The 72089-nt window shown below is 44.8% G+C and overlaps 1 protein-coding gene across 1 annotated transcript; it reads left to right on the forward strand.

The window, feature by feature from the left end:
- The first annotated feature begins 16970 nt into the window (after nucleotides 1-16970).
- Nucleotides 16971-21191, forward strand: CDKN1B (cyclin dependent kinase inhibitor 1B). Its single transcript, XM_065399272.1, has 3 exons — nucleotides 16971-17812; nucleotides 18406-18536; nucleotides 19995-21191. Exons 1-2 carry the CDS (start codon nucleotides 17338-17340, stop codon nucleotides 18525-18527), a joined length of 597 nt encoding a protein of 198 aa, XP_065255344.1. The 5' UTR covers nucleotides 16971-17337; the 3' UTR covers nucleotides 18528-18536; nucleotides 19995-21191.
- Nucleotides 21192-72089: the final 50898 nt, after the last annotated feature.

The following is a 72089-nucleotide window of genomic DNA, read 5'->3' on the forward strand; positions in this document are numbered from 1 at the left end:
AAACCATCATATTTGACTTTCTACAGTATACGCTGTATCATTTGTTATAAACTATACAGGAAAAGAATCAAATGACTTAATAACTAAATACCAGCTCTGTAAAGCTGTGCAGAAATAACTAGGCTCCAGGGCCTAAGCGACTCCTCTCCATTATAAAAGTACAGGTACAAAAGAAATACGGTTTATTTGAAATATTTTCAAGTTCTGCCAGTAATAAAATTGGGTCTTAACATCATCCCTTTCCCCCAGCAACACAGAGTGAGAGAAGAAAGCTGTTGAAGATATTGTAGCTATCCTTACCGAAGGAAAAAATTTACACATACTCTGGTGGTGGAAAAATATAAATAAATAAATGAAATGAAAAATCCAAGCAAAAAACAAAAACCAATTAGCGTAAACTAAACTGATATAGGGCACTAGGTGTGCACACAAGGAGGTTGTACCGATCAAAACTAAATCGGTTTCTAAACGGATTAAGTTAAATCAATGCAATTTTCACATGTAGAGAAGGGGTAAAAAAAAAATTAAACTACGTAAGACCCAGATCCTCAAAGGTATTTAGGTGCCTAATCCCCACTGAAATCCCATTGGGAGTTACATGGCAATATCTTTGAAGATCTGGGCCTAAGTGATTTAGGAGCCTAAGTTCCATCAAAGACATTACTTAGGCACCTTAGAGCCTAAATCCCATTGACTTTGAATTGACTTTTGAAAATAGAATTTAGGCTCCAAAGTCAGTTAGGCTCTCTTGAAAAGTTTACCCAAGGCTTTGTACATAGCACATATTCAATTTGTCATGTTAGGACCCAATTCTGCAAACACGAATGGATGTAGCATTTACTACAATCTATGCACTATAGTAAACACCATGTCCAGAGTAAATGTTTGCAAGTTTGGGCCTTACTATGTCTTTCTAAAAAAAAGATACTCTAGCTCAAAGTTATGGGCCTAATGCCGGAATTATTGGGTGAAATTCTCTGGTCTGCACTATGCAGGAGGTCAGACTAAATTATCAGAGTGGTTCCTCTGGTTTTAAAATATATGAATGTATCACAAACTTTAATGGAACCATTCACAGTAGTAAATACTACATCCACAAGTCAGTGTCTGCAGAATTAGGCCTTTCATTTACTTACATTGGCAAATCTGTCAGTACAGAACCCTGGAATAATTAATCTGAGGAAAATGTGCAGGATTTATAAAGAACAGATATAATTCAGACTGCCCATCAAACAAATGCTTAGGGGGGCATATGTATATATATGCTCACAAACCCCAAACAGAGGGTCCCACCGGAGTTGGATTCCAAATGTGGTCACACATGACGCAGTATTAATAGCCTTCATCTACCTTGTTTCTCCAATATCCTGGGACCAACAAAACTACAACAGCACCGCGAGCACAGATACTGTCATTCAGGGAAGTGGTGTAGCTATGACAACAAAAAAACTCCTTCTGTCAGAATACTGTATAGATACAGAATACACTGCGTCTATAGTTACATCAGCATAGCACTAGTAGTGTCGGCAAGGCCTTAGTAAAACTCAAGTGCTCTATCTCTGCTATGAGTTTGCAGTAGCACAGGTAATAGACCTCAGTGAAATTTTTCAAACTAAATGTTTTTGCACCAAAAATATGCATATTCAGGTCAACTGAAACATTTTGTAACAAATTCACCAAATTATTTCAGACATGAAAAAAAGTTCTGAAAAAGCAGAAATGTCTCATTTTTGACATTTTTTAAAGGAAACATTTTGATTTTTTTTATTCAAAACGACTTTAGAATTTTAGAAAGATACTTCCACTTTATTTTCCAAAAGATTATAAAAAACCACAAACAAAAATAAATATTTCATTTTGGGTTGAACAAAAAGTTTTGTTTGACCAAACAAATGTTTTGACTTCTTTTTTTTGGTTTGCTGAAAAATTTAAAAAGAAATATTTTGGATCAATCCCAAATGTTTTTTTAGGCTTGGCCACCGAACCAAAAAATAAGTTATTTGCACAGCTGTAATAGCTAACATCCATTAGTTATCCTCAGTGAAATATGCCTTTTTATCAATGAAGACATTACCTTAGGCTCATTCCCTACCACTGTGTTGATTTTAGGACCACGTTTTCAAAGCACCTAACTCCTGATGGGAATCTAAATACCTTTGAGGATATGGACCTAAGGGTATAGCTACACTTAAAATGCTACAAAGGCGCAGCTGCAGTGCTGCATCTGCATCAATGTAGCACTTCAGTGTAGGCACTACCTACACTGACAGGAGGGGTTTTCCTATCCGTGTAGGTAATCCACGTCCCCAAGAGGCGATAGCTAGGTGGACAGAAGAATTCTTCTGTCAGCATAACGCTGCTGACACCGGGGGTTAGGTCGGTATAGCTATATCTCTCAGGGGTATGGCTTTTTCACACACCCTGAGAGAAATAGCTATGCCGATGTATGCAGTGATGAGCTGCCAGAATGTTAATAACCGGTTCCCTACCGGGTCTTCGGCGGCACTTCGATGGCGGGTCCTTCAGTGCCACCGAAGACCCGGAGCGAGTGAACAACCCGCTGCCGACCCGGTAGGGAACCAGTTATTAAGCGCCACCCGGTGAATACAAGCCTGGGACCCCCCCACACACCCTAACTGCCCCCCAGGGCCCCACCCCCTACCCAACTCGCCCCGCTCCCTGTCCCCTGACTGCCCCGACCCCATCCACCACCACCCCGACAGACCCCTGGAACTCCTACGCCTACCCAACCCCCCCCCCGTTTCCCATCCCCTGACCGTCCCCCCAGAACTTCCACCCCCTCCAACCGCTTTGAGCAGCATGGTAAGGGGGTGGGGCTGCGAGCCCACTGGAGCTCGCAGCCCCACCCCCTTACCATGCTGCTCAAAGCAGCAGGAGCTGCCCAGGAGCCCAGAGTGCTGGCGCTGGGCTCTGCGAGAGAGGGGAAGGCGGAGGATGGGGCGGGGGAGCCTCCCCAGCTGGGAGCTCAGGCAGGCTGGACAGGATGGTCCCGCAGGCCAGAGTTTGCCCATCCCTTTAACAACCGGTTCTAAACTGGCTTCTAAATTTAACAGTTGGTTCGCTCGAACTGGTGCGAACCAGCTCCAGCTCACCACTGGATGTATGTTCCCAGTGCAGCCCAGCCGTTAGTCCCAACAAGCCTATCTTGGCTTGTGGCAAGGCTGGCAAGATTCTTTTTGAGCTAGTTTTTGCTTCGTTGGGGATAAAGAGTAAACTAAAACTGAGGAGGAGGGGACCCTTGGGAAATTTGTAGAGTGAAGGCTGCTGCTTAGTTACTCCTAAAGCCCATGGGGGGTGAATTTGGAAGCGCCCCCCCCCCAACAGCCTAATAAGGCTCTGAGGGGATGCCACAACCTGAACTCTAGGCCTCCTAAGGCCCATGACGGAGAGTTTGGGGACAGGTTAACCTAAGGTTTGCAGGAGGTGCATTCTGGAGGAAGGCCCAAGGACAAGCCTCATTATGGACTGCAGGTTGAACTTGTCATAGGGCTGAAGAGCTTACATGGGCTCAGGGGAAGGAGAATCATGGTGCATGGGGGAGGGACTCCCGGGGAAGTAGCCATGCAATGCAACAGCAGCTTTTCTGTTCCCATGACTCTCGGCCTCCCATGCAGTCCAGAGAACAGCAGGCCAGGAGGGAAGGGAGATTCATCCCCCAACTTTCCTGCCAGCCACATTTCCCCCCTTGCTATATACCTTAGGAAGGGACCCTCAATCCTGCACACCTCATGGCTTGATTTTCAAAACTGCTGAGCACCTACAGCTCTGACTGATTTCAACGGGACTTGTGTGTGTTCAGTATCCTTGAAAATCAGGCCTAAAGAATTAAGACGTTCTTAGTTTTCATGGTAACTGATAAATAAACTCTTTGCTATGGACGGATAACCCTGTTGCCAACTCTTGTGATTTTAACATGAGTCTTGTGATATTTGGTATTTTTGTGAAAGCCCCAGCTCCTGGACTCACTTGATCACAGGAGAATCTCGGCTTACATTAATAAAAAGTAAGTTTCTGTCCCTCCTGGTTACAGAGAGAAGATGGAAAACATGACCCCTAAAGGCTCAAAACAGCTTAGAAGATAAATCAAAACACCCCAGTTTTTTATTTAAAAAACAACAAACAAACAAAAAAATCCCTCCTGATTTTTAAGCCAATCTCATGATGGGGGTGGGGGCTGACTCATGATTTTTGAATACTGGAGTTGGCAATATTGAGCTAAAGTAGTCTGAGTTTCTCAGGGCATCACATGGGGGAAGAGTTAAGGTGGTCTGGCTACCTAACTGGATTTCCATGCTTTCAGAGGTTTGGGTTTCTTTTGAGTTTAACCTTCACTCTGGATTTCCAGGGTTTCCAACAGTTTGTTTATCAATTTCTTTTTGTTTTGTGTCTACCTTTCAAGAACGTCCGTACACATAAACTATTGATATAGGCTAGAAACCCTAACTTTGGCTGAAAATTACATTCAAAATTGTTTTCAAACCAATGATCAATACGGTGATAAATTCTTTTAATTGAGGTTTTCAGATAAACAGCTTTGAACAGAAGCTTCGGGTTACATGGATACAGCTAGGACAGAGGAAGTAGTAACACTCTAAAAACAGTCAAAAAGCCACACACACACACACACACACACACACACACACACACACTTTTCTGCCCCCACTGAGAGCCCTCAGGTAAAATTTTGGGATGTAAATAAGCAGGGCTATTTTAAACCATCAGAAAGAGAATACAAATCCAGTTGTTTTTCCTTTGCAGATTACCTTTAATAGAGACACCTTCTTATTAAAAACAAGCAAACAAAAAAGACATTTTCTGCCCAACCCAGAGCTCCCAGAAGCATTATACTTGATTCCAATGGGAAGCAGATGGTTATGCAGAAACTCTCTTCCCTTCTTTTAAAAATACCTTTCATACGGGTCATAGGGATTTGCTTCTTTTAGATTTCCTCTAAATTCCCAGAAACTTGCAGTGAAATGGGAAAATTTACCATGTGGGAATATCATGTTGTTATATGTTAGTGCACTAATGATGTTGTATCATGAAGCTGTGCAATTCCGTAACATGGTTTAGTATTAACACAGGCAAGATATAATAAGTTTGAGGCACTGCTCTACATTAATTATTTATTATTACACTAGTACCAAGGGTCCCATTGTGCTAGGTACTGCACAAACACAGTTCCCCACACAGCTTAATAGTCAAGTCAGACAAAGTATGGGAGGGGACTCAGGCAACAAGAGTTGAAAGTACCTGCTCAAGGTGACACAGCAAAGCCAGGAATACAATGCAGTCTAGTCCAGTGTCCTATTCATTGCATTTAGCACAGACATGACACAGTAATTTTTGATGTCTGAGATGGGCTGTAATTTGAAATCAAAGTTCTTTAGAAAGTAAAATCATCCCCTAAAAAGAGTTTAGGAAGCAGCCAAACCAATTCACCTGTTTATATAAGGAAAATGTTTCTAGCCCTCTTGATCCTCAAGCAATTATTACAGCTAAAGAAAAAACTTGGGGGCAGGTCCTCAGTGGGTGTAATAGCTATTGGAACTAAGACAATTACACCAGCTGAACTGTCCCTGTCTTTTTTTTGGGGGGGGGGGGAGGGGGAGGTTAGTAATTTGTGTGCCTTTTGGACAGATTCAGTAATAACTATCACATATATGGAGTGCTGCTTTTATGAAAAAGCCTAATACATAAAGATGTAGCATTTACTGAAAGAAAACACAACACAAAACGGACGTAAAAAACTCCCTACCAAACCCTTCCAGCAATGTCCAGTTACTGATTTAGAGGTTAGTGCTGTGTTCTGGAAAAAATCCAGGCACCATATGATTTCATGCACTAAAAACTTTAAACATTTCAGAGAAACATAACATATGACATAGGGTGTTTTTATTTAATGAATGGCTTTAAAAAATGGAGCCAGTGTCCCTTTCACAGATGTACATCTCAGGCCAAAAGCATTGCTTTAGAATGTGTCATCACTTGGGAACCTAAAGAATTGTGCTTGAGAAAACATTGCTAGAAAATAATATCCCCTTCCCAGAACGGTTCACTTCAGGCTTTGTAGAAAAACAGAACAACTCATTTCCACTGGATATAATTTATCTATTGAGAAACTTACTTAAAGGCACCAGGTTACTGGGCACATAGTTAGAAAACTGTTTACTCTCATAGTAATAATAATAATGAATCATTATTATTAGCACTTAGCTCTTATATATCATTTTACATCCTCAAACCATTTTGCAAACGTGAAGTAGTTTGTCCTCACAATACCCTGTGAGATAGTAAAATATTATTAGCTCCTTCAGGGGATGTGTGTGGAGATGCACTATCCAAGCTAGAATTTCTGGAAGCACATTGCACTTGACTTAGTGCTTGTCTTCACAGCTAAAAAACCCTTTGTTTTTTACCTCAGAGTAACTAATGTGCATGAGCTATTCTGAGGCACAAACAAAGTGAAGACCAGGCACTTCAGTTTTATTGAGAGGTAAACTCACCAAGGTAAACGGCTTATATCCCCTGATGGGATTGACTTTGGCGAGTTTACCTGACAGTAAAATGAAAGTGTCTGGTCTTCACTGTGTTTTTGCTTCAGGATAGCTCATGTGCATTAGTTTTTTTTTCACAGAAAAATGCCTGTTCATCAAAACAAACTTTTCATGGGAGACAGTTGGTTTTGACAAATTTCTTGACTAAAACAAAAATTTGAAAAAAAAAAGTTTTAAAATTGTTGAGACGTGCCATTTTGACTTTTTTTTAAATGAAAATTTTGGTTTTCTGGTTGAAAACATCTTGTTTCCTCCAAAATTTAAGCTATTTATAGTACCTTTTTAAATGGTCATTCCTGAAACAAAACCTTTCAAAATTATCAAAATGAAATGTGTCAATTGACTTGAACCAAAAACTTTTTGGTTCAGGACAGTTTTCAAAATGTTGACTTTTCATCCCAACATGGGATGGGAAAAATTTCCAAAACTTTGAAAATGTTTGTGGGATGCGAAAACCATTTCCTGCCCAGCTCTAACTAGGACTTTAATGTGTTAGTAATACACCATTGTAATGAAAATATGAGTCATGCCTTTTCCCCCCCACCACTGAGATGGAAGAGAAGGGTTCTTGCATCCTCTAGCTGACCTTGAGCACCCATGAAGGGCTAGTCCCAGACTACCCCTAATGGACACATATAAGGGCTCCTTTAATAAACCTAGATATGGCAGGCCAATTCAACTCACCATTCAGCACATAGGCACTCTCTATGGCCCCAATCCTGCATACAATTAAGTATATTAGTAGCTTTATGGATCTGAATAGTCCCATTGAACTCAGGGGGACTACTCAGGTGCATTATTGGGGCTTGTGTCTGGTATTATACTTACCCCTTAACCACAAATTCCTTCAGGAAGGTAGCGTTTTGCATGCAAATGGCTTTTTAATGGGGTTTGAATTATAATGAGCTCTCACAGCCTTGGATAGGTCAAAAACAAGCGTAGTCAAACCATTGAAATAGATCACCTTCTCTTACCATTTTCTTCATTCTGACTGCAACAGTGTCCAGTAGAGTGGCTGTTTGATTATCCCAGCCTGACTCACACTTCCTAGATTAACTTTAAAAAACAAAAACAAAAAACCCCACAACCACAAGATATTAAGTGGCTAGCTTAAGTATGCTTTGTCATTTTTGCAAGTGCCGTCTTAAATGTTAGGGGGATGGGGCAAAATGAAGATGGGAAGCTTGCATAACCAGTTCCCAAAGTAAGAATACAATTGTGGGGCTTGGCTAATGTTGCAGCCCAAGTAAGAGCTGAGAAGCAAGTACAGGCTGGGGGGATACACGAAAATCATAGCACTGCTCTGATCAGCCCTCTAGATCAACTGTTCTCATTCCTTTCCTTTCTGTTTCTCTTCACTAAGTTTTTCTTCGTTTAATCCTCTCTTCCAGCCTTTGACTCGTTTCTTCTACAACTGACACACACACACACAGCTCAGTTATGATCATTTCCTGCACGATGCATAACTGAACGTCGAACGGGATTAAAAAGTACATCATGTCTCCTTCAAACTATTTATCTGAAAACCTCGCTCTGTTTTGCCTGCCGTGCCCTCTTTCTGCGGGAGGATGGCGCTCTGATATTTGAAGATCTTTTCTTCGGGGCTCTGTAGTAGTTTTTCACGCTTTGCTGCTACTATAGCAGACGCCTGCCTCTCTCACTATTTGCTGCAGCAATCAGGGGGTGCCTGACTGTAAACAAAACACTTTAGATCATAGCAAGGTCGCTCCAGACACAGCCTTTCTACTTACAGCCTAAACTATTTAAGGTGGAATGGTTGTGGTTTATTTCTTCTAAAGGGGAAAATAATAAGAAAACTCTCCTGTTGTCAATTAGCTAATTAGCCTGACTCCAGCAGCAAACACTGATCATAAAATGCTAAGCAGGAGGTGAGCTAAGGATTGAGTTGCTCCTTGAGGAAAGACCATGATAACTACAGGTCATTTGAAGATTTTCTCCAAAGAATTGCTGAATGCTCCAAATCGTGTTAAGCCCATACCTCTTGGAATGTCTTCTCATGTGAAAACGATTGCATTGCTGAGGCTACAGTCTTGAGTCTGCCCTGCTTTTGCACATAGCACAGTCCTTTATACCAGTACAAAGCAGGTGTAAAATACTTCCAATCAGAAGGGTGGCATTTTATCCCTACTTTGCACCGATATAAATGACTGCAGCGTTACAGCCTCCAGTGTTGCAAGTGCAACACAGTCTTTTAGGATAGTTTACTCTAGGGCAGAGGTGGGCAAACTATGGCCCGTGGGCCACTCCTGCCAGGCCCCTGAGCTCCTGCCCCCAGCCCCTCCCCTGATGTTCCCCCTCCCCCGCAGCCTCAGCTTGCCCCGCCACAATCCTCTGGGTGGCGGGGCTGCAGAGCCGCTGCCTGACCCGGTGCTCTGTGCTGCACGGTGGCGTGGCTGGCTCCAGCTGGGCAGCGCGGCTGCCTGTCCTGGTGCTCTGGGCGGCGCGGCTGTAGTGCCGTCAGCCACCGGCGCTCCAGGCAGCGTGGTAAGGGGGGAGGGAGTGGAGGAGTTGGATAGAGGGCAGGGGAGTTCTGGGTGGTGGTCAGGGTGTGGATAGGGGTCAGGGCAGTCAGAGGGCAGGGAACAGGGGGCTTGAATGGGGGCAGGGGTCCCCAGGGGGCAGTCAGGAAGGAGGGGGGGATTGGATGGGGTGGCAGGGGGTTGGATGGGGCGGCAAGGGACAGTCAGGCAGGGGTTCTGGGGGCGATCAGGGGACAGGGAGAAGGGGTGCTTGGATGGGGCAGGAATCCCAGGAGGGCAGTCAGGAGTGAGAGGATGGGTTGGATAGGGTGGCGGGGGGCAGTCAGGGGAAAGGGAACGGGGGAGGAGGGTTGGATGGGACAGGAGTCCCAGGGGCCCGTCAGGGGGTGAGAAGCAAGACGGGTCGGATAGGGGGTGGGGGCCAGGCCAAGCCTCACTGTTTGGGGAGGCACAGCCTCCCCTAACCGGCCCTCCATACAATTTCGGAAACCCGATGTGGTCCTCAGGCCAAAAAGTTTGCCGGCCCCTGCTCTAGGGTCTCTCTTAAATGCCCAAGCTCACACTTGCTTTTTTGGCAGTCCATTGGGTCTCTGGCTGAGAGAGGTGTGTGGCTCATTTAGGCCTTCTCTGTACTAGAAAAGTGAACCAAGTTTAGCTAAATAAACAGTTAGGCCTGGTCTACACTACACCTTTAATTCGGATTTAGTGGCTTTAATTCGAATTAACTCTGGAACCGTCCACACAACGAAGCCATTTAATTCGAATTAAAGGGCCCTTTAATTCGATTTCTGTACTCCACCCCGACGAGCGGAGTAGCGCCAAAATCGAATTTGTCAATTCGAATTAGCGTTAGTGTGGCCGCAATTCGATGTTATTGGCCTCCAGGAGCTATCCCACAGTGCACCATTGTGACCGCTCTGGCCAGCAATCTGAACTCGCATGCACTGGCCAGGTGGACAGGAAAAGCCCCGGGAACATTTGAATTTCATTTCCTGTTTGCACAGCGTGGAGAGCACAGGTGACCACAGAGAGCTCATCAGCACAGGTAACCATGCAGGCTGATAATCGAAAAAGAGCACCAGCATGGACCGTACAGGAGGTACTGGATTTGATCTCTATATGGGGAGAGGATTCAGTGCTAGCTGAACTGCGTTCGAAAAGACGAAATGCCAAAACTTATGAAAAAATTTCCAAGGGCATGATGGAGAGAGGCCACAATAGGGACACAGATCAGTGCCGCGTGAAAGTCAAGGAGCTCAGACAAGCCTATCAAAAAGCAAAGGAGGCAAACGGTCGCTCCGGGTCAGAGCCGCGGACATGCCGCTTCTACGCTGAGCTAAATGCATTTCTAGGGGGGGCCGCCACCACTACCCCACCTCTGACTGTGGATTCCGAGCTGGGGATAATCTCATCAGGGACACCTGATGATTCCGCGGAAGGGGAAGAGGAGGAGGAGGAGGAGGACGAGCTGGCAGAGAGCACCCAGCTCTCCGTTCTCCCCAACAGCCAGGAACTGTTTCTCACCCTGACTGAAGTACCCTCCCAAGCCTCCCAAGCCAGCACCCAAGACCATGACCCCATGGAAGGGACCTCAGGTGAGTTTACCTTTTAAAATATAAAACATGGTTTAAAAGCAAGCATTTTTAATGATTAATTTGCCCTGAGCACTTGGGATGCATTCGCAGCCAGTACAGCTACTGGAAAAGTCTGTTAACATGTCTGGGGATGGAGCGGAAATCCTCCAGGGACATCTCCATGAAGCTCTCCTGGAGGTACTCCAAAAGCCTTGCCACAAGGTTTCTGGGCAGTGCAGCCTTATTCCGTCCTCCATGGTAGGACACTTGACCACGCCATGCTAGTAGCAAGTAATCTGGTATCATTGCCTGACAGAGCCTGGCAGCGTATGGTCCCGGTGTTTGCTGGCATTCAAGCAACATCCGTTCTTTATCTTGCTGTGTAATCCTCAGGAGAGTGATATCGCTTAGGGTAACCTGGTTGAAATAAGGGAATTTAATTAAGGGGACTGAGGTGGCCGTTCCTACTGGGCTGTTTGCCTGTGGCTGAAAAGAAATCCTTCCCTGCATTTAGCCAAGTGCAAGGGGGGGGGGAGGATTGGCCCAGAGCTTTTCGCGTTTTGCTAGCAGGGATCTTCCCTGATACCAGCCAGGCGGTGGGGGGAGGGATAAAGCACTCATCCCAGAGAATTGGATGGGGGGGGGGTGTTAACCTTCAGCAGCAGAAAACAAGCTAACAGGAAAACTGCAGCACAACGGGCTTTGCTTGGTATGTGGGAAAGCAGGGCGCAGAAGCCTAAAGACAGTGGCTTACCATGGCAGCATGCAAGGTGAATTCTGTTTCCCCGACCTGCGTCTGTGATCTCTAGCAGCAAAGCCACAGGCACTCAATATTAAGAGGCAAAATGCGACCTTGCACAGAAATCACATGTGCTATGTAATGTGAATAGTATACACCGTGAAAGAGTATAAGCATTGTTCTGAAAAATGTATCTTTTAAAAAAATTCTCTCCTTTTTTCACTCCCTCCAGCAGGTGCAAATGTTTCAAGCCTCCCTCCTCCTTCCCGAAGGCTATCCCAGATAAGGCGTCGTAAAAAAAAAACGAGAGAAGAGATGTTTTCCGAAATCATGCAATCCACCAGGAATGAAAGAGCTCATCTGAATGAGTGGAAGGAGACGGTTTGCAAGTATAGGAAAGAAGCCAGTGACCGTGAGGACAGGAGGGACCAACGTGAGGACATGAGGGACCAACGTGAGGACAGGAGGGACCAACGTGAGGAGAGGAGAGACGCTCGAGATGAGAGGTGGCGGCAGGAAGATCAGAGGAGTCGGGAAGCAACGCTGGGGCTGCTGCGTGAGCAAACAGACATGCTCCGGCGTCTGGTGGAGCTTCAGGAACGGCTGCTGGAGAACCGAGTGCCGCTACAGCCCCTGTATAACCCCCCTACCTCCTCACCATGTTCCATAGCCTCCACACCCAGACGTGTAAGAACACGGGGGGGGAGGCTCCGTACACCCTCCCATTCCACCCCAGTGGACAGCCCAAGCAAAAGGCTGCCATTTTTTTAACCTTTTTTTACTGGGCTTTTCCTTCCCGCAGATCCTCCTCCCAAACCCCACTCAGGTTCTGTGCCGCTACAGCCCCTGTATAACCCCCCTACCTCCTCACCATTTTCCATAGCCTCCACACCCAGATGTGTAAGAACACGGGGGGGGGGGAGGCTCCGTACACCCTCCCATTCCACCCCAGTGGACAGCCCAAGCAAAAGGCTGCCATTTTCTTAACCTTTTTTTACTGGGCTTTTCCTTCCCGCTGATCCTCCTCCCAAACCCCACTCAGGTTCTCTCCCTCTTTTTATAATCAATTCATAAAGAATAAATGATTTTTAAACAATGGTGACTTTATTTCCTTTGAAAGCAAGCTGGGGGAAGGGGGAGGGTGGGTTCCTTACAGAGAATGAGTCAATAAAGGGGGTGGGTTTTCAGGAAGGATAAACAAACATAAATTTCACACTGTAGCCTGGCCAGTCATGAAACTGGTTTTCAAAGCTTCCCTAATGCGCAGCGCTTCATCGTGTGCTCTTCTAATCGCCCTGGTGTCTGGCTGCGAGTAATCAGCAGCCAGGCGATTTGCCTCAGCCTCCCACCCTGCCATAAAGGTCTCCCCCTTGCTCTCACAGAGATTGTGAAGCACACAGCAAGCAGTAATAACAATGGGGATATTGGTTTGGCTGAGGTCTGAGCGAGTCAATAAGGATCGCCAGCGACCTTTTAAACGGCCAAATGCACATTCTACCACCATTCTGCACTTGCTCAGCCTGTAGTTGAACAACTCCTGACTCCTGTCCAGGCTGCCTGTGTATGGCTTCATGAGCCATGGCATTAAGGGGTAGGCTGGGTCCCCAAGAATAACAATTGGCATTTCAACATCCCCCACGGTTATTTTCTGGTCCGGAAAGTAAGTCCCTTGCTGCAGCCGTTTAAACAGATTGGTGTTCCTGAAGACGCGAGCGTCATGAACCCTTCCCGGCCAGCCCACATGGATGTTGGTGAAACGTCCCTTGTGATCCACAAGTGCTTGCAGCACCATTGAGAAGTACCCCTTGCGGTTTATGTACTGGGTACCCTGGTGCTCCGGTGCCAAGATAGGAATATGGGTTCCATCTATTGCCCCACCACAGTTAGGGAATCCCATTGCAGCAAAGCCATCCACTATGACCTGCACATTTCCCAGAGTCACTACCTTTCGTAGCAGCACCTCCGTGATTGCTTTGGCTACTTGCATCACAGCAGCCCCCACAGTAGATTTGCCCACTCCAAATTGATTCCCGACTGACCGGTAGCTGTCTGGCGTTGCAAGCTTCCACAGGGCTATCGCCACTCGCTTCTCAACTGTGAGGGCTGCTCTCATCTTGGTATTCTGGCGCTTCAGGGCAGGGGAAAGCAAGTCACAAAGTTCCATGAAAGTGCCCTTACGCATGCGAAAGTTTCTCAGCCACTGGGAATCGTCCCACACCTGCAACACTATGCGGTCCCACCAGTCTGTGCTTGTTTCCCGGGCCCAGAATCGGCGTTCAAAGCCTATAACCTGGCCCATTAACATCATAATCTCCAAAGCACCGGGGCCCGCGGTCTCAGAGAATTCTGTGTCCGTGTCCATGTCCTCATCACGCTGGTCGCTGCGCTGCAATCGCCGCCTCCTCCTCCTCCTCGCCTCTTGTTTCTGGTCCTGTGTAAGCATAAACTCCACGAGAAAGCGCGAGGTGTTTATAATGTTCAAGACTGCGTTCTGGAGCACAACGGGATCCATGCTTGATGCAGAATGGAGTCTGCAGAGTTCACTCAGGAAAAAAGGCGCGAAATGGTTGTCTGCCGTTGCTTTCAGGGAGGGAGGGGGAGGCTGTACCCAGAACTACCTGCGACAATGTTTTTTGCCCCATCATGCACTGGGGTCTCAACCCAGAATTCCAAGGGGGGTGGAGACTGCGGGAACTATGGGATAGCTATGTAAAAGCTACCCACAATGCAACGCTCTGGAAATCGATGCTACTATGGTAGCTTGGACGCACACCACCGAATTAATGGTGCCTAGTGTGGCCGAATACATTCGAATTTATAAAATCGGTTTCCTAAATTCGAATTATATAAATTCGAATTAATCCTGTAGTGTAGACATACCCTTAATCTGATGCAAGCCCCTGAAGTAGTCAAACTAGTGCTTTCTAGCATAGACCAGGTGCTAGATCTGATGCTGAGTTCCTAGCTGGACATACAACTGATAACCATTCATGTATAATTTATCCAGGCAAGCTCCTGAAGTCATGAGAATGTTGGCTTTATTTTAATTTTATTTTAATTTTAAAAGTAAGTTTTTAGACTTGTGGTAGCAGAGAGAAGTTGGAAAATGAAAACTAAGGGCTAAAACCAAACCAAAACCAAAACAGAAGGCAAATAAAAAGGTAGACAATTTTATTATTTCATTGAAATCTCATGATTTTTAAGATAATCTCATGGTGTAGGTTTTTTGTCTTTTGGTTTTTGGCCTGATTTATGATTTGTTGAATGATTGGGGCTGGCAATATTAAGACCCATCAGACATAATGGTCCAAGCACAGGATAGAAAACTAAGGCCATGTCTACACTACAAAATTATGTCCATTTAACTGATGTCAGCATACAGCCACCGTAGTATTAAATCACTTGTGTGTGTGCATGCACACTTGGCTCCTTGTGTTGGCAGTGCATGTCCTCACCAGGAGTACTTGTATCAATTGTAGTGTCAGTGTTGGCATTGTGGGACAGCTCCTGAAGGCCAGAAACAGTCGATGTAGGTGCTGCGTTGACCTAATTACATCAACTGACTCTATCCGCTTGGAGAGGTGGTGTTATTTAGGCCATGTCTACACTAGCACTTATGTTGACAAAACTTTTCTTGCTCAAGGGGTGAAAAAAACATCCCCGATTGACATAAGTGTTGCCAGAAAAAGCGCTTTTGTGCACAGCACTATGTCGGTGGGAGATGCTTTCCCGCCAACATAGCTACTGCCGCTCGTTGAGCTGGTTTTATTATGGCAACAGGAGAACTCTTTCCTGTCGCCATAACATGGCTACACAAGCAATCTTACAGCGGCACAGCTCTATTGGTACAGCTGTGCCACTGTAATCTTGTAAGTGTAGACATGGCCTAAATCAGTGTAGAGAGATACTTATGTTGGCAGGAGCCAAATTTAAGAGAAGACACTTCCACAGTTAGGTCAATGCAAGGCAGCTTACATCGACCTAACTGTGTAGTGCAGACCAAGCCTAATATTAAAAACTCCCTGCTCTGAAACTAATGCCTTCTAAGGCCTTGGGTAAGTCACATGAAATGGGAATGATCATTGTGATTGAATGGGGCAAAAGGGGAAAACTGGATTTTCCATATTTATTTTTCCTCTTCCTTCCCCCAGCCTTACTCCTGGTGTTGTGAAATGACTATTTTTATTACATCATTGCTTTAAGGAATGTTCATACTGAAAGCTTAAGCAGCCCATTAAAAACTAACTCTGTGTGTGTGTGAATGTGAGAGAGAGAGAGAGAGAGAGAGAGAGTAAAACAAACCCAGTTGCTTCAAGGTCAGTTGAATCCTCTCCCTCCCCCTCCTCCAGTTAAACTCTGTTGTATGGGGTCTCTGCTTAAATTAGTTTGTCCAAAGCAGCAAATCTGGTGGCACATAGAAATACAAATCGAATTAAAGTGAAATTATATCGTGTTGTGCAGGATAGAGGGGAACACAGAGTGACCGTCAGCCCCAAAGACTAGGATCTTTCTGTTCCCATTACAAAGGTAAAGGAGTAAATCCTTCAGCAAGGGCTGGTGGTAGCGTCCCCCAGGGCGCTCTTAATCTCGGAGGATCAGATGTGGACTGGAGCCCTAGCAGAACCCTCTACCCCTGTCAATGGGACCTCCCTTTCACATGAAGGAGACGGCACGGGCTATGATCCGGGACGGGCAGGGAACAGAAAGTGTTAAAGGTACGCAGTACCAGCCGTTATCTGCTCCGAACCTGCTGTAGCTGACTGAGGAGGTGGGTGTGATTCCTGGAGCATCTAACCCATTACCCCAAGCACATTACAGAAACTAGGCTAACTTAACTGACGGCGATCCTAACCTCCACGAAGAATGCGGGAGCCGCCGCTTCGCCTACTTCTTTCTCTCTTGTTAGGAGGAGGTGTCCCTGCTGGCTCCCTCCTTGCTTACACCTCCCTACCTCCCTCCTCATCTGGCGGGCAAGGGGTGCTGTTGTATCGAGGGATCCCGCTTCCCTCTCCCGGCCCCGCGTGTGTTCAAATCCAAGATCCCCTTCCAGCCCCAGCGCCTTGCCGTGAACTCCTGACCTTCCCGTCTCCAGGGCGAAACACTTGGCGCGGGTGGATGCGAAGCGCTTGTTGCAAGAACGAAGTCAAAATGTAACTAGCCTCCCCACCATTGCTCGCTCCCGGCCCCGCTGCAAAGCCGCTCCGCGCTTAGCCTCCGCCAGCCCAGCTCGCTGCGGGGCAGATGGGAGCTTTGCAGGGACGCTTCTAACAATAGACAAATGTAGAAAAATGGCAAAACGGTTTTTCTCCATCTCCCCCCCCTTTTAAAAAATGATTACGATTAAAGCGTATTGAGACCGAGAGGTGGCAAATGAGGCCGGGCCACCTTTAGAGCTGGCTGTTTGGAAGAGGTGAGGCGCACAGATGGGGCGGCGCCCTGAGCATTAACCAATGGATCGCCTCCGCTGTTTAAATAGACTTGTAATGTCAATCATTTTCTTCTTCGTCAGCCTCCCTTCAATCGCCATATTGGGCAACCGAGAAAAGGGCTCGTCTTTTCTTGTTTTTTCCGTCGTCTTTTTTTTTTTTTTTTTTTTTTTTTTTTTAACTACACGGCAGCTTTGACATCGGCGAGGTTTGCGAGCGCACTTTGGATCGGGGGAGCCGCGGGCTTCGCATCAGCCTGGAACTGGGCTTGCAAAAGGGGGCTTGGCTTTTCCCCATCCTCCGCTCTCCCCAGTGTCCACTTGATCTGCCCCAGGCTTTCTGGTGAATATCAGGGGTTCTCTCCCCCCGGCCTGTGTCTTATGCAAGTGTTTGTTGTTGTCTCTTCTCGTGGAGCCGAGATCGAGTTTAAAAAAAAAAGAAGAGGCAAGGAAGAAAATATTTTCACGTAGCGAAAGAGAAAAACAACCACCGCCGCCAGAAGAAAGAGGGTGGGGGGAAATGTCAAACGTACGTATTTCGAATGGGAGCCCGACCCTGGAGCGGATGGAAGCCCGGCAGTCGGAGTATCCCAAGCCTTCAGCTTGCAGGAACCTCTTTGGGCCCGTGAATCACGAAGAGTTAAACAGGGACTTAAAGAAGCACCGCAAGGACATGGAAGAGGCATGTCAAAGGAAGTGGAATTTTGATTTCCAGAATCACAAGCCCCTGCCTGGCAGGTTCGAGTGGCAAGCCGTGGAGAAAGGGAGCTCGCCCGACTTCTACTTCAGACCCCCGTGGCCCCCCAAAGTCGCTTGCAAATCTGCCACCCATGAGAGTTTGGATGTAAATGGAAACTGCCCAACGGTGATTGTAGTCGGTTCTCAGGGAATCTCAGAGGACACTCACTTTGTAGATCAAAAAACTGATGTATCTGAAAATCAAACGGACTTAGCAGACCAGTGCAGTGGGCAAAGAAAACGACCAGCGACGGATGGTAACGTACTCTTAGAAAACAAAAGCTTTTTGCTTTCTGTACTGTATCCTTGTCAGTGTTAGTTAGAGCTGTATACCTCCTTCGCATATACATCACGCTCATATCTTGCATACAGTAAACTGTTCTACTGGTTTACTGGCAGACAGCGTTTTAAGATTTACCCTTCCTCTTAGCTTAAAAACCCAGGACTGTCTGTACTCTCGGGAATCTTGAGTTAAATTGGCTTCTGGAGCCCATGGATCATTTGCAATCAAATGCCCTTACAAACCAGCACCTCCTTCCTCTCCCCGCGACTGTAGTAATCGCTATGTGAACTCTGCATCCTTTTGACTTTTTTAAATAGTACAAGTTTCATAACACATATGAAGCAAAGTGTAGAAGGATATTTTGGACAAAACAAGAAACATGTATCTTTATTTAAGCAAAAAAACAACCCTCCTCCCCATCTCTTTCGATAGTTGACCCTGAGGGTCATAAATATTCAGGGTCCTCCAGTCCCTCGTTCCCCCATGCAGCGCAAACATCTGGCAGCAAACGTATTTAATGTTAAGTTTTCACTCTTCTTTTTGTTTCTTTCAATGTTCCCCTCCTAGATTCTTCTCCTCAGCCTAAAAGAGCCAACACAACAGAAGAAGAGGTTTCAGAAGAATCCCCCAGTGCCAGCTCAGTGGAGCAAACACCCAAGAAATCCAGCCCAAGAAGACGTCAAACGTAAATTGTTTAGGTGGGTTCCCATTACAATGGTGGAGTTTTTTGTTTTGTTTTTTTAAACCAGTGTAACTGAGTAAAGCATTGAAGGACTATGGAAAGGTCCACTCTGAGGCCATTCCAGTATCTATGATATTAGTTTCTCTGATAAACTTTGTAGACTTGGTCTTTTTTTAATACGCCTGAAAAACAGAATTTCAAAAAGGCTTTAAAATAGAAGTCTACAGATTAAATACATTTTGTTAATATGCTTTAGGAAGACTATGCTAAACTTTGGGGGGTAGGGGAGAGGGAGTGTAAATGAGCGAGTTTTTACTGTGCCATTAATAAACAATACCTTCCTTCTGGTTTAAGATTTGGGTCACTTAAGTAAGGAGGATCCTCTTACCAATTGTATCGGTACCATGCTGGTAGAACGAATGAGTTTCAAATACGTTCTTTCTAAACTGTTTTAAACTTTCAGATGAGTATTAATGGCTTTTCCCATTGTCTTTGCACATACCAGCAAACTTTCATCGTGAGACATATAAGTAAATAAGGACTGTAAATCAAGAAGCTGAGCATTTTATTTATATCAGAACTATTCTTTTTGTTATATTTATTTTTGTACGATCACACACATCGGAATGTACAATCAGCACCCTGCGTTAATGAGAGGGGTTTTTTTAAATGTAAGGGCTGGGGGGTCGTACATTTACCGATGGTTTCAAAGTAGTAGGGATTAAAGGAAAGGATTTCCAAACATGATTTGCGATTGTGCAGAACAGATTAAGCTGTAAAGCAGAAGTTAAAACAAATTAGCTCTGCTGGGGTAAACAATCCATGAACACGTCAGCATGCATGTGTATGCAAATTGCACTACTACTGTCTGTTTATTTGGGTGTTTGAAGGGGAAACTAATGGTGTCGGCAGACAAAAAATAGAAGGAGTGGAGTAGAGGAGGGTTCCCCGGGCTGTTTATTTTTTTATTATTGCAACCCAAAATACGTTTGAGTTTAGAAAGTTAGAAGATCAGTTGCAAACGAATCTTGCATTAATCTTAAATATGTGACTCTGGGTCAGCCAAGAGACTTGTTGCAAAACAGCTTAATAACACAGCATTTATACTACTTTAAAAAAGTGAAATATGGGGAGCTCTGGAAACATGTTCACTTGGTCTCAACTCTGTGTAAGCCTGCTGGATTTAAAAAACCTATGTGTGGATCAGCAGCCCTCCATAAGGGTGGTGGTGAGTTTCCCTTGTTTTTAAAGGAATATGTCCCTCTTCTGCCCATATACTACTGATTACTGGTCAAAAGTTTTGTTGGCAACACACCCAATTTACAATCGCTCCATCCCCAACAATTAGGGCAAAGAATGCAAGTGATCAATTTAGTTTTTAAATAGTGACTTGTGTCTCATGATCTCTAGTAGAGCAAAGCAATTGCATTTCTTTTGGCACTTCTAATACCTTCCTTTTTTATTTTCATCACAGAGTTAAGAATGTGCATTTCCTTGTTCATCGGATGCCTCGGTGGTTGATGAAGGGAGGAAGATGTAAAGTTTTTTATATATATATATAAAAATTAAAATACATATCGTTGATTCTCCATGGGATGGAGATCCTGTACAAGCACTGAAAAAAACAAAAAAATAAACAATAACACTAAAATTTTAGGCACTCTTAAAAGACCTGCCTCTAAAAGCATTGGATGTAGCATTGTGCAATTAGGTTTTTCCTTATTTGCTTCATTGTACTACCTGTGTATATAGTTTTTACCTTATGTAGCACATAAACTTTTTTTGGGGGGGGAGAGGGAGGGGATGGAAAAGGGTGACCAATTGAAACTTGCTTTCACAATCTAGCAAGCAGGGAAATTTATGAAGAGAAGCAGTGTAGAGGTTTTCTTTAAAAAAATTTTTTAAAGATGTATTGTCTCTTTAAGTGGGGTCTACAATGTCTTTTTTTTTTTTAAATACACCATAATGCTAACACTGGCTACAGCAGACCGTTACAGACTGCTTGTGAATTTCTACTTATTACATTAAGCTTACGAGGTGGGAGCTCTGTTTCCGTTATGTAGCAGCAAAAGGATTTTTATGTCCTGCAACTTCTTAAATCTCTTAGGATAAACCTAAAGAATTTTAGAGTAGTTCCATTGATTCTAACTATTACCCATAACATTACCTGGATATTTTCAAATGAATTTGGAGAGTTCATATTTCAAAACAGAATATTGTTGATTACTGATGTTCATGAGTGAGTGAAAAGGGACACTACATCTTTAAACAGTATTTCTACACTGCCTGTGTATCTGTATGTAAAAATAAAAACATAAAAGTTTGAAGTGTACCTGTGTACATAACTCTGTAAAGACACTGAGAAATTATACTAACTTATTTATGTTAAAAGATTTTTTTAATCTAGAAGATATTTTTTCCCCATAAAGCCAAAGTGGCATGTTTTGTGCATTTGTAAATGCTCTATTTGGTAGACTTTTAGGGGTTTTTTTTTGTTTGTTTGTTTCTGTTTTTTTTTTCTTTCTTTTTCTGTTAATTAATATGGCTGTGCTAAGGATTGCAGACTGAGCCAAGTTTAATATTGTTTTTGTAATGCGTGAGAAAAAATTGCCAATTGATATTGTTTCACATCAAGCAATCAATAAAGAAAACTGCCATATATATGAAATGAGTTCTCTGCTGTGTGTTTCAAATTCATTCTGTACCTGGCCCAAGAGGAAGTAGATTACTTCAAGTAGTACAGCAGGTTTCCCTCTGTGTGCCTAAAGTACAGGGAAAAGTAAGGAATAAAGTTACAGCATTATAAATATATACATTCCTCAGGCCATGTGTCATAACTTACTGTTACTTCTACCAGTAATAGGCATTATCTCAGATTAACTGGGAGCAAAGGCCCTCAGCCTCTTGATTCAATGGAGGAAGTTAACTTCTTGAGTCACACCATTTTGTTTAAAAAACTATACCTTTGAAATCTTAATCCAAATAACATCTGGTCATAACATACTCAAATACTGGACCATATCTTGCCATCAGATGGCACAAGATTTGGCCAACTTTCAGAGTAGCAGCCGTGTTAGTCTGTATCCGCAAAAATAACAGGAGTACTTGTGGCACCTTAGAGACTAACAAATTTATTAGAGCATAAGCTTTCGTGGGCTACAACCCACTTCTTCGGATATGCATCCGAAGAAGTGGGTTGTAGCCCACGAAAGCTTATGCTCTAATAAATTTGTTAGTCTCTAAGGTGCCACGAGTACTCCTGTTATTTGGCCAACTGTACATCAGACCTAAGCTGCTGTTAAGGCCCAAATCCGTAAAGGTATTTAGGCTCCTAACTTCCACTGAAATCAATAAAGGTAAGGAACCTAAATACATTTGAGGATCTGGGCCTTAAATCCCTCAACAATCTATGCCTGGAATCTGTCAGCGCTACTCCCCTACCCCCATTTTAAAGAATTTTCAAGTCTGTGTCTGAAAACACTCTTATATTAACAGCATCTTACCAAATATGTCCATTTCCCTTGTCCACACAAAATAAGTAAATCAACAAAATCATAGGATTCTGCACATATAAAAAAACCCTAATAATTACATTGACTAGTAAGTACGCAATTGGGTTTGCTTTTAGTATGTTTGTGCTTCTAAATTATCTCCATGTTTGTAGAGCAAACACATCGGTTTTTGTTCCATACAGAGAGTTAACCCTAGAAAATATTCTATGATCTATGGCTATGGCCCTGATCTTGCACACACTTATAAAAGTGCTCAACATTACTCACCTGAGTAGTCCCACTGAAACCATTGGACCTACTTTCCTGCTTAAAGTTAAGCATGTGCATAATGGTGGGGGTTGTTCATGGCATCAGGGTCTCGAGTAGTAATGCCACCTCTGTCCAAAGCACCCTCACTATGTCACACTACTAACGCTACTCTCTCTAATATAGAATCATGTGCAGTATAGGGCGAATTAGGACCTAAACAGAAATGGTTTCATATAGGGATAATGTTTTTCATCTGATTTTAAGCTGCTTCATTACAAACTCCTATGGAGAGCCAGTTCCCTGGGGAAAGGGGCACAAACCTATGTCAACAGGTAAAATGCAGGTAAGGTTGCTATCTCCTATTAACCTTTTTGACACAAAACCAAAGAGGTTGCATCACCACAGGAAAAAAGCATTAAACAAGACAACTTGCATGCAAATCATCTACTGTAAAGGGGAAGGTAAATTGAGGTTTTTATAAGTGGATCTAAGACCATTTAAAAATAAAGGTAATTAGAAATATTTCATCAGTTGTTCTTTCACAAGTGCTCTTTCAAACTTTACATTGCCAGGGATGGAATCAGGACTAGTTAGCAAAACCTCACATCTCTTCAGGGGGTTGTTTTTTCTGAGCTTTCCCAGATATCTTGAGGGAGTCTGTGCCTCAGTTTCTCTACCTTCCTCTCAGCGCTGGGGGAGAGGCACTATGTAAGCATTGCCAGCTCCTTACAGGGAAATCCCTATAGCACTGTAAAGTTTTATTGTTCACACTATATTTGCCACGGCTGCATGCCTGGGCCTGTTCAAGTTGATCAGCTATTGAGTGTTAGCACAACCATTTTTTCGAACATCTAGCTGAGCATACATCCATTCCATGCCCCCTGAAAATCGTATATGTGCGACAAAAAAGCCCTAAATCTCAGCGAGTGAAATTTCTAGCGGGGCAGAAGCACCTACTTAAAGAGTCTAATTCACTTGCTGAAATCCCCTATTAAGCAATGTCCTGTTATTTATTTCCACCATGCCTGGGTTTTCCCTCGCTTGCTGCCTTAGCTGCGCTTAAAATACACTCTAGGCGCACAGGGTGTGCACTATCCCTGTAATTAAAGGCAGGAGAGGAAAACCGAACCGTTTCTCCCCAAGGACAGCAACTCGGAACGCTGAACGACCAGCCTGAAAGAAACCCCGACTTCTGAATCAGGGCACGCACTCCCCGGCTATGTATGTACTTGATACAAGGCAGATGCCACCCGAGGACTGCGACTGTCCCAGGTCTGGGGAAAGGGAGTGGCCAGTGTTTGTTTCCACCGTGCTTTTCCTCGTCTGACGGCTAGGGATCGGTTTCAAATCCCTCTTCCCCGCAAGCCTATGGATGGCATCCAGCCGCCTGATGGCCTAACCTGCTTTCGCCTCCAAATTTTTAGGGGTTCATAAGGTCTCGGCACGCCGAGTTGATAAGAAAAGCCCTAAGGTGAAGAGCACCAACAGGGAGTTTGCCATGAACAAAAGTGGTCATGGATGGGAAATAAACAGGCAGCGGCTCCTCCCTGTCTCAGCCTAACCCAAGGGATAGCGCGAGCGAAACCTCGGCCCGCCTAAAAAAAGCTTAAAGCGAGTGGGAAGGGAGGGGAGCAGAGCTGGTCAGGCTCACGTGGGGATCTGTTTGGGGGTACATAGCGTAGGATCCGTAGCCCGGATACACCGACCCAGTAGAGTAATTGCCCGGTCCTAAGCAAGGAAAGGGGTGAGGATGGCACCTTTCCAGGGGTGCAGAGCGGGGTGTACCGGGATGCAGGATTACTTTGCGAGATGGGCGTGCAGGATTTAAAAAAAAATGTTTTATATCGCACTGCAAAAAAGGCAGGCGGTGTTTAGAGCTTTGCGTTGCAGGAGGGGGCCCTCTACAAGGAATCCTTATCGAGCGATCATTTTCACCTGGGACCCGTCACCATACCCTAGCTTCAAAAATCAAATTAAAAAAAAAAGCTCCAAAATCTTGGAGTGGAGAGTCTCTCAGACCTCTCTAAAAAGAAACCCACCGTCTTCCAAAAACAACTCAGCACCGATCTGCAATGCTTCGGGCCGTCCGTGGGTTAGCAGCACCCTCTCTCCTTGCTCACATGTTCCCCCCAAAGGGGGTGTGGGTAGGGGGAACGAATAAAACACACTCAAAAGTGATCTCACAGTTCATCTTCCCCTCTCAGTAACCTTCCTCCCCTTGGAAAAACAAAGCAAAAAAAAACAAAACAAAAAAAAACCCCACACACCCTTCCCTCCATGCACCGGCAGGGAAATGCAAATCACAAGCACACAGAGAAAAGACGAAGGCAGGATTGCATCATTGTAATATGTGCCCCTCACCCCGCCTCCTGCCCCCCAGCTCGAAAAGTGTTGTTGCAACAATCATGGCGTTGTTTCAAGTTACTCCTCCACTCCCCCCGCCTCTAAAATCAGCGGGTTGATCTGGGGAGCGACTCAAGGGAGGCACCTTTGGAAAGTTGTGTGTGTGTGTGTTTCTTTTGAAATCCAGATCGCGCTGTAGTTGCGTTAGGAGGGAACGCTTGGCGGCGGGGGGAGGGAGAGGTGGGTTATTCTCTCTCTTTCTTTTTCCCCCTGCTGGCCGTGCTTGTTGTTGTAAACTGGATTGGCGTCGGCTGAGCCCAATGAGCCTGTGCTGGGGGAAACAGCCCATCGGCGGAGCGGCCATTGGGGAGATTTAAGGTGGACTCGTGGGATCAGCCGGGCTGCAGCCGCGAGCGGCTCCAGAGCCCGCCCGAGAGGCCGTGGCTGTGCACCGGCTAGAGCAGGGCTCATTTACATACACTCCCTGATTGGCCTGTCGCGGCAGTTCGAATTCGTCTGCTGCTTGCTTATTAGTTCGGCGGCGTTTTCCCCTCTAGCTGGCTAGAGGCAACCTTGCCTCGCTGTCTTTCCCGGGATGCCATGATGACCAGCAGCTCCCTGCTCTAATCCTTGTGGGGTAGTGGGAGGGAGCAGCCATGCTGTCACTTTACACAGTGTGTGTGTAAAAAAAGCGGCTGGCTTGGTGTGTGTGTAAAAGTGTAAGTAAAAAAAGCATCTGGCTTGGTTTGAATCTCAAACTCCAGAGATCACTCCCCATTCAGCCTGATGCAATATCATCCTCCCCTTCCCCCACTCCCGTTTCCACTGCTGCGGCAGAGTGAGGACGAGGGGGTGCTAAACAAACAGCCAAGAATTCGGCGAATGCGGTGTTGCACAATGTGTCAGGGAAGCAGTTTAGCAACCTCCGGCAAAATCAATATACATAGGACAGGAGGGAGTCTTATGGTGATAACGTTTCACCAGCAGGGTCCTTCTGAGGATGGCTGGGAGCCTCTCACCCCCCCCCCTCAACTCCTGCTTGTGGGGAGGGGGGATAAGCAGGACTCCTCTACACTGATCAATTAAATTAAAGGATAGTTTGTAAAATCTCACTCGTTCATTTTTTTTAATGTCACATTGGAACGCAAAGCAAAAACCGTAACTAGGAGGCAAAGATTTGTCTCCCTCTGTTTTTGTTTAAATTGCCTTAAAATTAATGTAGAGAAGGGAGTCTCCAGAGGAGGGAGAGGGGGTGGCGGGAAGAAGGAAGAAGCAGTCTAGCAGTTTTCTCTGTAGCAAAGTTTCTTTGTGTGTGTACTTTTCTGCCCTCAGGATTTCTTTTTTAATCTTGACAAAACCTGTTTTAGAGGGAAGAAGCATGGTCTAGTGGTTTAAGCACAGGACTAGAAGGCAGGAGATCTGGATTCTTCAATTTCACATTTGCTGTTTAACCTTGGACAAGTCACTTCAACACTCTGTGCCTCAGTATGTGGGAAATGGCTAAAATACCCTCCCTCAGAAATACACTGTGAAGTTTACATTGTTTGTAAAATGCTTTCAGATCCTTGAATAGAGACTGCAAAGTCTTGCAGACTGAAGGATCACACACGATGGATACCACATGAACCAGTCAAGCAAATCCACAAAGGTTCACTTTGCAGATCCCTATTTGCATCTTTACTAATTTTAAATTCCCCCCTTTATTTCCTTTACTTCGTTTCAGGAAGTTGTTTCCCCCTCTCTGTATGAGAGTATACCCTCTTCTGTAATGCATTCTAACTCTGCTCTACCTCTCGCAGCAGTGTTTTGCCATGCCTTATCCCAGAGTTTGGGATAAAGGTTCTGCAGGGGGCAGGAAGATTTTATTATCAGTTTCCTCACCCCAGCCAGAAAAGTAGGCATATGATGGGTTTCTTAACCAGAATTGACTTGAGAGTGATCAGGTGTCTGGTTTTTGAGTGGAACACCTGGTTGAAAAGGGACCCTGTCGGCTCTGGTTAGCATTGCCAACTGGGCCAAAAAAGTCTGGTTTGTGGTGCTGCGGGGCTAAGGCAGGCTAGTCCCTACCTGTCCTGGCACTGCGCTGCACCCCTGGAAGTAGCCAGCAGGTCTGGCTCCTAGGTGGGGGGAATGGGGTTCTGCGTGCTGCCCCACGGCCCCACCCATGCACCTAGATGGGGGGGGCAGTGCCTGCGAGCGAGAGCAACGCACGGAGCCTCCTGGCCCCCTGCCTAGGACCCACACCTGGAGGCTGTTTCTGGGGTGCAGCACAATGCCAGGACAGGCAGGGAGCCACCTGAGGTAAGCCTGTGCCCCAGCCCCTTCCCCCAGCCTGGAGCCCCCTCCTACACCCCATGCTGCCCCACGGCCCCACCCATGCACCTAGATGGGGGGGGGGCAGTGCCTGCGAGCGAGAGCAACGCACGGAGCCTCCTGGCCCCCTGCCTAGGACCCACACCTGGAGGCTGTTTCTGGGGTGCAGCACAATGCCAGGACAGGCAGGGAGCAACCTGAGGTAAGCCTGTGCCCCAGCCCCTTCCCCCAGCCTGGAGCCCCCTCCTACACCCCAAACCCCTCATCCCTGGCCCCACCCTAGAGCCCTCACCCCCTCCTGAACCCCAACCCCCTGCCTCAACCTGCAGCCCCCTCCCACACTCCAAATCCCTTGGTCCCACCCTCCAGCCTGGAGCCCCCTCCTGCGCTCCAAACACCTCGTCCCCAGCCCCACCCCAGAGCTGCTCCCCCAGCTGGAGCCCTCACCCCCTCCCACACCCCAACCACCTGCCCCAGGTCAGTGAAAGTGAGCGAGGGTGGGGGAGAGCAAGCCACTGAGAGAGGGGGAATGTAGTGAGCTGGGGGTGAGACCTTGGGGAAGGGGCAGGGCTAGGGTGTTTGGTTTTGTGCGATTAGAACGTTGGCAACCCTTAATGACTTGTGCATCAATCTGATAATTTCACTAGATCATATTTGCACAAATATGATTGGGGAGAAAAAAGTACTAATAGACTCTTAAAAGTGCATGTTATCAACACACACACTGGCAGCCATTTAATCATGGACTTTTTTCCACCACATTTCTCCCACTGCCAAATCTGCCTTCTTGGTTTTCTTCCCACTGCCCAGCTTACATCCTGCCCCCCATCATTCATTTTAAAATTTTCCTTATTTTTTGCCTAGCTGACTTAAGTCTCTTCACATAACCCCAAATGATTTTAAAATCTAAAACAAATAAATGAAAGCGGGATAAAAGTGAAAAAATGTTGCCACTTTATTCTGCTCTGGTGGGAGGGAGGGAATATACTCTCCACTAAAATTACTAAGCTAATTTATATAAATACCTCTCAATAAGTAAGTACACACTCTTCAGATTGCTGTTCCAGTATGATTTCCTCTGCCTCTATCCGAAAGAAAAAATAAAGTTGGGTTACCACTATAAAAGTTACTAAAGGAAACACTAAAAGTTACTAAAGTTACACAAACAAATAAATTACAGGTGAAAAATACATCTGTTTATATACTATGAAGTGCTATCCCACCTAATCATCCCTCATTACCGTCTAACTGTTCCTTGGCTACAGCTGAACATAAGTAGAGAGATGTCTGGATATCCCTGCCTCTCACAATGAGACCCAGCAGTCTCATCCTTAAAATTCTGGTTTCCTGGGGAGACAAAAGTAAGAGGGAAAATTAATTGTCCAGCAAAGATGACAGAAAAATTGCGAACAAGTGAAAAGTAATCTGATGATATCTAGCAAGAGGTTTCCTAAATCACATTGCTCCAGATCCGACATTTAGGCACTAACTCCCATTGATTTCAGTGGGAGTCAGGTGCTTAATGTCTTTGAGGATCTGGATCATAGAGTCTTCCAGGGTAGATAAGAAGCCTATTATTTATTATAGTAGTGCCTAAAGGCTCCAAACAGTGACTGTATATATATAAAAAGATGGCTCCTGCTTTAAAGAGTTTACAGTCTCAGTGTATGAAGAGAGGCAACATGTGGATACAACAGACTGTGGGGAGCGTAAGGTGACAATGAGACAAAAGACCTGGACAAAATATCTGTCAGGGTTTCTTCACCATACATCATGAAGCAAAAGAACGGGCCACAAAGCCAGGCTCTTGGGCCCAGATCCTCAGTGGTATTTAGGCACCCAACTGCCATTTAAATTAATGGGAGTTAGGTACCTAAATACCTTTGAGGGTCTTGGCCTTTTCTCCTTTCAGGACACCTTTAACTCTTGTAGTCCTGGTCTATACACGAGGGTTGCATTAATATAAATTTCCTTTTGGCAGGAGTAGGTTTTCACACACATCTTTCTCCAACTGATGCATCCTTAAGTTAAATCAACAGCTGTAACCCCCTTTTTTAGGGGTGCAGCTGTTGACTGGTGGAGTTAAATTGCTACTACATCAATGTGGATGACTACTTATACTGATGTAAGTACATTGGTCCAAGAAGGCCTCTCACTGCTATCCCATGCTGCACCAGACCCTGGAGAATTGACCTGTCTGGTAACCTTTCTGAACTCTACTGCCCAGGACTCAGGCTGACCAGAAGTTCCTCTTGGCTTTAAAAGGTCTTGCTAAATCACCCAGGCTACATAAGCTTTTGCTTCTTACCAAAGGGATATACTGCCTTGCACATCTGCTTTGGCCTAAAAGGGAGGTCATGGACTCCGCTGGATTCTGGGATGAGGAAACTCATGTTGGAATTTGAAAGTCTACAGCACCTCTCAGAGCAGATGGTGTTTGGGTCTGATCCAATGCCCACTGAAGTCAATGGAAAAATTTCTATTGGATCAAGCATTGCCTGTTGACATTGGATCAGGTTCAGCGACCAGCTTCAGTCTACAACAGGATTCCATGGTGAGTGTGTTGTCACCTGGAGCATGAGTTGCAGATCTATAATGATTGTGTAATCTCAGATGTGGAGATTACAAGTTATGTGTTACATTGATCATGTCCTGAATGTCCCTCCCCTCCTAGTTACCTGAGGCATTTAGCACCTAACTGTTGGATTTTTTTGAAAACATATTTACTGATTACCTTTAATGTGCATTTAATGTTGATGGGAAATGCTGATTGACTCTCATTATTTGAAGTCCTCCATCCACGGGACAGATGCAGCATGGGCAGTGCCAGTACAGGCTTCCATATGCTGCCCTCCCAATATGCTGGCAGTAGTAGACTAGTAGACGAGGAGAGTTACCTTCATACCCTTCCGACCTTGGCCTCTCTTCTGAGACTGCCAACAAGGGTTCCAGCTGCTTTGAGTTTTCATATTTTTTTGTGATGTAGACCCCATTAAAAGATGGATCAAGAACAACAATTCATATCGCATAGACCAACAGAATAGCCATTAAGTTGTAAAGGCTTTCAGGCACTGCTGATTATCCAGATTTAAACCAGTGACTTATACAGGAAAGGCTCCATATCACATTACCAATCCCCTGAACTACCCTTGCATGGACTAAAGAGCTCTTCAAGCAAATGGACCATATCCCTGCTGGGAGCAGTTTCAGCAATACCCTTTATTCTCCTTTTTCCTTTGTGGCAGACACATGCATTGTTTTGGGGCCTGTGTTGGCCTTTCCTGCTGGATGAAAAGTCTGGGGTTAGTGTTGTAACTTTTTCATACAGTAGTTTGCACTTTGTGGACTAAAGTGCTGAACAGTTCACAGCTGAGCCGATAGGCTCACTCACTTATTTATTTTATTCTGTTTTGGGAATGCTTTCAAAAGGGAAAACTTTTTTTATTATTATTTTTTATTAGTGGATTAGTAGAAGAGAGACCTCTACTGGCTAAACTAGTGGAGCTCCTATAATTTTATTCTCCTGCACACTTCTGCCTTGTGACTCTGGCTTTAGACATGGGCTTTCTTTCCATTCGTCTACTTTCTGAATTCACTGCTGGTCCACACAAGTCTCCTGAGGAAATGTAAGAAGCTACATCTGACATTTTGTTTGAATGTTAAGGGAATATCTAGCCCTATGGCATCTGCTAGCTACCAAATTAGTAACAATGCCTAGTGTAGTGGGAATACTTAGCTTTTTTAAACTGGCTTTTTTCTAGGAGATGAGTTGAGGGGGACTTGAGCACTGAAGCATGGGAGAGAATTGGAGGCTTATCAGTGATGGGAGGATAAGGCAGCAATTGTTTTCAGCTGCCTTTTATTCTCTTCTGTTCTTTTTCCCACTGTCCAGCTGTGTTACCCCTATCATTCTATGCCCAACTAGCCTTCTTGGTTTGATGAGGTTTAGTTCCCTCTCTCTGCTATTACACAAGAATTATATGGCAGACAGTTTCCATCTCTCTCAGCAATCACCGTGGTAGGTGACCAACTGTTTATATTTTTATGTTAGAAAAATGCTAAATATAAAGTGTGTTAGTAAAAATGTCCCTATTTGCACATATGTAAAGGAAAAATAGCTTTGGTGTTTATAAAAGGGTGGAATTGGGTGACTCACAGGATTGTTACTGGCGTGTGGTGCCTTTAATCCCTAGGTTGCCTGTCCAGGTTGAAAGCTGTTGCCATCTGTGTTGTTCTTTGCAGTAAAACAAATAGAGCTTGTGTTTAGCAATTTATTTTTATTCCAACATTACATAACACAGCAATCAAACCCTGTTGTAAGCTGCAGCTTGCAGGTCACTCTCTGACCCTGCAGTCCAGGGCTCCACCTTCCAATGTACGGTGTGACTCCTCTGACCTTTGCAGCCTCACTCACCCTATGTCCTTGCACAACAGCTGCACCTACACCATCTGACAGCTGTTTAGTGGCCTGTGAGAAATGAGTTGGTGGCCTCTGTCAGCTCTGAAGACTTGACTGGACTAGAATCAGACGATCCTGCTGCCACTTGGAATCTGAAATCTCTGAATATAACATTTGCAAGTAGTTTGGCCGAAACAGACATGAAACAGGCATCTCCTGATCTAAATTGCTTTTACTTCCTCTTTTTTGCAGGAGGACTACCCTGGCATGGATCTAAATAGATGGAAAAGCCCTGGATTCTGACTTCCTCCATTCCCGCACTTGGTGCAAAAGTGGCCTTGAGCAGCACACTTGGGCCTTTCCCTCTAGCTGCTGGCACACCCCTATATAATGGCGGTGGTCATGTGTGTGTGTCTGTGTGTGTCTCCTAAAACTATCCTGGCAGCTCTCTAATGGTTAGAGAGCCTCTTTACATTGTAGGTTTCCCTCAGAGGCTATTTCTGCCTTGCTTTTTTTTGCTGCCAGAGTGACATGTAGGAGCATTAGGGCAACAGAGACTCAGGCCCAAGATCTCTAGGGGGGGGAATTAAAAATATTTGCTAAAGATTTTATTTTTGATGGAACTGCTAGTTGAAGGTTGGATCTACATTTTCTGCTCCATAACGTTTTTTTTTTTTTTAGTCTTTATCTAAGATAGTGTTTCATTAGTTTTGCCATAATTAACTGCAGAAGACGGGCAGAGTATTCCTAGATCTTACAGCTACCTATGGCATGACCTGGCATAGAGGCCTACTACCAAAATTGGCATTGGTCCTATCGCAATGGGTTATCATGGCTGTGGAGCTGCTGCTGAGAGGCTGCCAGTTCCAAGTTTCACTTGGACGAAAAACAAGCTTCTGGAGTTCCCAAAACAATGGTCTCTACCTTAGGGCTCATTCTAGGACTGGCACTTTTCAACCGCTACACAAATGAGCTTCCCTGCACTAATGCCAGATGTTTTATCTAGGCAGATGACATATGTCTGGCAGTGCAGGACCAGGATTTCAGTCACCTGGAAGGAGTCATGAATGAAGATATGAGAGAGGTGACCCACCAGTGTAAAAGATGGAGACTTTAACCAAGTGCAAAAAAGTCACTTTCCAGCTATTTCCATCTAAACCACACAAAGGCCAACAGATACATCTTCCTGAATGGCCACAGGGTGGACCATGACCCAAAGCCTGTGTGTTCAGGTGTGACACTGGACCGCACAATGACATTCAAGGAACACCTTACCAAGACTTCACTGAAAATCAGGGCCGACGAGAGGTGGGGGAAGCCGGTACAAATTACTGGGGCCCGGTGGTCCGGAAGGGGGCCTGGGGCCCGACTATGTTGCATATGTTTTTGTCTACAAATCCCGTGTAAAGATTTTTAGCCGGTCCGCCCTTGCTGGGGGACCCGAAAAACATTTTTCACCGGGGCCCGAACCCGCTCTCGGCGGCCCTGCTGAAAATAAAGATTAGAAACAACCTGATCAGTAGACTAGCTGGTTCAACCTGGGGAGCCAGTGCTTAATTTGTGCCAGAGCTTGCTGGGCCCGAGCCCTGGCACCTTTAGGCTTCGCAGTTCATAGTCCCGGCGTCTCTGGGCTTGCTGCATGAATTATGAATCTAAAAAAATTGCTTGAGCCCCGGCACCTCTTTACAAATTAAGCACTGTGGGAAGCCTACGTGCAGACACTAAGAAGCTCTGGGTTTGCCTTTTGCTATTCTGTAGCACAAGATTGCTCTTTGATGTGGCTCAGCTCCTCTCACACAGGACTAAAGGACAGTCAGCTGAATGAAACTATGTGCACAACAACTGGTACCATGAGACCAACCAACTAGGCCTGGCTGCAGGTCCTGTCCAGCGTTACCCCTTCTGACATCAGGTGACAAGTTGCCTTGCAGAATCTGTTACTTAAGATGCAAGACTTGTCACATCTACCCCTGTTTAAAAGATGTGCCTAATCCACTGATCTACCACTGTTTGGATAGTTCCTTTAAAGGACCTTGATGTTACCTCCAGATGGTCTAGTAGGTGGCAAGAACAAGCTTCACACGTAGCCAATGACTATCTCATGGCAGCTCTAACAGTCCAGCCCCCTAGTTTTACCTTCCATGTCATCTGTGGGCAAAGCTCACTTGCTTCAGATGTAGAATGATCAGATGTAGTGCAACGGTGGGGCCTTTGTGACTCACCCCTTTGCCACTGTGGTCAATTAGAAGAGGTAGATCATAGACTTGCAGACTGCATCCATCAGCAAGGGCTGCCTGGTTCCCTCGTGGACTTGCACAATGCCCTTCCCTCAGCTGTTGAACGGTTAAGACATTTAGACTAACACCCTTGACTGGAACATCTATGTAAATGCAATCACAATAAAAAACCCGGCTAAAATGCTGCCAGTCTGGGGTTCCGTCCACCGGCCCCGCTCAGCCCGCTGCCGGTCTGGGGTTCTGGCCGCCGGCCCCTTGGCAGCCGGGGTCCTGGCCCCACTCAGCCCGCTGCCGGTCTGGGGTTCTGGCCGCCGGCCCTTTGGCAGCCGGGGTCCTGGCCCCACTCAGCCCGCTGCCGGTCTGGGGTTCTGGCCGCCAGCCCCTTGGCAGCCGGGGTCCTGGCCCCACTCAGCCCGCTGCCGGCCTGGATGAATAGAACCTCAGGCCAGCAGTGGGCTGAGCAGGGCTGGTGGCCAGGACCCCAGCTGGCAGGAGCTGGCGGATGGAAGGGGTCCCGGCCGCCGGCCCCGCTCAGCCCACTGCCAGCCTGGGATACTGGCTGCCGGCCCCACTCAGCCCGCAGCCAGTCTGGGGTTCCGGCCAGCGGCCCCCTGCCAGCCAGGGTCTGGCCACCAGCCTGCAGCCGGTCTGGGGTTCTGGCCACCAGCCCCGTGTCAGCCAGGATCCTGGCCACCAGCCCCACTCAGCCGCCTCCAGCCTGGGATATCAGCCGCCGGGCCCGCTCACCTCGCTGCACTATTATTTACTTTATATACAACAATAGTTTAGTTATATAATATAGATTTATAGAGAGAGACCTTTTAAAAATGTTAAAATGTATTACTGGCATGCGAAGCCTTAAATTACAGTGAATAAATGAAGACTTGGCACCCCACTTCTGAAAGGTTGCCGACCCCTGATCTAGGCTGTGTCAGGAAGAAGATCTTTGGTTAAGCTGTAGTTTAGAGAGGGAGAAGAAACAGCACTTCTACATTCCTATCACTTTCACGCTGGCCAGGCCTTAGCAGGAGTAGAATATTCAGGCCTTCCTGGTTCTAGTAGGAGGAGGAACTTGAAAGGCCCGCTCAGTTCAGGTCACAAAAAGAGGAAAATTTAGGCCCAGCTAAAGAAAACCAAGACAGCAAAGGGAAATGCCTCCATCATCTGTCACATTAATTCTAACTGCAATTCAAAGTTGTTTTCCTAGTTTGCACACCTCCCCATGCACTCTATCCATTCTATCCCTCTGCCATCATTTACTGCCCTGCCTAATCATTCCGCTATTCTTCATTTTTGCAACTCTGCCCCATGAGGGCTGCTTTTTCACAGATACAGCCCCATTTAGGTAAGATGTGTCTACACTTTGAGCTGGGGATGTGATTCTTACCTCAAGGAGACATACTAGTGCTAGATCTAATTGAACTAGTGTGCTAAAAATAGCGTAGCCATGGTGGTGCAAGAGGTGAGTAGGGCCTTGCTGGCCTGAGTACGTGCCTAGTATCTCACATGGGGATGTACTCAGGGCAGCTAGCCCCTCCCTCTGCTTGCACGGCTGCAGCTAAACTCTATTTTCAGAGCACTAGCTCCATCAGCGCTAGCGCAGGTGTATCTCCTCGAGGTGGAAATCACACCTCTAGCCTGCAGTGTAGACATAGCCATAGAAATCTCCCTCACTCTGTACCACTGCTTCACTTTTTATTAGCTCCCACCTTAAAGTGTAGCTCTGCTCTAAAATGTGACTGTAAAAATGACACATTGCTTAACTAATCTGCTCGCTGTGAGTTTTCAGAGTTGTATCTGTTGACTTTAAAATAAGTTTCCCTGGAAGTTCTGGGGAGTCAATTCAGCCAAGAGAGAGCGGAGTTGGCTTTCATTCCTTCTTGGGTATCATCAGCAGAACTGTTTACTAAACCCCAAACAATTACACCTGTGCAAACCCACTGACGGCATTGAGTTTACACAGCTGTCACCGAGGACATAATTGAGAGACAAAAGGTTGCACAGTTGTCACTGGAGGTATAATTTGGCCTGCAGTCTCTCTCTATTACTGGTGATGAGTAGGAAAGAACCCAGCTTGTGTTTCAGACCTCAGTGTGTGTTTGCTGGTCTGGAATTAGGAAAATTGAGTCAAATAAATTCAAGGTCTTGGCTCTTGTCTTCAGGGCACTCAGTGGCTTGGGCCTAGCATATCTAAAAGATTGCCTAAAGCGTGATGAAGACCGTGGTCAATAGCCCTGCTCTTAAGGCCCAGTGGACATAGGTCCTGGAACTCGGAGTGCTGGGGGTGCGGCAGCACCCCCTGGCTTGAAATGGTTCCCATCACTTACAGGGTTTACAGTTTGGGTCAATAGTTCTCAGCACCTCCACTATACAAATTGTTCCAGCCCCCTGCCAGTGGAATGTTCTACAATAAGGGTAAATCTCCTCTGTGCAGTAGACAGAGCTTTCTTGGAGGCTGGTTTGAGAATGTGGAATGAACTCCCACAGGAGTTTTCACAAACCTCAACACCTTCTGTTCCAAGTGCAAGGTCCACATCTTCGACCTGGCTTTCTCTAATATAAACACATACAGTGTGTAAAGTAAATGAAAACCCAAAACAAAACTCCCAAAACAAAAAAACACAACTGTGTACACAGTTCTCCCATGGGGGAGAGGATGAGAGAGAACAAACCACATGTGGCAGATATTAGTCATCTCTTAATGCACTACTGGAAGACACTCAGATGCTACAGTGATGAAGGCAGTATAAGAACCTTTATAGAATAAAAAATAAGTACAAATTTTTCCAGTGAATGAGGCACATTTGATATGGAAATCATTGAGAGGCAATAAACACGAAGCACAAAAATGTCATTCTCTTTATAGAGTCATTTTTCAGAGTATAACTATATTTTCCTAGTAGTTTATGATTCAGGTGACCATATCTTCATAATTGAAGAACAGGACTCATTTAAGATTATTTTGGGCCACACAATAGGCATACAAAAGACAAAAGTACTCTTCTTTTTTTAAAGTGCATGCTGGTGTCTTTACTGTCAGCTTCTGACTCAACAGCCACATGTATATTTTTCAGAGCAGAGGATTTTTTCCCAGTTACTTAGTGTCCTGAATGTGCATAACATGAAGCACTGAGCAAGTGTCATTAATAGTCTCATGAGTAAAAGAACACTCTACACTCATTTGGTTTTTCTCTTCACTCCATGCAGTGCTCATCACACTGAATCCCCATTCCATTGTCATTCCTCATTCTTTGTCCCTTTGTAACACATTTTATTTGGTGTAGCAATACACCTTGAACAAACCGATTGTTTTGTTTGATTAAATGGAAAACTGGGATATTTCAGATGTCTCAAAAGAAGTCCATGGGACACTGGCCAAGGCTACCCAGGTTCAACAGAGATGAACCTCTCTTTGCTTATGATTGATTCTTTGAAGAGTTCTGTGATGTTGTCCAGGAAGACGTTATGTAAAATACAAACTGCATTTGTTCCCTTTGCCTCCAGTAAGGGCCTGACCCGACTCACATTTAAGTCAATGGTACCTGAGTGAGTCTCATAGACTCCACGTGAGTTTAAGGATCTGCATTAGCACATTTATTTGCAGGATTGGGCCCTAAGTCAGTGATGAAATAAATCCAGCCTTTTTAATTCACCGCATGGCAAGGTAAGAGGGTACAAAGGAAAGGATGGGGCCAAATGGGTTCAAAGCACTTGTTTAAATGCAAATATTTTTGACAGTGAATCAAAGCAGCCAAGGGAAGCTATGAAAACCACATGAAATGTAAATAGATATTTTGGGGTTTTTTTTAAGGCTGATAAATGTAAAGTTTTGTAAAATGTGACAAACCTTCTTTTGCCCATGTAAAGAACACACAGGATGGTGCAGGTTTTTTTCCAAATTGTCAGAAAGTCTCACTGTCAAGAATTCTGGCTGAAGATAAATCATCTGTTTTATTGTTGTATATGACCTTTAAGCAATAGATTTATGGTGAGCCAGGGTGGCAACCTTAAAAGCCCAGAAGAAATTAAGGACACCTGGATTACATCTGAAAGTCTGAACATAATTTTCCGCTTATTTAAGCCAGTCACAAAGAATTACAAGATTTCTTGGGCCAGACTCTGGGCAAAGAAGGCAATTTTCACTTTTTAACTTGCAATGACCAGAGGTTTACGTTTGTCCATAATTCTTATTCAACATGAGGGATGCTCCCTACTGACAGGTGGCCACCAGTTTTCTCTGTGGGAACACAGCAGAGATAGGCTATACTCCAGCTTTAATATACACGTACATGGCTAAGAAATGATGTACTGGCTTTTTTAATGAAGGGGTGTGCCTGCTTTGAAAAGATGTCCAAAGCTAGCACCCCAAATTTCAAACCTCTGAGAATGGAGCCAAGGCCCTTCCAAAGTCAACAAGTCTGGCTGGAAGATCGAGGGGCTTCTACAGGAGTCAAAAGGTGCATGCTGTAGGCCTGGCTTGCCATGAACCACTGATTCACCACGTGACCTTTGCTGCAATTTGTTGCCACTTTGAAAAGCAGCTGTCGCATTTGAACTGACCTCTCCTGAGTAAATGAACGTTGACAGGTAGGGCAGGATTTTGGCTGCAAATGGGCAGCACAGAATTCTCCTGGAGAGGGGAGCTTTCTGCTGGCATGAAGCTGGCAGATTTAGCTCCTGTGCTAGCTTCTCCTCAGCAAATGAAGGGGGCAGGTGGGGTAGGGAAGAGGAACAGCAGAACTAAACTAGACCCCAGTGGTGTAGGCTCTCATAGGAATCCTAGGCCTGTGCATGGCTGCTTTAACTTACACAATGCCAGGATCCAGGAGATGTATCTGACTAACTCTTTGTGGCACTCCCTTGTGGTGAGTGGAGTTCAGATGCAGAAGGGAATCTAATCCATGATGCCCATCTCCATATAGAGTGGGATGGTGGGTTATACAGATTTTATCAATATAGTTTTAGAATGGGCATATTAGCTATGAGTGCGTCTGTCAAGGCTCCTTCCCCACTCTGAACTTTAGGGCACAGATGTGGGGGCCTGCATGAAAACTTCTAAGCTTAACTACCAGCTTAGATCTGGTCTGCTGCCACCACTCCCAATGTGCTTATTCCCTTCCCTGGGTAGCCTTGAGAGACTCTTCACCAATTCCCTGGTGAATACAGATCCAACCCCCTTGGATCTAAAAACAAGGAAAATCAATCAGGTTCTTAAAAAAGAAGGCTTTTAATTAAAGAAAAAGGTAAAAATCATCTCTGTAAAATCAGGATGGAAAATAACTTTACAGGGTAATCAAACTTAAAGAGCCCACAGGACCCCCCTCTAGCCTTAGGTTCAAAGTTACAGCAAACAGAGGTAAACACCCTAGTAAAAGGTACATTTACAAGTTGAGAAAACAAAGATAAAACTAACACGCCTTGCCTGGCTGTTTACTTATAAGTTTGAAATATGAGAGACTTGTTCAGAAAGATTTGGAGAGCATGGATTGAGGTCTGGTCCCTCTCAGTCCCAAGAGCGAACTACCACCAAAACAAAGAGCACAAACAAAAGCCTTCCCCCCACCAAGATTTGAAAGTATCTTGTCCCTTTATTGGTCCTTTGGGTCAGGTGTCAGCCAGGTTACCTGAGCTTCTTAACCCTTTACAGGTAAAAGGATTTTGGAGTCTCTGGCCAGGAGGGATTTTATAGTATTGTACACAGGAGGGCTGTTACCCTTCCCTTTATAGTTATGACACGCCCCCCAAATCACAGATAGTGTTGGACAGCCGGTTCCACACTGGCTGTGATTTCTTCCTGGAGCTCTAGGAGAAAACAGAGTTAATAAGACACATGCACCTTTAGACATACTACTGATTATATAAAAACTAACAATATGTCCCACATTCCAAGCACAATTTTTAACCAGTTGATTCTGGGAAACTTTCCCAGGAGAGTGCATCAGCCACTTTGTTAGAAGCTCCTGAAATGTGTTGTATTACAAAATCAAAATCTTGGAGAGCTAAACTCCACCGAAGAAGTTTTTTGTTATTCCCCTTGGCGGTATGAAGCCACGTTAGCGCAGCATGGTCGGTTTGTAGTTGGAAACGCCGTCCCCAAATGTATGGGCGTAGCTTTTCCAGCGCATACACAATGGCGTAGCATTCCTTTTCGCTGATTGACCAGTGGCTTTCCCTCTCAGACAGTTTCTTGCTGAGAAACACGACAGGATGGAATTCTTGATCTGGTCCTTCCTGCATTAAAACTGCTCCCACACCCCGCTCGGATGCATCTGTGGTTACTAGGAACGGTTTGTCAAAGTCTGGGGCCCTTAGCACAAGGTCAGACATGAGTGTCGCCTTAAGCTGGTTAAAGGCCTTTTGACACTCATCAGTCCACTGAACTGCATTTGGCTGTTTCTTTCTGGTTAGGTCTGTCAGTGGGGCGGCGATTTGGCTGTAGTGTGGTACAAATCGCCTATAATATCCGGCCAAGCCTAAGAAGGATTGGACCTGTTTCTTTGACTTTGGAACCGGCCACTTTTGGATAGCATCCACTTTGGCCTGTAGGGGATTTATAGTTCCTTGACCCACCTGGTGCCCCAGGTAAGTCACTCTGTTTTGGCCTATTTTACACTTTTTAGCCTTAACAGTTAGTCCTGCCTGCCTAATGCACTCGAAGACTTTTTCCAGGTGCTCCAGGTGTTCTGCCCATGAATCAGAAAAAATGGCCACATCATCGAGGTAGGCAACTGCAGATTCTCCCAATCCCGCTAGGAGACCATCTACAAGTCTTTGGAAGGTGGCGGGTGCATTTCGCAGCCCGAAAGGGAGTACATTGAATTCATACACCCCTGCCTGGGTGACGAAGGCTGACCTTTCCTTGGCGGGTTCATCTAGTGGTACTTGCCAGTACCCCTTGGTTAAGTCTAAGGTAGAGATGAATTGGGCATGTCCCAATTTCTCCAATAGCTCATCTGTGCGTGGCATTGGATAGTTGTCGGGACGAGTTACAGCATTTAGCTTACGGTAGTCCACGCAAAAGCATGTGTTCCCATCTGGTTTGGGAACTAGAACCACTGGAGATGCCCATGCACTGTTAGAGGGGCGGATTATACCCATCTGTAGCATGTCCTGGATCTCCCTTTTTATAGCAGTTTGGGCATGAGGTGACTCCCGGTAGGATGGGGTTCTAATTGGGTGAGCATTACCTGTGTCAATGGAGTGGTATGCCTGTTCGGGCCATCCTGGAGTGACTGAGAACATTGGTGCAAAGCTTGTGTACAGCTCCTTGATCCTGCTGTAGCTGCAGACGTCCAAAGGTCGCGGAGAGGTTCACCTCTTCCACGCCACCATCACTTTTTCCTTCGTAGTAGACACCTTCAGGCCACTCCGCATCATCTGTTTCCTGGGCTGTAAACTGGAAAACCTTTAATTCTCTGGAATAAAAGGGCTTAAGAGAATTAACATGGTATACCTTAGGCTTTATGTTGGAGGTGGGGGATGCTATGAGATAGTTAACAGCTCCTAGGTGCTCCTGGACCATGAATGGTCCTTCCCACGACACTTCCATTTTATGGGCCTGGAGCGCCTTTAAGACCATGACTTGGTCTCCTACTTTGAAGGACCGTTCTCTGGAATGTTTATCATACCAGGCCTTTTGCTCTTCCTGAGCATCCTTTAGGTTTTCTTTAGCAAGGGCTAAAGAGTGTCGGAGGGTGCTTTGTAGGTTGCTTACAAAGTCTAGAATGTTAGTTCCTGGAGAAGGCGTAAACCCCTCCCATTGCTGCTTCACCAACTGTAATGGCCCCTTAACCTTGCGGCCATACACAAGTTCAAATGGGGAAACCCTAAACTGGGATGTGGTACAGCCCTGTAGGCAAAAAGCAACTGCTGTAACACTAGGTCCCAATCATTGGAGTGTTCATTTACGAATTTACGTATTATGGCCCCCAAAGTTCCATTAAACCTCTCCACCAGGCCATTGGTATGATGGTGGTAAGGGGTGGCAACCAAGTGATTCACCCCATGAGCTTCCCACAGGCTTTTCATGGTCCCTGCCAGGAAATTAGTTCCCGAATCTGTAAGGATTCGGAGGGCCAACTTACCCTGGCAAAAATGTCTGCTAATGCCTGGCACACACTTTTAGCCCTGGTGTTGCTTCCGGCCATCGGGTAGCAAAATCCATGAAAGTCAGTATGTACTGCTTTCCTCTGGGTGTCTTCTTTGGGAAAGGACCCAGAATATCCACAGCTACTCGCTGAAATGGGACCTCAATTATGGGTAGTGGCTGGAGAGGGGCTTTGACCTGGTCTTGGGGCTTTCCCACTCGTTGGCACACCTCACAAGACCGGACATAATTAGCAACGTCCTTGCCCATTCCCTCCCAGTGGAAGGACTTCCCCAACCGGTTTTTGGTTCTGTTCACCCCAGAATGGCCACTGGGATGATCATGGGCTAAGCTCAAGAGCTTTACCCGATACTTAGTGGGAACTACCAACTGTCTTTGAGGATGCCAGTCTTCCTGGTGCCCACCAGAAAGAGTCTCCTTGTATAAAAGTCCTTGTTCTACAACAAACCGGGATCGTTTAGAAGAGCTGAGAGGCGGTGGGGTGCTCCATGCCGCCGCCCAAGCTTTCTGAAGGCTGTCATCTGCTTCCTGCTCGACCTGGAACTGTTCCCTTGATGCTGGAGACATCAGTTCCTCCTTGGACTGTGGACTTGGGCTTGGTCCCTCTGGAAGCGATGCAGGTGCTGGGGGTTTTTCCGTTGACTGTGAATCGCTCTCCGATGGTGCACTATGTAGTATTTCAGGCTCTGGCTGAGCCTCTTGGGTAAGGTTATCTGCTGCTTCGGGCAGTTCAGGCTCGCTGGTGCCCTCTGGCGTTGGAGTTGTAGATGGGTTTGCAAGCGCTGGACTCAGTGCTGGCAGTGGTTCTGGTGCTGGTTGCGTTGCCAGTTCCGGTTCTGGGACTGGCTTTGGCTGGGTCTCTGGGATTGGATCCACTATGGCTGTTGCAGTCGTTGGCAGGGGATCCGGTTCCACCACCTTTGTCTGGGTCTCTGGTAACACAGACGGGGCCCTGGTGGACGGCTCAGGAACAGGGATGGGTGTGAAAGCTTGCTTAGCCTGGCTGCGGGTGACCATTCCCACCCTCTTGGCTAGCTTCACATGGTTGGCCAAGTCTTCCCCCAGCAGCATGGGGATGGGATAATTGTCATAGACTGCAAAAGTCCACATCCCTGACCAGCCATTGTACTGGACATGCAACTTGGCTGTAGGCAAGGTTACAGAGTGTGACATGAAGGGTTGAATTGTCACCGGAGCCTCCGGGTTGATGAGTTTGGGGTCCACTAGGGATTGGTGGATAGTTGACACTTGTGCCCCAGTGTCCCTCCAAGCGATAACCTTCTTTCCGCCCACTCTCAAGGTTTCCCTTCGCTCCGAGGGTATTTGAGAGGCATCTGGGCCTGGGGATCTTTGGTGTGATTGTGGTGTAATGAACTGTAATCGGTTGGGGTTCTTGGGGCAGTGGGCCTTTATATGTCCCAGTTCATTACATTTAAAACATTGCCCTGCTAAGGTATCACCGGGGCAATGTTGGTTGGTGGAGACTGGTGTGGTGGGGTGAGAAGGCGTCTGGGGTTTCCCTTGGGATGTAGGTGGGGCCTTGGGTTGTCCCCGGTGGTAAGGTTTTGTTTCGGGTTGCCCCTTCTGATATTCGCTCCAACTGCTACTAGTTTTTTTCTTTTCTGCCACCTCCACCTATTTGGCTCCAATCTCCCCCGCCTCGGTTACAGTTTTGGGCTTCCTATCTAGGATGTACCTTTCTATTTCCTCAGGAACACCCTCTAAAAACTGCTCCATTTGCATTAGGAAGGGCAACTCTTCTGTAGATTTAACATTTGCTCCTGATATCCAGGTATCCCAATTTTTCCCAATGTGGTAGGCATGTCGGGTAAATGACACGTCTGGTTTCCACCTTAGGGCTCTGAACCACCTACAGGCATGCTCAGGTGTTAGCCCCATTCTGATTCTGGCCTTGTTTTTAAAAAGTTCATAACTGTTCATGTGTTCCTTAGGCATTTCAGCCGCCACCTCTGCTAAGGGTCCACTGAGCTGCGGCCTCAGCTCTACCATGTACTGGTCTGTAGTGATGCTGTACCCAAGGCAGGCCCTTTCAAAATTTTCTAAGAAGGCCTCAGTATCATCGCCTGCCTTGTAGGTGGGGAATTTTCTGGGATGGGAAGCGGTACCTGGAGAGGGGTTGTTAGGGTTAGCTGGTATATCCTGCCTAGCTCTTACCAATTCCAGTTCATGCTTCCTCTCTTTTTCTCTCTCCTCCATCTCTTTTTCTTTCTGCTCCATCTCTTTTTCTTTCAGCTCCATCTATTTTTGTTTTTCCTCCATAGCTCTTTTGTGGGAATCCTCTTTGGCTTTCTCTTCTCTTTCAGTAGCTGCTTTCTCAAGTTCTTTTATTTCGAGCAGTCTCTTATGATTTTTTTCACTTTCTTCTGCTGCCAGTCTGGCCAGCTCTAGTTTAGTAGCGGTGTCACTGGTACTCATTTTCCTGCTTTGTTGGGCTGGGTCACACCCCCTCTGCAGTTCACTGAAACTGGGATGCACTCAGCTCAGGGCTGCTTAGGTAACAGAGACTTTCTAACTAGCTTTCCCGGAGAGGTAGAAAGAAAAAAAACAATTTAGCTTGTAAATTCCTTTTGCCAGCTGTTTGCTCACTGCTTGAACCCTTCTCTTAACAAAGACCCTTGTTAAAAAAAACTTAACACCTCTGCCTTCAGGCAAGGAGAGATCAGATATGCATCTACCTTCAGCTCTGCTTTCTAAGCAGCTAGAAAGGAGAAAAAAAAATCTTACTGGCTTTTGGTTTAAAATGATCCCACCGCTCTGCCACCATGTCAAGGCTCCTTCCCCACTCTGAACTTTAGGGTACAGATGTGGGGGCCTGCATGAAAACTTCTAAGCTTAACTACCAGCTTAGATCTGGTCTGCTGCCACCACTCCCAATGTGCTAATTCCCTTCCCTGGGTAGCCTTGAGAGACTCTTCACCAATTCCCTGGTGAATACAGATCCAAACCCCTTGGATCTTAAAACAAGGAGAAATTAACCATCCAAGGCCTTCAAGGGGGTTGGATCTGGATCCACCAGGAGTTGGTGGGAGAAAGGAGGGGGGATGGTTAATTTCTCCTTGTTTTAAGATCCAAGGGGTTTGGATCTGTATTCACCAGGGAATTGGTGAAGAGTCTCTCAAGGCTACCCAGGGAAGGGAATTAGCACATTGGGAGTGGTGGCAGCAGACCAGATCTAAGCTGGTAGTTAAGCTTAGAAGTTTTCATGCAGGCCCCCACATCTGTACCCTAAAGTTCAGAGTGGGGATGGAGCCTTGACAGCGTCCTCACAGACAAGTGGTGAGGAAGACTCTGAAAACACACAGAGTTGTGTGTGTGCAACTTTACTTGTGTGAAGTAGGCCTGGAGCCACAAAGGGACCTAGACGTTGTGACACTGTGTTTCAATGCCTACCTTTCTAAGTGCCTAGAAAATCACAGGAAAACACTGGGATCCACAAATCCTGAGTTAGGTGCCTAGTCTCCCTATAACATGAATGGGGAGAGGAAGGGGTCAGGGAGTGTGATTCACAAAGCCAGCATGCTGGTCAGTGAGCTGCCTAAGTTAGCCAACGGACGATAGCAAGGAGAGGAGTGTGGCCTAAGCACCACCCCTCTCACAAAGCGGCATTTAAGTTCGGGCTGCAGGGAGGTGCCTATCTCTGCTCACAATCCATGAACCAGAGGGAAGATTGGTGTTGTTTGCATGTGGAGCCTGCTCTGGTGGGCATGCTCGGAGGCTGCCTAGGTCTACACAAAACAGCAGAGGGGAAGACCTCCTTCAGAACTTTAGCCCGATGGTTCTCAAACTTTTTGTATTGGCGACCCCTTTCACACAGGAAGCCTCTGAGTGCAACCCCCCCTTAAATTAAAAACCACTTTTTTTATATTTAACACTATTTTAAATGGTAAATTTATAACCCTATTGTTTAACATGAATTTACCTTTTCTCACCACTTTTAAAGTAAGATTAAAACATGTTTATCAAATTATTATTATAAGCAGAAAAGTTATTTTAAAAAATATTTACTCTTTAATGCAATTTTTTTGTCAATATCACTTTTTGCAGCAGACTTAGCGCCCCATTACCACTCTTACTTCTGCGCTGCTGCTGGCGGTGGCACTGCCTTCAGAGCTGGGCAGCTGGAGAGTTGCGGCTGCTGGCCGGGTGCCCAGTTCTGAAGGCAGCACCACCATCATCATCAACAGCCGCCCTGAATTGTAGAGTAAGAAGTAATGCCATGCCATGCCACCCTTCTGTGTAATGTTTGCCCTTTATGCTAGGAGGGGTGGCTACAGGGTCTTAAGGCAAATTTTGAGGTGGCTATAGCCCCTGCAGGCACCCCCACAGTGCCATCCCTACCTGTGTGTTTGATTGTTAAATTATAAATTACTTTTTTATTTGCCGGTCTCAGTGTTCTGATTGGTCTGTGGTTTAAAGCAGCTCTTCAATTGCTGAACAATCAAGCCCTTGAATGTTGTCTCAGTTCCACCTTTTTAGTCTCAAGACAACAAACCTGCATGCATGATACTACAATCCTCAGAGTCCAATTTCCTTAAAGTGGTGATAATACAAATATATATTTTGTTTAGAAATAACAATCACTGCATTATACGTTTACAATACTTTTTGAAGTAAATACAGTACATTGTGACGGAAAGCTGTGTATAATTTTCTAAAACACTAGATTTAAACTATATATTTTATGGCAGTTGCCCTCTGTTTTATGCATGTACTTGCAACCTCCATGTTATAACCCCCAGTTCAAAAACCCCTGCTTTAGCCCAACGGTCAGGGTGCTCACCTGGGATGTGGGAGACCTCTTGTTCCAGTTGCCTCTCTGCCTGATGAGGAGAAGGGATTTGAACAGAAGCTTATCACCTCTCTGCTGCATGCTCTAACCACTGGGGTATGGGATATTCTGATGTGGGGCTCCCTCAATCTAGCCTGTTGAAGTTGTTCCACTTCAATTAAATAATTGAATAACTAACTATTAATTGGGCCAGAAAAAGAGTAAGAATGACTCTGTAGCCCAGTGTTTAAAGCACTCACCTGAGAGATAGCAGCTCCCTACTCATCTCTGCTCCTGATCAAGCAGAAGGGGGACTTGAACCAGGGGCTTCCCATATCTTGGGACTGTACCCAAACCACTGGGCTAAGAGTTACAAGGAATAGGCTCTACCTTGCTTTTTTTTTTGGTAGATCTTGGCAGCCTCTGAGCATGCTTACAGGCCCTGTACATGACTTAGGCAGCCAAATGCCTATCTTCCCCCATTTGTGAATCACTCTGGGGCTTAGGCGGGAGATAGGTGTTCGAGTGCCTAGATGGAGGCCACCGTGCACATGCTCAGAGACTGCAACGTAGGCGCCTAGGGAACTTTTGCAGCAAAAGCATAGGCACTGAGGGAGTTTAGGCACTTACAGGGTCTGGTGGCAGCCAAGCGGGAGTTTTATGGATCACAGTGGTGCCTAAAAATGGGATGTAGGCACTTAAGTCTGGGGGTTAAGCATGTAAGTACTTTTGTGGATCTGGGCCTAAGTGCGTGGGGCCTGTATCTTTATATCAAGCTACACCACCACGATGTCAGGCTACATCACCATGCATGTTTGTATTCTGTATATGACACATTTTACAAGAAAATTGTTTTTGAAATGTTTGAGAGAGTTTAAAAAAATTATTGGGACTATTTTTTTGTATATGGTTGCCTGTGCAACTTCAATTTGGTCTCCTTGACCATATGATTATGGTCTGGTCTTTAATTACATGATTACATACTATTTTTTCCTGAGGACCCCTGCCTCATTCAATATTTCTTTTTATCCTCTTCATTCAAATCCATCTTACAGACTCTGCACTGAATACAAAATTATTAGTTTCCTCTTGGGCTTTTCTGTGGTGCTTTTACAGTAGTACCCGAGTGCTTCATAAACATTAGTGAATGTGTCGTCACTAACATCCTGAGATTAGCTGGTATTATCCCCTTTTTACAGCTAGGGAGCTGAGGTACAGAGAAATTAAGAGCAAAATTTTCAAGTGTCAACTAATTTTGGATGCCCAACTTGAGACACACTCATTTTCCAGAGTACTTGGCATTTTTTCATAGCACATTAAAGGCCAGTTCTAACTGACTTCAGCTGCAGCTGTGAGTGCTCAGCACCTCTGCAAATCAGTCCCCGTTGTCTCAAGTCAGGCACCCAGAAAATGAGGAACACAAAATTAGTGAAAACCAGAGAAAAGGTTGGTTTAAGCGACTTGCCTAGTATCATGTAGGAACTCTGTGGCAGAGGCAGGGGTAGAATCCATTTCTCCAGGGCAGCATTCAGCTGCCTTAACAATGAGACCAATCTTTCTCTTCCTGCACTTGTTTACTCCCAAGAGAATCGTCCATCCTGTGCACTGAAGAAGGCAGGAGTCCTGTGGAAAAGAAGAGTACAGTTACTCCTCACTTAACGTTGTAGTTATGTTCCTGAAAAATACAACTTTAAGTGAAACGATGTTAAACAAATCCAATTTCCCATAAGATTTAATGTAAATGCGGGGGGTTAGGTTCCAAGGACATTTTTTGGGGGCAGACAAAAGGCATTATATACTGTACAGTACTGTACTGTACTATGGTGGAGAGGTGCCCCTGGCTTACCCCTGGGGCTCAGGGCTGGGGGTGCAGGGTCTGAGAGGGAGTTAGGGTGTGGGAGGGCGCTCAGGGTGGAGGTGCGGGGTCTGGGAGGGAGTTAGGGTGTGGGAGGGTGCTCAGAGTGGAGGTGCGGGGTCTGGGAGGGAGTTAGGGTGCGGGAGGGAGGTCAGTGTGGGGGTGCGGGAGAAGGCTAAGTGCTGGGGCAGGCAGGAGGTGCAAAGCACTTACCTGGGGCAGCTCCTGTTTGATGCAGAGGGTGTGCAGGTGGCTCTGCGCAACGTGGCTCCGCCCCCATGGTCACGATTCTGGGAGCTGTGATTCTGGGAGCTGGTCTCTCCGCCCCCTCCCCCGGCAGGCAGGGCCACCCGCAACGCAGGGGCTTTAGGGGCTGCAGGGCCCTGGGCTAAGGGGGCCCCGGGGCCCTGGCCTGCAGCTCTAAAGCCCCTTTTGGAATGCAGCCCTGCAAGCATGGGCCGGAGGACTCAGGAGGAACAGGGGCAGCCAGCGGCTGGAGAGAAGCGGCGCTTTCCCCTTCAAAGACGGCCAGAGAGAAGCGAGCGCCGCTTCTCTCCGGCCGCTGGCTGCGCGGCTGCCCCTGCTCCTCCTGAGTCCTCTGGCTTCCCCGCTCGCTCCCTCCCTCCCTCCCTCCCAGAAAGTCCTAAGCGCTGCCAAACAGCTGTTTGGTGCAGGGGACGCGCTGGGAGGGAGGGATAAAGGGAGGGGGAGGAGGTGGAGAAAAGGAACTTGTGCAATGCTCCCTTGTAAAGTCAGCCAAACGACGTTATAAGGGAGCAATGCACAACTTTAAACAAACATGTTCCCTAATGGAGCAGCGACGTAACTTCGAAACAACGTTAAGTGGGAGGACGTTAAGTAAGGAGTTACTGTATGTGATCATGTTATTAAAGATAATATTATAATGCATATGCACAAGTGGGCAAATTAAGGTTGCATAGGCAGCCTTAAATCTGACGTTGCCTAACTTTGGAGAGCTTGACCTTGCAACCTTAATAATGTTCTTCTAACATAGGAAATTATTCACACAAACTATTTTTTTTAAACCACAAACTGAAAAAAAAAAAAACCCACCAGAAATTCAATCATGTGGAGCCATATTGACCCCCATCTTGGGTCATTAGCAGAGTTCAGATCTTTAGGTCCATAACACCGGCCTCTACCATTTAAGCTAGCAGAGTAACAGATAGCAGTAACAGGCTGTTATCCTCTATGTGGACCAGCCACTAGAAAGGATGAAACACATACTTTGCCAGGGGGTTTCATAGCTTTTCTGACAGCAGAGGAATTTTGAGACTCAGGACTCCTGGTCCAATTCTAGGTTCTGGAGGGGAATGTGCTCTAGTGTTTATAAACCAACCATGCTACCCTGTCCCCTGCCCCTCCCTCCCTTGCACCTTTCTCCCCCTAAACATGCTTTCAGCCCCCTCCTCTCTCTTCCTGTCCACCCACAACCAGCTCCTGTTCCCCAACTCCTCTGTTCCTCACCTTCTGGCTCATGAAACCCCATTCCCTTCTTCCCTTCTGTATCCTTGTCAGACAGTTTCCTCCTTCTCCTCCATGCTGCCTGGGCACAAGCAGTGGGACTGTTTCACGCACAGGAGAGATGGTCTCCCTGCTCTCCGTTCCTGCGCCTGGCACTACAGTCCTGCAGTAACCAGAGGGAACAACTGTAGAGAAAGTCCCTGCAGTCCTGTGATGGGATGGCACATCCATAGGCTGTATATAGAATATCTATCTTTCTGTTTATCTATATATAGAACCTGTGAAGAGATGGAGCATGCCAGCTGTGACGAGTCTTTACCGAGTCTTTTTCAGAGGCTTATAACTGGGCCATATTTGTGCGAATTTTCACAGGGACAGCAACAGGCACATCTCTATAGCAGGGAGATCGCTTCCTCATCCAAATTCAAGTCCCTGCTCCAAAAAAGGCACTAGAAACAGTTTTTCAATGAAATGGTTGTAGCAATTTTTAAAATATGGGCAAAATAACATATTTTCTCCTAATCTTGTTCTTGGTAATAGCTGAACCATTTTAGATGAAACTTAAAAAAAATCAATTGGAGGCAGACACCCAGCGTAGAAACATTTCAGCCCGAACAGTTTAAGTTTGGTAAAGTTATAAGCAACTGAAAACAAAGTTTGATGGTGGGAGGTGTCAGCAGCCTTAAGTACGGGCATTGCTACCAGCTCTACCTATAATTTCGGCGAATAGGTATGAGTGTGGGTATCTGAAACTGCTACTTGTTTTCTTTACCTTCATGCTTCCTATATTTTCTTCCAATGGCTTGCTGACTGAGAGAAAATGTATCACTTGGGCAGGGCCTCAGCCACTGTATCACTCTTTCACATGCAGGAAATATTATACAACATAATTAGACCTGGTGCAAACGGGTTCAATTCCACCGAAGTCAATTGTATTTCAATTACTTACACCCATGATCCGAATTTGGGCCTAGAAATCTGGGAGGTGCCTGACCCTCTGAGAGAGAGAGAGAGAGGGAGGAGGGCTCATGGAGGAGCTGCAGAGACAGCTAGGCTTGGGGAATAATTAGAATCCATTTCATATAGGCAAGCAGCCCATTGTGATTGAGTTTTGTATAGATTCCCCAGGTGAGAAAGTCAGAACCAGTATCAGGCATGGAGAGGGAGTCTCATTCATTAACTAGCATTGGAACAGTCAAAGCATAGGTACATTCTAAGCTGGAGTGATTTGACAAGAACACCCAAAAGTTGTCCCTCTAACAGGGACAGTTTGCATAAGGGCCTCACCTGGGTGGCTTAAATTGAGTTGGTCAAAATTTTTCCATCCAAATTATTTTTGACAGAAAATTAGGTTTCTGACTAAGTTAAATTATTTGAAAACTTGTCTGCTGTCTGTAGAAAATTTAAATATTTTAATTGAAAAACAGAATGCCTGAGATCCCCCCTCCCCATGACAACACCAAGAGGGGAGAAAGCGGTGCATGTGCAAGATGTACTCTGGCCACCAAGTCTGGACCATAGATAAAAATGGGAGCAAAATATTTTGGTTTAAAATATTTCACCAAAAAAATCTAAAATTTTCTGTAGAAAATTTAGTAAATATGAAAAAAATGCTTTGTCTTGAAATTTTCCACAGGTCCCTCAACCCCCATTTTCCAACCATCTCTAGGCATGAAAATGAGCTGATTGCAGCCCCATGCATCATAGAATAGAACCAGAGGTCCCAGCATGTAATTCTCTATATTGAGCCAAGCAGCATGTTAGCACTGCATGATGGAATTTTTATTTTCCACAGGCAGTAAGTCTGTACTAAAGATGAAGTACGTTAGGTCTTGTGGCCACTGAGGTCTCACTGCTGCCGAATGCTTTCTACTAGCTTTGTCTCCACACAATGCCAATTTTTGTATGAGCTCGGAAGGACAATGTTCAAGTGGTCTGTACATGTTACAGTAGGTACATCTTCCCTCTTCTCTATCATTTGTTGCAGGACATCTCCCTGGAGGAGTTGGGGAACATTTTCTTATCTATAATTTTTGCAAGTTAAAGTTTAAAAAATAAGCATCCTGGCATGGGGATGTGGCATACTTTGCCCTAAATTTCACCAGGCCCACTGTAGTCCTGCTATTAAAAACCAGGCCTATGCCAAGGCCTGTCATAAGAAGCCACAACTGTTTACAGCCTAAAATGTTACTGTATGTTCTCATCTCGCTGAGCAGAAGTGGAAAGGTGTAGTTGTGCAACCCAGTTGCAAACAGCTACAGCAGTCTCTGATGCAGGCTATGACTTGTCTCCTTATATTTACTGATCTGATACCTGTCTGTTTCAGGTGCTGCTAATGAAACAATTTATTTCAGGTGGCTTTGGGTTTTGAAATGAATGCTTTTAACAGATTTTTACAGCTGCAGCCTTTTCCTGAGTTTTATTCTTTTGCCTTCCCCGAAAAGTCCTTAATTTTTCCACAGGAACTAGCTTTTGTGGGGAGAAGGCAATGTTGTGAGTTTGATTGTCTGTCACTACTAAGACTAGATCTTTTTTTTTTCTTTCAAAGGGGTGATGTGTTTCAAAAATCATTTTCTGTCTATCTTATGTATTTATACGGCCCACGTTAATGTAGTGTCTCAGTAGCTCACAACATTGCTGTGAGCCAGGGTAGCATCTCTATTTTACAGATAGGAAAATGAGGCACAAAGATTAGGGGTATATCTTCACTGCACAGTAACCTAGGTAATTGGCCCCCAGGTTAGCCTAGCCTGTGTGCAAGCATCCCCATGGCACAGCCCTACCAGCAATATTGTGTCCTCACTGTTTCTGCACTCATCCATGTGGCATGGGTCATGGTCCATGGGTTGTGGTGCTGAGACGCTGTAGGATTCTTTCCCAGTCAATTTGTATCAATTGCGGGAGAATGTGCCTGTGCTTTGGAGCGAATTGTAGGAAAGACATTGGAGGACTATCAGCACTTGAGTGATTTTGCCTGTGTCATCTCTGGAGGGGCGGGTTCCAACCCCAATTCAAAAAGAGCCCAGGTTCTAACCTGTACCCCCAGTCATGTAAAATAACTCAGGCTTAAAGCATCTTCAAATTCAGGTCAGAGGTTTTTTGTGTGTGAATGGTACGGGAGTTGGGCTAAAACCTGCTCAGGAGCCTGGGTTAACTGTGCAGTGAAGACATGACTTGTCCAAGCAAGATCTCAAAGGAATTCTGTGGCAGAGCAGAGAATTTAATTTGGGTATCCAGAGTCCCAGGCTACGGCCCTAACCACCATCCTTTTTTGATAATCATCCTTTACTGTAAATATGAATTATCCTTTACTCTTTTCTGTAAATAGGAATGATCACACTGAAATAGACAAATAATCCATGTAGTCTGGTATCATGTGTCTGACAGTGGCCTATGTCAGTTGCGCCAGACAAAGCCTCATCATAAACTTTCTTGTGGAATAGTGTATCATGGGGAAAATTACTTCCTGACCCCATATGGTAATCTGCCACTATCTCTTCATGTAGGGTGTGTCTGTGAAGGAGATAGACTACATTTTCTTATCTATATAATTTTTGCAAATTAATGTTTAAAAGATTAATTTCCTGGAGTGGGGAAGAGGCATATGAGAAATGACAGGCTTTGTCATTTTATTTGAACAAGTGTAAATGCAAATACTATTCTCATTCATATAAATGTTGACTACTTTTTAGAGACTATGTTATTTACCTTAATAGTATCCAGCAGCAGTGAGTTCCGGAGGTTAATTTTTGTTAAAGTATTTCTTTGGACCTGTTTTAAATTTGTTGCATTGTAAGTTTCATTGAATGCCCTCTTGCTTGGGAGAGGGTAAATAAAAGCACTCAACCAATCTGTATTTTGTATAAATTCTATTGTTGTGTCTCCTCTTGCTCTTTCCTTTTCCAAATTAATTAACTCTGGTCTTTTATAACTCTTTGTATGAAAACTGTTCTCTGCTTCTATTATTTCGCATAACTTTCTTTTTTCCCTCCAGACATTTTTTATTTCAGTTATGTCTCATTTGAGATAAGATGATCCAAATGGAATATTGTAGTCTAGAGGAGGAGATATTGTACCATCCTTTAATGAACAACATACTGTGATTTTTTTCCCCATACGATTATCTATCCCCTCCTCATTACCGTCTAACATCTTATTCAGTTTCCTCCCATTGATTATAATTACATTTAAAAAAAAGCCCTATATTAAAACAACATTATTAAGGTTGCAAAGTCAAGCACTCAAAAGTTAGGAAATGCCAGAATTATAGTTGCCTGTGCAACCTTAATTTGGCCCTCTTGTGTGCATACATTACGATATGGTCCTTAATTACATGATTACATACTATTTTTTCCACAGGATCACCACCTCATTCAGTGCACAAGCTGCTGGTGCTCACTTAAGGAGCAGCTATTCAATATATTGTTTTCTCCTCATTGTTCATTGTGTGGCCTCAGGCCTTATTTTCTGCACACTATTCAAACCCTGCTCTGAAGACAGAATTATTAATTTTCTCATGGGCTTTTCTATGGTGCTCATCACTGTAGTATCTGAGTGCTTCATAAACACTAATCAATTTGTCTTCACCACACCCCTGTGAGGGGAGGAGGTGGTATTATCCCTATTTTACAGATGGGCAACTGAAGCACAGAGAGATGAAGGTCAATTGTGTTCTCTAATTTTGGGTGCCCAATTTGAGATGTCTAGGGCACTTATCTGCCTCCCTCCCATCCCACGTTCCTCACCCCTCTGAATTTGAGTCATGATGCTTCCTCCTCCTCCAAACTGACTAGCCACAGTAAGGGAAGCACTGAGAGCACAGGAGAGACAATCTTCCTGCTCGCAGTTCCTGTCCCTGGTGTCACAGCAGTCCACATCACCCTGAAGGAGTAATTGCTGGGAAAGTCCTACTCAGGCCCTGCCACCCTGGGATGAAGCATACTCAGTTGCTTTGTGGGGATGGCACATATATTGTCCAATTGTCCCATAGGAGCTGTGTGGAGATATAGCATGCTCAGCACACCTGGAATCTTCAGAGAGTTTAGCTGCCAGACTCTACAAGTCTCTACTGAGCATGTGCAAACTGAGATTTTTTTCAGAAGCCTATAACTTGGCAAGATTGGGCAGATTTTTATGGGGATGACAAAGAGACAGGATCCTGATAATTGGATGACATCCCTGCCAAATTTCAAATCCTTGCTCCATGTAGGAGTGCGTGGCTGTTCCTCCCTATCAATCTTGGAGGGAGGCCACACCCTGTTGCTGTCCCATTCCTAGAAAGGCAATCTGAAAAGGGGAAAGATTAGCTGTCTCTGTAGTCCGGGCCGTCTGAACTGGGCTGAACAGTGATCAGTCTCTGGGGCTCAAGCCCTCAGGCAGGGTGGAGCCCCAAACAATCTAGGGTTCTGGCCCTCAGGCAGGGCAGCCTAGGAGCCTAGGCCCTCAGGCAGGGCGGGGCATCAAAGAGTCTAGGGGCTCTGGCCCTCAGCCAGGGCAGAGCAACAAATGGTCGGGTATCCTGGCTCTGGCAGACAGCTGACAAGCGCAAGCCTCTTGGCCTACAGCAGGAAGGCTGCCACCCCAGGGGTGGGGTTGGCAGTGAGTGGTAGGGGGACCTGGACCCACCCTACTCCACCGGGTCTCAGACCAGGGCCCTAACAGTAGCAGATGGTTCTACCACTGGGTCAGCGGGGAATCCAGCCGCAACATGCTGACCTAGATTCAGGTAGCAATGTCGCCAGACAATAGTCGGCTGTCTCTGGGCTACTTCCTCCTCTTCCCTCAGGATGTACCTGGATCTCAGGGTCATCTTCTGTCTCCTCAGTGTTCACCACCAGTGGCAGTCCCAGAAGCTCCTCAGTGCCTGGGGTGTCTGGCGAGTCCTCAGCACAGCAGGGGTCCTCTTTGGATTCCTGCTCCAGCAGCGGGTGGGGAGTGTCTGTGTCCCTTGGTGGCTCCAGCCCAACTGCACTGCAGGACCCGCCTTTTGTATTTCTTGTCCAGCCCCTCCACTTCTGGCATGGTGGGCCTGGCCTTCCTGGCTCTGCCCAGCACGGGGTGGGTGGTGGTTCCTCCCTGCCAATCTCAGATGGAGGCCACGCCCACTCACTACACTCCAAAGCATGGAACTGCTACAGCATCAGGGCCAGCTCCAGCGTTTTTGCTGCCCCAAGCGGCCAAAAAAACCAACAAAAGCCACGATCGATGACACATTTCTGCAGCAGCTCTTCCGCTGCCGCGTCATTCTTTGGCAGCAATTCGGCGGCAGGTCCTTCCTTCCGAGAGGGACTGAGGGACCCGCCGCCGAATTGCTGCCGAAGAGCCTTACGTGCCGCCCCTTTCCGTTGGCCGCCCCAAGCACCTGCTTGCTGTGCTGGTGCCTGGAGCTAACCCTGTAGAGCATTAAAATGAAACAACTGTATAAAAAAATGTTACCATGGGAAAAACAAATGCTTTTTTTGGAAATGGTAAAAACCATTTTTGTTGAAATTAAATTTTGTTTTTCTAATTTCAGGAAAGATGTCTACAAATTGGAGAAAGTCCAGAGAAGAGCAACAAAAATGATTAAATGTCTAGAAAACATGATCTATGAGGAAAGACTGAAAAAATGGGTTTGTTTAATCTGGAGAAGAGAAGACTGAGGGGGGAGATAATAATTTTCAAGTACTTAAAAGGTTGTTACAAGAAGGAGGGAGAAAAATTGTTCTCCTTAACCTTTGAGGCTAGGACAAGAAGCAATGGCCTTAAATTGCAGCAATGGTGGTTTAGGTTGGACATTAGGAAAAACTTCCTAATTGTCAGGGTAGTTAAGCACTGGAATAAATTGCCTAGGGAGCTTGTGGAATGTCCGTCATTGGAGATTTTTAAGAGCAGGTAAGACAAACACCTGTCAGGGATGGTCTAGATAACTTAGTCCTTCCTTGAGTGCAGGGGACTGGACTAGAAGACCTCTCGAGTTTCCTTCCTATCCTACAAGTCTATGATACTATGACTACACAACTCCTTTTATTTTTAGACATATATTATAAGAATAAAAGGCCCATTTAATTTGAAAACGTATTAGCAAGTTTTCCTGCTTTCACAAGTCTGACCCAGGTATCATGGAAACTAAATGAAAGCCATTAGTATATGATTGCTGTTCAGTGGCCTATAGGAAGTAGTTTCATATCAGTTCCTAGTGCACAGATATCACAAAACCCACCACTACACCCATGTCAACAGTCTCTCAGCAGAAAGACTGAGTGATCATACAAAATGTACTATGTTAATTATGATGGTCATTTTTGCAATGCGATACAAATTCTTTGTCTACACTAGAGGTTTGCAGCTATATGAATAGCTGATTATTAATTGCTGAAATCCAGGCAAATTCCTAATAGAGACAAGGCCTTTCATGGTTTTCCTTTTAGCATGCTAAGATTTCCTAATCGTTGTCTCAAACGATTTGCGAAGCCTGCTGAGAAAAAAGATGATATTTGAACCTCTGTAGGCACTACAGGCTTAACCTTAGCAGGAACATAATGTGACAAATGATGCCCCTCAAATGATACCCCTCTCAGTTGTTTCACTCAGGTTAACAATGGGGGAAAGCTGTGGAAGGGAAAGAAATGACAGAACTGAATCTTAAAGTAAACTAAAGCATTTCATTGGATAGATTGTTACAGCTAACTATCCATTGTTGATTGTTTGTTGAAAAGCCTTGTTAACTGTTTGCTTTGAATAGCACAAGCCATTGGGTCACTCATTGGGGAGTGTGAGTCATGTTCCTCCTGACTATGAAAATCATGGTTTCCTGGACTTTGTATTGTGCTCACTGTTGAGTCATACTACATAGGGTTTCTGGCCCTTGTCTATGACTTTGGAAGGAAGTAGCATGACAAGGGAAGTAAGCAGGTTCCTTTCTCTGGTGGCTTTTTTCCTCTTTAAAGATTACAAGCTACTTCTGAAGTGGAGTTTGCTTCTGAAGTGTCCATCCTCTGTTCTAAAGGTAAGATTTGTTTCAATCCAGAGAATCCGACATACTGGAATTCTATGGTAGTACTGTAGAAAAATGGGTCTATATTTGTGTGTCTTGCTTACATATAAGTATCTTGCCTAGGTTTACACTGTGTAATGGACGGCGTTTTTAGTATTGGGTGACGTAGATGGCTAAAAGCATTAAAACAGTGCCTTTCATCTCTACGTTATCAGTTCAAATCTGACCTCGGCTGGTAGTGACCAAAGCTGAGCGAAAAATGTGTTTAAATATGATCATGCATTAACCTCTGTACTATTTACTCTTTGACATAATTTCTGCTACTGGGAAGGAATAACTGATTAAAATGAAAGGAATAGAATAAAAAAGTCTGTGGTACTGCAATAAAAAATGGAATGCGTCAGTATTTTAAAATAATATTTTATTAGATTAATAGAATTAATACTTATATTAAAGATACGGCTGATGTTTTGGCACACAAGCATCTTCCTCAGAGCCAAGAAATTCTATTGCTTTAAGGAGGAAAAACCTCATTTATACATAAGGTTTCCAGGGCATGAATAGGAAATGAGCTACCATAAAGCCATTATTGCCAACTGATATCAGTCACTTATCTCATGCAAATAATCTCTCAACATAGCAATGACAAAATAAGAAACAAATTAGAAGATATGGAGTTTTTATCAGACCACGTAGAGTCTGTGAATAAAAGTACATCATCCGTTTCATCAAGGTTGATCGGATAATCCGTGCGAAGGGGAAAATACTACTTGGGGAGTTATAACTGAGGGACAAAATTAACCAAAGGGGAAGAGGCGCTAAACAGTGAAAAAAGATTGTTGCTCACATATCTATGCAGTGTTTCTTTTTATGCACCAGTGCCAGCAAATGGAAAGGGTTCCCAAATCACAGAAGATAGCAGACAACAACATGGCTAAATTAAACAATGACTTTGAAGGAAGAGTTGATGCTGCTCTTGGGGAAGAGGGAGGAATTCTCTTTAAAAGAAACACAAACCGCACAGTCTTCACCTTCACTAGTTAAATGTACCCTTGGTAGGGCTATTGCCATCTTGTTCCTTTTATATCAACCAATATATTAATCTTTTCCTCAACTCAAATTACCATCTTTGTTGGATCCAGCTGGAGACAAATTCTCTGCTAATGGAACGTCATTCTCTTCAGCATTGCTATGTCAGCAGAGGGTTTGCCCTATTGTTTTAAATAAAAAATTCCAGATAGCCTCTCATTTGTTCATCTTCTCTATGAACCTGAAAGTATGTTCAGTAACCACACATTATAGTACATGATCAGAATTATTTTAATTTAGAAAATATCTAGCAACATGCGAGACAATATCAGATATACGTTAAATAATTCATCTGCTTATTGCAGATTTATGGTCAGTAATTCATCATTTCAAAGGCCTAGGGACGCTCTCAGATATGACACTCCTCAAGGACATTAGAGCATATAATTTACATAATCAGGATCACATATAAATCTCGCACAAATGGAGATTTCTCTACCAATTAAGAATGATTAAAATAAGGAGCTTTAATCATATTGTTCCAATCATCACTACACGATTGACAGGGAAAATTCCTAGTAGTCGGATTAGGGAAAATAGTTAGGTTTTTATATCATCAATAAAATGAGAATGTAACAGAAGCTCATAAATTCTTATTTCTCTTACAAGAAGTTTCTAGCAATTACTTAAAAGTACTTGGCTATACTTTTAGTTTAACCTTAATAAACTCAATAATTGTAATAATCTTTTAGAAAAATGGGACTATATAGTTTCCATGACTGGGGTTCCTAAGCACTATATTAATTCAAACAATAAATAATAATAATAATAAAAGGTATTACAGCATTCTTAGTTTAGTCTTAATTCGTAATAAATTCACTCCGCATCCAGCACACTTTTCTCTAATAACCATTTTCTCATAACCCCTGCATATAAACCCTTCACCACCTACCTCCTCCATCTTTGCTATGTATTCTGTCTGACATGCTTCAGGATTGAGGCTAGAATGGTTATACGTATGAAGTGAGTGACATCAGTTGGTGCAGTAGCTTGTTTCCTGCTCACACCCTGAAGTTTTTGTGTGAATGAGGGATTTCCTTCTCAAGGTAATGGATGTTTTTGGCTGTGAGGAAAATTCTTTTGTATAGTATTTTTTCTATTGATCTAAAAATAATATTTACCATGGGCCAGATTGTGCAACCAAGCACTTACTCACATGGATAGTCCCATTGAAGTTAATGGGAACACTTGAGCAAATGTAAGTGATGAGTAATCTAGCCCTGTGTGTTTTAAAGCAATGTTTGAGGTACTCTGCTTGTACAGGAGTTCCACTGCCTTCTCTTTTATACTCTGGTGATTTAGGCTAAGCAGCAATTGGTTGTTTGGAGATGTCTGTCTGTCACCCATCTTTATGCTATATTTTTCTACACATATTTTTTGTTGTGTATTAGATATATTTCACTTTTAGGAGTAACTGAGACAGCAATACTTTCATTACTCTTTAACTGGCATGCATATCTCTCTCTATATAGACCACAATAAATAATGTATTATTATGACAGTCTGTATCCCCATGCTCACTCTTTTTACAAAACTATAATGGATTTTGTATAAAGTATGCCTTGTGAGGTATCATTTGAAAACTCAAAATTTGCTGATCATTATTGTCGTAGTAAAATATATGTGGCAACATTGTATGCAAAGTTATAAGATTTTATTGTATAACATTAATGAGACACACTCCAAGTTTAGAAAAGCAGGCACAAATCAACCGGCTCCTTGAAGACAAAAGGCAAACTGTTGCCTCAGCCAAGTTTCAACAAAATCAAATGGACTATCACCTGGTTAAGCGGGCATTCTTTGGCAGAAAAAAGGATGTGGGAGCGAGAAATTTACACCTTGGCACAGAAGTAGCTGGAAGTTCCCATCTCTCCAAACTTTCTGTCTCCTGAACCCCAGGTGAAGATGATTCTCAAAGAAGAGGAAAAGGGTAAAAATGAGGAACAGAGTCCCCAAATGATCTCTCCCTTCATCTCTACTTATGGTATCAACAACACCTGAAGGACAAGGAAATTAACACTGAACTGGGGGAGAGATCCTGGGTGAAAGGTATCCAGCCAGTAAGACTGCTAGACCATGTGATGAGAGAGATCTTTTGCTTTGAATTCACTTAGTTTGTTAAGTTAGGTATGAGTTTGTGTTTTACCTTTTATTTCTTTATATCCAATTCTGATTTTTATGCCTCATTACTTGTAATCACTTCAAAGCTATCTTTCTGTAGTTAATAAACTTGTTTTATTGTTTTATCTAAACCAGTGTGCTTGGATTGAAGTGTTTGGGAAACTTCATTTTTTATAACAAGATTTGTGCATATCATTTCTCTTAATGAGATAATGGAGGTTACATGAGCTTGTGTTGTCCAGGAGAGGGATGGGCAGTACAAGACACACCTTTCTGGGGGAAAGTCTGGGACTGGGAGTCTGCTGGTGTTACCCTGCAATGTAATTCATGAGTGGCTGGCTCTAGTACTCAAACAATATAGCTGGGAGTGATTTATATGCTGGAGGCTGTGTGTGAACAGACCAGGAGTGGTTGCTTTCACAGCGACGCAATGTAAGAGGCACCCCAGGTTGGTGAACTAAGGGAACACAGCTGTCCATCAGTCCAGATTGTACCTTGGGGAATGTCACAATTCTAGTTATAATTATTTATATTATATTACATAAGATAAGTTAAAATAACATTAAGGTAGCAAAATCAAACAACCTTAATTCTGGAATTCCATAACTTTTGAGTGCTTGACATTGCAAACTTAATGTTATTTTAATGTTTTTTAGGGATAATTTCCTAATTAAAATAAACGAATAGCAAAGTAACAGGTATCAGCAATAGGATGTTATTATCCTCTGGGTGGATGACCGGTTACTAGAAGGAGATGAGGTATGCACACTTTGTCAGTGGGTTTCATAGCTAATTGCCCACCACACATGAATGTTCAGACTGAGGACTCCTGGGTTCAGTTCCAGGTTCCAGAGGGGAGTGTGCTCCAATGCTTATAGATCATTCTGCCTTTGCTCCTCTCCCGCTCCCATCTCTCCTGCTATTCTGACCAACACCCTGGCTCCAGTCTCCCCCTGCTCTCCAGCTCCTACAACCTCCACTCTTCCTGTCCCTTGCCGTTTCTCATCCTGCTGCATTCAAATCAGGTGGCTTCCTCCTTGTCTGCCTCACTGTCTGCTCCGTGCAACCAGAATCTTCAGAGAATTTAGCTCCCATCGTCTAGCAAGGCTCTACTGAGCATGTGCAAACTGAGATTTTTCAGAAGCCAAATTTGAGAAAACTTTCAAATGGACGTCAAAAGGCACATCCCGGACATGAGTCCTGTCAGCAAAATTTTAAGTCCCTGCTCCAAAGCATGGAGGTGCTAGAGTTTCTCAACAAAATGGTTGTAAGAATTTTTTAACATGGGAAAAGCATATTTTCCCCTTATCTCCTTCTGAAAAATAGCTGAACTGCTTTTGCTTAAATTAAAAAAACACACACACACGAAGAAGAAAAGAAAAAGTCTCAGGCAGATATCGGCATGGAAAACTTCAGCCCAAATGGTTAAAATTTGGCAAAGTTATAAGCACAGGAAACATGGTCTTACAATTTTAAGTTTCTAGTGACCTTAACTAAAGGTGTTGCTACCAGCTCTACCTATTTTATGTGTGTGTGTGTATATGTATGCATGCAATGTGTATAATTTACAATCAATATATGTATTTAAAAAGTGTGTATATAAATTGCATGTTACATACTTATACTGACGTATAAACCTAATATGCAACTCTCCACACCTGTACTGTGCAAAATCAAGCTCTTTGTCTGACCTCAGATCAATGATATAAATCCCATTGGATAGTTTAGACATGTGCTTCCTTAATAGTCTATTCTTCCTTTTCCTTATAGTATCTTCCAATATTTTTTGTAAATTGCTACCACTGGAGAAAATCAAATACAGTCTAGCACATTTGTCTCTGTTTTTCATTTTGTTTAGCTACAGAAGGTAAAATGAAAAGCCTTGGAAGGACTTTCTATAACACAACTGAGGAAGCAGCTGTTTACCATGAAAACAGTCCATACATTTTAGTTTCCTGAGCTGGGAAATATACCAGTTGCCACTGGTATATTTCTTTGTACTTTACTCTTCGCCTGGGACATGACTTGTACTGACAGACCATGGCACATAAGGAGAGGGGTGGGGGTGGGAGGTAGAATCATGTGGCTGTGACTCACTGACATCTAATTTACAAAACCTAAGACATTAGTAGTGTGCCTTCGGTCCAGTAGCTGCTGCAAACCCTATGCAAATAAATTCACACTGCATCATCTTGTCCCTGAAATGAAAAGAGCTAGGAACCATCCAGAGACCCAAATGCTGTAGGTTACTTGATCTGTAAAACACATGAAGCCAGTGGCTATGACACTGGGATGAGAAGAGTTTTGCCATTTATAAAAGAGGAGCTAAACCAGTGATTCATTATCTTCACAGGCGCACAAATTGGCTCAGACCGCTTTTTTAAAATGTACACGTTCAGTCTCCAAATCAATGGACCTGTATTCAGCAAATGCCCCCAAGATAACCTAACCCACAGCCAGTGCATGAATTGAACAAGTGCTTCCATCAAGGGACCGAGACAGCGAGATTCTGCAGGAACTCCTGCATTCAGAAGACAGTCATTCTGAGAAATCAGCATTGCAAACATTTCCTCCTCTTTGCACAAGCAGAAACATAACAACACAGGAAGAGCTACTCAGGTTTCCTAATTTATGTTCGCTGGCTTCCTCATCTGGGCATTGGAGCTGGCAGGCTCCCACTCTGCCCTCTGTCCTTTAGCTCAGTGCCATGAGTGGGCTGTGGTTTTACGTACATAATGCAGTGTTAAACCAAATCACTACCCATCAATGAACAGAATATTGAAGGATGTGGCTTTTTGTCAGCTGATGGCCAGAGGAGTGTGCACCTTCGAATGCTGTTGCCCATAAGTAATAGAAGATCAGATATGTCTCTCTCTCAGCTACTTGTATGGCTTCCATTACTGTAATATCTGAGCACCTCACTAATATTGATGTATTTATCCTCACAACACCCCTGTGAGGTAGGGAAGAATGCTCGTTTTACGGATGGGGAAGTGAGGTGTGGAGAAATTGAGTGACTTGCCCAAGATCACATAGGACATATGTAGTAGAGCAGGGATTTTCAGCCCAGTCTCCTGAACCCCAGGCTAGAGCCCTAATGACTGGTCCATCCTATCTCATGCCTTAGGAGTGACTTCCCTTTCCAATGCTCCTGTTTGTGCATGACAGAACAGCAGACCTAACCACCCACACTGATGCCCCTGTTCACAGATAAATGATTGCTGTAATCTAGTTTAACGCACTAGTATGGTATCTGTGCAACAGAGACGAAGAATTCAACCCTTGCTGAATCATGGCCATTGACTACTAGGATGGTTACCCCTCACCATGCCATGTGCACCCAGACTATTACTTTATTAAAGCCAACCTATTTTTCTTGCTGCATGGTTTGAAGGGCTCTTTGTGTATTTGAATGATGAGAAACAAGGGAACAGGAGGAGGAGAGCAGCATAGTAACAACCCCTTGGATGAAAAACCTCTGAAACTTCTGCTTTCTGCTACTTCTGAGCAGACTGTAGAGCAGTATAGCTATCCATTCTGACCCATCCTGTTTAAACCAGTATGGGTAAGGATTCAGGTGCATTGGCACAGGGGTTTCTAACACCAGAGGGTGCAGTTCAGGACTGAGGTGCAGCGACAGGGCTGATTGAGACAAGCTAGAACTGAACTGTTGGTGCTATTCCTGGCTCAAGCCAGCACACTCATTCCCTCATTTTCCAGATAATTAAATGTATTATCAGCATTGGGGTAATGCCTACATGCCCCGGCCCTATTGAGCTAGACACTGTACATACATATATCACAAAAGACAAGCCTGCAGTTAGTGTATATCTGCATAGCGTTGCTGATTTAGGATATGCCTCCATTGCAAACAGGAGGTGTGACTGCAGGACATGCAGACATACCCGAGCTAGCTATGATCTAACAAGCTCAAATAGCAATAGCGGTTAAATGGCAGCAACATGGGTGGCAGCACAGGCTGTACCAACCCACCTGGGGCCGGGGTATGAACTCAAATGGCTAGCCTGAGCTGTCGGTGTATCACTGCTGTTGTTAATTGAGCTAGTTAGCTCAAAGCTAGCTCAGGTATGTCTACACATGCTGCAGTCACACCTCCGATCACAGTGTAGACATAACCTTAAGTGGAGCTACACCCATTTACACCAGCTCATGACCTGGCCATAGGTACTGGAACTAGGGGTGCTGCACCCTGGCTTCAAGTGGTTTCCATCATACACAGGATTTACAGTTTGGTTCAATGGCTCACAGCACCCCCACTATACAAATTGTTCCAGAACCCCTGGCCCTGGCCCATTAAAGCATCTTTTCTCTCACTAGTGTACACTGGCAATATCTTTTTAATGACCGCTCACATGAGCTACAAAGAGATACATTATAAGGTCTGTAAACACCTGTTAGTACCACAGTAAACATGATACTCTATTTCAGCTTCCTATTCACCGCTTTCTTATCACTGAAATAATTCTCCTAAAAGTGAAGTTTCACTATGAATGTACGTTTACCGAGATGGAGCTTGTACATTTTGTTCTAGTGTTACCTAGCATGCGGGTAGCTCAGCACACTTCAAAGCCATCCTTTTCCCTGGTAAATAAACTAGGGTAATTTAGCTTCTTTGCCCAGAAGACCTCCCAACTGCAACTGCCTTTAATGGGATTGAGGAGGTAGGAAATGAGTAGCTGCATGGGGCAGTAACAGGCCCAAAGGAAGCTCACTCTGGGATCCTGTGCCTGAGGCGTGGGTATTTGGAGTGAGGTGGCGTGCGGTGTCAGGGGAGGCATGGCTGTTTGGGAAGTAACACCTTTGCAGGACCAGAAGAGTGTCTGGAGAGGGGAGAGTGTCTGGGGAACAAATCAGTGGCATGAATTCAAACTTTACAATCCACCTTGAATGGGGGGGGGGGGAGGGAAAGTGGGCCGGGAGGGGTGCAGAGCTGCACTGTGCAGGGAACAGACTGAGATTCAGAGTCACGCTTCCTCCTTTGCTCTACCCTAACTCTGAGGGTGTGTATATGGAAGGGGAATAAGCTACTTCACCCCTTTGCAAGAGACGTTTACTCCGCCCCTCTCCCCATGGGCGCAGCCAGCTACTCTGGTGAGTGGTGAGCTCCCACGCCTTGCTCCTTTGCCCCCTAGCCCTTCCATGGCCATACTCATTCTCTGAACTGTCCTGAGTTAGTGGAGCAGTGAAGAGGCTTTACCTGTCTGTGTGGCCATATAAGGGGGGTAGTGACATTCCAGCCCTGCGAGCCCATTGCTGGAGCATGGGTCACAAGAGGGAAGGTTGTTCAGGAAAGTGGCTGGTCAAGAAAAGCCCCGTGCTTTAGGAGTCTCTCCCAGACCATGGGGAGAAGAGGAGGGCGGGTTTGTTCCCAGTGTAGTTGGCTAGCTCCTATCACTAATGCAGCCAGGAGGGGCTGCTAGCATGTGGGACTCTTCTTGTGGGCTGGTGTCATGGCAGGATGTTTTCACTGCAATGCAAATATTTGCAGACTGTTTGCGTCAGATTCAGGTTCACCCAGCTTTGTGGCTAGAACTGAAACCAGGACATCTTTACTTTTGCTCCTGGCTACGAACGCTCTTGCTCTCTCCCAAGCACACACCCTTAATCCTGAGGCATGGTTAGGTATTACCACCTGAATAATCAGATTCAAGAGAATTCTTGTATATTTCTAGTGTTATGTGTACTACTGTTATGACAGGCATGCATGAGGTGCTGTTCCCCGCGGCATCTGAGTCCACTTTATGAGGTTTAAATTTCATAACAAATAACAGATCTCAGAAAAGGCACCAACACAACACTCCTTGCTGCTCCTGCTCAAGATCATGAGGCGCTTTTCGTGCATTGCATTTAAGTGTGATCTAAATCTGAAAACATAGGACCTAATCAACATACCTGATGCGGTCAGACCCCATAGTATCATACCTTTGAAGCGTGGGAGAGACACTGTGCTATGCCCTGAAAAAAATTAATGTGCCTTTAAAAATATTCAGCCTTCAGGGAAATATGTTCTCCTATCTCCAGAAATGCCAGTGGTTACACTACCGCCAAATAGTTGTGGCTCCATGTTTGCTGTATCTGGAGGACAATGGCATCTGGGATCAATCCTTGGTTGCACTGGAGCAGGGCAGCGTTAGGAGTAAAGGTGACAAATTTCTGTCTCCTGAAGTCCTGGGGCAGGCCAGGAACTGAGCCAACCCCCAGTGCAAGTGGAAGCAGCAGAGCTCAGTGCAACATTTGGGTGACAAGATGGGGGGAGTCCGCTCTCTTAATCTGGTGCATTTATTTGCTTTTAAGGATTTGGATGGGTAGGTAGGTTGTACCCTGGATTAAATTTAAATGGCTTTGAAAGAGGCTTCTGCTTGTTGGGATTAATTGATACTAGAGATAAGATGAAAATAGCTACCACACAAGGAACTTTAAAAAAAAATACAAAGCACCAAATTCTAACTTCCCGGACATTGTCATATATATCAGTCCAAATGGTGTTGAAAATAGCAACAGCTGCTTCTGGGAAATGTGACATGCAGTTTTGAACAGGAAATTTACTGCCTTGTTTGACTGGAGTTTCTTTTTTATTACCTGCTTGCAGAGTTGGGGCATAAACATTGAAGTCATCCTGATGTTACCTCTGTGGGAATTGGTGGGGTCTTAGTTCAGATAATGGACAATATGGCCTCCAGGTGGTGCTGAGCAGCTCCATAACTCAAAAGCGATGAGCTGATTAAATATTACGGGGTTTAAAATAATTTGAAAAAAAACAACTATTTCCTTTGCTCTTCCTGCCTACGAGCTGTAGCTCCCACCCCAACCTCACTTTGAAATACGATTAAGTATGTTTCAAATTATAATACTCCCCTGTGTCTCCCCCTCCACCCATCTATTTTGCAGATGCCGGTTCCAACCCCCATCTCTCTCCTCTTTTGCCAGTGCTTCCCGATGCCAGCCCTCCTTGGAACCAATTTGCAATCCAGAACAGGATGAGACCAGTTTTCAGGGATAGCTCTGATCCCAGATTCTACAGGGATCAACCATCTCTCTGTTTGACAGCCCTTCGAACCAATCCAGTGCAAAATAAGCAACGCATAAAGTGTGGCAATCTACTAATAGTATAATAACGTCTTGGATTTTTATAGTGCCTTTCACCCTGAAGTTTCTCAATTTGCTTTACACGTGCTCATGTAAGCTGAATCACTTTATCTGCCATTTAAATGCAGCTCTCTCTGGTGTAAAATATAGCAGTGATTTAACATTGCACTGCTACACTACAGACCAGTGTGGCAAAGATGAATAATGTTTGTATTCAGCTGAACCTGCAAGGGGGAATTTAGGTAGGCAGAATGTAATTACCCATATTGGAATCTGGCCAGAATGCCGGAGGCTAACACCTGTACTCTTGCGAAATATGCCATGGGATAATAATAAGCAGAAAATGAAGGGAGAGCCCATGTTCTTCATAATAAAGCAGCGAGCTAGGCATTGTGCGAGATCTGCAGTATTAGGCTGAATATTCCAAACCCCCTAATTTTGAATGGGGGCGGGTCATGCTTCATATGTGATAATAATACAAACCAATTTTCTAGCCCACCAGAAAGAGGCAGTGGACAATTCTATTTTGTCAGAGTTGAGGAGTGGGTGTGGAAGTCGTTAATTTAGAACGAAATAACTTTGGTTGCCTGGGTTTTGGTTTCAGATATAATTAGAGACAGGACAAAACTGGAACCGTAGTTCTGTACCAGTTTAAATGTCATGGGGGCCGGGGGGTTAGGAAGTGACTCTGTGTTTCTGAATTCACCCCTAAGGCTTTGGTTTCAGGTCAAAGCCAAATCTATAAAGGGTCCAGTTTTGATTTTGGATTGGAGGTAGCTGAGAGCTCATGAGATTTTGTTGCAAAGTGGTGGAAATCTTGTGAGAACAGCTGACCTCATGACTATTCTGGGGTGAAATCACACGAGAACAGCTTGTGGGATTTCATTGTTGTTTTATCTTACCCCTAGCTCTAAACCATAGCCTAGCTCTGAATACTGCATTCTTGGCCCATATATGCGTTTAATGTTAATTTTAAAACCCTTTATGGAATAGATTGTAAACTGCTTTAGGCAAATACCTTTCTTTGGTCTGTGTTTGCATAGTGCCTAACACAATTGGGACCTGGTCCACTTATCGCCATATAAATAATAAATCATCATAAATTAACTTATTTGAAATTCAGGCCCAGTTGGGCATCTTTCTGATTTTGGGATCAGCTGTGCCTTGCAGTCTTCCCTTCTGAAGTTGGAGCATGAAGCCATGTTAAAGAATTTCTCCATGAGTAAAACCAGTAAGAAAAAAATCCCATTCCTGTGGGTCTAAAAGCAAAACAGTGTTTTGAGTTGACCTCAGACGTGTTGTGAGAATGAATGGCTGACAGTTTTCACAGACCAGGAAGTGTTACATTGTAAGGAGGATATGGGGATGATATGAAAAACAGTAACATTTCTTGGCAAAGGCAACAAATTTTTCATGCCACGCAAATTCATGAAAATTCAGGGGGTTATCCAGAGAGAATTTTATAGTCATTTTCACTGCAAGGAACTGTGTTTGTCCAAATAAACAAATATATCAGTCTTCACTCACAAATACCCTCAAAGGAAATATTGGTAGTTTCTCCCAGCACTAGAGACACTGTGTAGGTCTGCCAGAGGGAACTGTAGCATGTGGATCATTGGAGATTTGCAAACTGGTCTGAATAAAATAAGAAATCCCTATGAACCTTCACCCCAAATATCAAACAAAGGGCTACATTTAGCCCTACCCTATACCCCACTGCCAAAGAGGTGCGAAGAAACTACCTATGGGCAGCTGAGGAGTCTCTTGGCATGGAGACATATTGGACCCTAGGCAGCTCTTACAAGCTGGTTTAAATTACAGTAGCCCTAAAGACTGCTCTAATTTTCACTGAGGGCCAAACCAACTCCGTGTGTGTGTGTATGTGTGTGTGCAGTGCAAAGATGGCTTAAAATCACCCTTTGCTCTTAACCCAGATGCCCCATAGCAGAACTCTGGGGTGCACCCAACTATCTGGGACAAACTGTGAGGTTTCCACAAGTTTTGTTCATTCTGTCCTGCCATTATTTTCCATTTCTGAGTTCTTCTGACCTCCCAGGATTGGGTTGGAACTAAAGGCAGAAGTGATTAAAAGACTTCAAGACACTTTTCACCTATGGGACTTGGGCAGCAGCCTTCCCACATTTTGCAAACACCTCCTTGCTGTCCCAGCCTGGAGCTATTCATTTTACAGAATCCTCTACTTATGGGAGTTACTTAGTTTTCATACTTTTTGAGCAATCCTATATCCTTATAGGGCGTCTTTTATGTGGAAACACCCAACATGTGACACAAACTATTACTGTTTAATGATATACAGACTGACCATCCACCACAGAAATGCAGCCACCTCTGGAGGAAAAGGGGAAGGGAAGCAGGTTCCATTTCATACTCATTGACCTAGAAAGCTCTCAGCAGTGCAGCTGGGACTGTCAACATTTCTAGGAAGTAGCTTTCAGTTTCCTGGATTGCCTGTTCTCAGCTACTTATGGTACATCTCAGAAATGCACCTCACTCTCTGTTATATGTAAATCTGTAGTAATACATCCTAGATTCCTGTAAGGCACTATCCCCCATTCGATTAATAGAAACCTCGGGTTCCTCTTTTTTGCTTCCTCTATTGACCACAACTCACGTCATGAGTAAAGTCCCGTCTGCGATGGCTGCTGTCAGCTTGGGTGCATATGGTGTGCAGCATGTGTATGCAGCAAACCACTTCATAGATTTTTTTTTTCCAGTGGAAACTATTAAAAGCTGAAAGTCTTTTCTAATAAAATTCACACAGCTGCTGCTGCTGCTGCTGCAGATGAAATTGCAGCACCACAATAGGGGTCTCCAGAGTGGGACGGCCTATGCTCAGTGTGCTGAATCAGTCAAAGAATTTCCAAGACAAGAAGCTACGGCAAATAACTTTAGCATGTGCCTCTGGCTGTTTGCCTGTAAACAAACTGGCATTTAAAGTTGTTCTTTGGTATTAAAATGCCTTAATTTCCCCTTTCCCCTTCTATTTCCTCGACTTCACCCCAGCCCCCTAGAGATGCAGGGAGCATAGAGACTGAAGCCAGCTTATCTTGACCCCTCTCTGCCCCAGACAGCTGCCCTTCTGCAGATTGGATTCAGATACCGCTGCTTCCCTTAAGGTGGGAAAATACAGGTCATAGGTGGCTTAGGTTTGGCCTATGATGGTTTGGCCATTTTTTTCTGGGGACCATAGACTGTCAGGTGTGTGTATAGCAATATGATAATGTTGTGTCACAATGACAATGCTGATACCTTGGTGTGATTCTGTTGCTGTGGAGCCTGATAATGCAAAACAGGAGACCCTCCCCCCTTTATGTCATTTAAAATGTAACTATTAAAAACATAAACTAATAAATCTTCCTGCAAAGTGGCCTATAGAACATGGGATGGGTCCATCCAAACAGGGAATTTTCCAGGACACTTGGTTGGCCATGCTAATGTGAATATACCTTATATTGTAAAGGGCTCAATTGTGTTACCCCATTGGCTGAACACTCTCTACTCCTTGGGCTGCAAACCATCCTGAAATATAATTGTTGAAGACAGGACCATGTCCATTCCAAAGCAGGCCTACACTGCTGGAATTTCCTTTCATCTCAATATAGGCCAGAGTTTATTTGTGGCTCCTTGGAGGGAAAGTCTTTTTGAACCTTTACATTTTGGTGTGAATTTAGCATCAGCATCAGCACAACCTTCCCCACTCTACTACACCAATGTGCATAAGCCAATATACGTGAAGGGCCCTCTTACGGCTCAAAACTCTAGGTCCTGTCAGTTCTTGGTTCCTCTGTTGAGCATGTCAATTTATGCCAAGTATAGTAGCAGCTTTGCTTATACCAAAAAGCTGAGGCAGGGTCCTCCATGGAGGAGTCAATGAGGAGACGCTGGTTGTAGGATTAACATATATTAGCAGGTCAAGGTAAACCCTAGGCTTCGCCTAGTCTTTACCTCAACCTGCTAACATGTGTGA

The sequence above is a fragment of the Emys orbicularis genome, chromosome 1 (assembly GCF_028017835.1).
Source record: "Emys orbicularis isolate rEmyOrb1 chromosome 1, rEmyOrb1.hap1, whole genome shotgun sequence".
NCBI classification, from domain to species: domain Eukaryota; kingdom Metazoa; phylum Chordata; order Testudines; family Emydidae; genus Emys; species Emys orbicularis.

Coding starts and splice junctions, on each gene's coding strand:
- CDKN1B (XM_065399272.1), top strand. CDS start 17,338: ATGTCAAACGTACGTATTTCGAATGGGAGCCCGACCCTGGAGCGGATG. Junction 17,813..18,405: donor AAAACGACCAGCGACGGATG/GTAACGTACTCT, acceptor TTCCCCTCCTAG/ATTCTTCTCCTCAGCCTAAA.